Here is a 72,089-nt window from a genome sequence, read left to right as displayed (position 1 = left end):
GAGGAGAAACGCAGCGTCCAGCGAGATGCCACTTTTCTTCTCCACGGAGATAATTGAAGTCGTTACGGCGGAACAAGGAAGCAGGACGCAAACGATGTAAGCCGTGCAAACCGGCGATTTCGCGGTACGCGCATGTACACGCAGGAACCGTACTATTGCCACGCGACATGAGCCTCGCGTTTAATCCCGGTCTCATTTGATTTTAGATGAACCCTACCCGGACGAATTCCTCCGAGGGAAACTCCATTCTATCCGACCGCCTCTGTACTCGTCCGTACGATCCGGCCTGGAAAAAGTTTCGATCGGAGCTCGCGAACGCGAACCTTGTCTCTTCTCAAGGATACTCGAGCGAGATTCTTGCTTTTCGAGAACGAAGAATCGCTCTCGCAACACTCCTGGGTAGAAATAGCAGAATGGCGTTAAGCCCAACAATCGTGTTTTCTATTCGCCCATCGATCTCGCAGTTATAGTTTCGCGAAAGCATATCGTGAGCACCGGGTTGTCTGGGAAGTTCCGGAACTTTTTCTCCAGAGATACGTGCAAATACAATCAAGATGAGTGAATGTGATTTTCCTAACGCAATCACCGGCTCCTTCCATTCCTGATCGCGGAATCTTTCTGAACTACCACGTCCGAAAGTGACCTTGGATATATGCTCTCTCCATTCATTCAACTTCATTCTTTGAAAACGGTTCTTCGCGATAAAACTATGTATCTGCTTTGTGAAAACGGTCGGGACAAACTATTTATCTTTCTCGGGCGCAACACATTTGATATTGCACATTCGTAAATCGCAAGGTAGCATCCAGATTGCCACGCTGATCCTGGAGCTGCGCGTAATAAGATGCGAGAAAATACCGTTCGAGCAGTGTATCCCCGAGCGATCCGCCGACAATGCAAAAAAAAAAGAGAGGAAATTTTGTTAATCCTGCAAGAACAATTCACGTCTATTCGCGTAGTACGATTTCCATCGATCGTCTATGATTGCATCCATTCCTCTACATGTCTCTCGGTTTACTTAAAGTAGTTGAAATAATTATCAGCAAAACAGACAAGATAAAAATGTCCATACAATATAGCGAAACTATATCGTCACTCCGGAGGGGCCAATTACGTCACACCACGAGGGAGGGAGATCTGTTAGCTTATGTGACAGTTTGCGATGGTAGAGAGGGGAGAGTAAAGACCATGGAACGCCACATTAGATGGCATAACTTGCAAATATGTGCGTGGTCATCCACTGTGTTTTCAAATTTTCACATAGACATCGATAATCTCAAAATGTCAACTTTTAAATATTTGTTCTGTTGAAAACATAATGTTTACAAAGCAAAATTATAAAATAAAGCAACTAATTTACACGGCTGAAAATGATTAATATTTTAGAATAAGATAGTACAGTCCAATGATTATTACTCACAATATGGTCATAAGCTATTTTATTCTATGTATCGGTGCGGGATAACTCCGCGTGTAATACTTTGCGACGAAGTAAAAAATTTAGCGTGACGTAATTGTTGAAATTAATTTCTCTCTCGAGCAAAAGGGAGAATTAATGATGGCGCTCCCACGTAAAAGCCACGAAACGCTCCACTTTCGCCACGCACCGGGAATTCGAGCGATAAATTTCGCTAATCGGCCAATCAATGGTGGCAATGATCGGCAATGGTCGGTCGCGTTTGATCGTGCGGATGAGTCAGGGTGCATGCCGATGGCACTTTAAGAAGAACTAGACGGGATACTTTACGAGGGACGCTCCGTCGCGGGACGGTGATGTACGTTTATACCGGGCGAACGTGTACGTCGCCCGGCACATAGACGAAGGTATAATTACGCCGCGTAATTTATATACGCAGCATTCGTGATACACGTTGAAAGAAGAGCACGCACGCCGAAAGAAGAACGTATGACACACGGATACCTCCGACGACGTGCTCCGTCTTTTTTTCCATCTGTACTCTCGCTTCGCTGTCGTTTCGAGGGTCCATAAAGCTCGTAGTCTAAGACCTCCGGTTACCGTAGGAGCGGGCGTCTTTCAGATCTGTCACCCTAAACTCGCGGACGTACGACTCCGGTGACGCCTGATGGACGCGTTGCTTCCGCTGCTCCTCGCGATCGCGACGTTCCGCGCGCCGCCGAAAATAGCTTAGGCGAAAAATCCGAGGTAAATCAGGGGCAGAGGGCTAAAAAAAAAAGTGTACACCGCTCGACGCGATTAATTCCAGGCGGAAATGAACGACGACGAGATTGTTGCCGAGTACTTGACGAAGAGTCACATGATTTTCAACTTTGCATACACATGACGGTTTAAAATGTAACTCTAGTTATATAATAACGGTTGTAATGGTTCTAATTAAAGCAGCTTCGACCGTTACACGGAGAAAAATAATTTGCAAATTTTATGCCGCAAAACCTGTCAATTATAATATGGACAGCAAAATGATTTGTCACGAACAACCGACATTCTAATTGACATTCGTTGAATTATTTTGTTGTGAGAAAAGTTAGTAAATAAACACTATTTTCTAACAGAAAATTAATGTGTCCTAAGGATAAATTCACTCGGCAGAATATTTTTTATCTTGGCAACAAAAGTGCTCCTGTTCTAATTACGAATAATTCGCTAATCTGGTCATACCGAAAAAAATTTCGTTGCTATCATAATGAATATGCGACAATGGTTCCGCTATAACAGCAAAATTATTTTTCTCTACGTATATATGAAAGGTTAAAAAACATGCGGTATCGTACACGGAAAATTGAAGTAATCACGATCATGGGGCTACGAAGCAGATTTTAAATTTCCGCGCATTACTTAAACGTACGTTTTTCGCAAACTTCGAAATTGCGCAATATTTATTTATAATATTCGCACCACGTTGTTTTTACAAGATTTTTGCCGGACTAGATCGAGGGTACGAGATCGAAACGTCGGTTTCTCGGCGACGGAAGTCGCGAGTCAACGTCTATTACGAGCACGTGTCTCTCGATCTCGCGTCTCTCGCGGAATGATAGGAATTTGAGAAAAATATTTTCGGGTCGTACGTCCATCACGATTTCCCGTCACAATCTCGCCATCCGAGAGCTGTGCATCAGCTGCGAAGAATTTATATGCACCTGCCAATTCCCTTAGCGCTTCGTAAAATTTACGGAAAGCTCGGCGAGTACTTTGCATAACGTCGAATAATCGAAAGACCGATATAAGGAGAACGCTAAAATTTGCATGCAGATTTTCGAAAAATATAGTGATTTAAATAAAATTTCAAGGATGCCAATCACTAGTCATCATCTAATTAGGAAAAAAAAAAACAGGTGATTACGAAAAGACCTGCATGAATATATCGACGACAAATTCCAAATTGGAGAAACTGTGATATGATTGAGTTGATTTTGTACATAAGTTAAATTAGAAGAAGTTGCATGTAAGTTTAGGGACAGTAGGTACACAGAGAAAAAGATTTCTCTGGATTGAGTAAAATTTCTTTAATTGAAATAAATTTGTCTTGTAAAATAGAGCAAACAGACGAATGTTTGATTCAACAAACAGGATCGTTTGGTTTCTGAAACAATAAATACCTTTACATCAAATAAATTTTTTTTTTAATTTCATCCAAACAATTACAATGATTGTCACGAGCAATAAACTATTTGAACGAAATATATGTTTCCTCGAAATAATATTGTTTTTCTATCAAACAACATGATTTACTGTAATGAAAATATCCAGAACAAATATCCAGAGAAACTTTTTTCTCTCTCTGTAATGAGAATAGATAGGTCAAAAAAGAAAGAAAAAGTAGTACATGATGTAAAAAGATAGACAAATGTATGCACGAATCGGAAGCTATCCAAAGCCGCAAGGATGCATGGATGAAGAATAAATAAATAAAATTCCAAATTTGAGCAGCTGCAGGCGATTTCGGTCCGAATTCAGGCCCGCGTTAGCCTACGTTATCAATGGCGACGTATCTGCTTCTCCTAAAAAGCATCTAGAAGCACAGGTGCGCGACCATGGTCGTGAGATTTGCAAGGAAATGCAACGACGTCTGCGACGACGATGTGTGTTGGCCGATGGCGGCGCGCGGTGGAGAGACGACGGGGAAGGGGGGAGAGGAAATAGAGGGAAAGAGGCTGTCTCTCGTCGGAGCGGCATCAGTCGGCGATACCGCGCGAAACCCTACGCTCCACAAAACCACGCCGCTGCCGGCAGCCTGAATTCACCAGCAGTCACTTCAGTCCGTTGCCTTATCCCGATCGGGAGACTACGCGATCCGATTCCGCGCGTTCGGCTCCGGACGCTTCGTATTCTACACATTCTCTCTCTCTCTCTGTATAAATAATCGCCGTTGAATTCGACTAACCGCAAAACTCTCGCGCGCGACCCGGTGAATTTACGCGACCGCGCGAGATCGTAAATCGGTCACCCGAGACATACCCGTTAATTGACTTCGGTAATCACTTTACGGCATTGCTCGCTCAGAATTGAATGCTACCAATTAAGCGTTACCCGGCGCACGTGATATTTGTTAGTCATCGGTTAAGTTGTTATTCCGGCAAAAGCTATATCCTCGGTTATACCCTGCCGATCGCACGAAGTTTTAAGTCGCGGAAATGACAGTCGATCGGCGTAAGATCGTTTTTTTAACGGTACCGACGTGGTCGCGCGTTTATCACCTACGATCTATTGCATATTGATTAATTATTGGAATACTTTTATTATCGTTCACGGAAAGAGGACTCATTTCCTGGGCAGATGAAAACTCGGCGACAGGAAATGAAAACTCGGTGGAAATAAATGATATGTCGGTAACGCCGATTGAGAATATTCGTGTGAACATTCGGTTACATTGAGACTCTGTTGAGGCAACTGAGAACAGTTGACTGAGTAGAAACCTTTTATAGGAATCTTTCTGTTTTCCAGAAGCAAGTTTTCGTCCGGTCCTCAAACAATGGAAAATTCAGTTATATTAACGGAATTCTTTTTTCCGTGTGTGATGGCAAATTGACTGGAGGATCTAAGTTTCACGCGGAATCCTTTTTAGTATGCTCTCTTCAGGGATACATATTTATATAATTTGTGACAATGCATTAATTAAAACTGTCTCTAAAAGACAAATTATGATGTGACGTGAACAATGATCGAGTGGTTGCTAACAAGATATCAGTTTCTTTCATTCGATAAATTTCTCGCAACTATTTCTTTCGCGCAAATAAAAGACAAATCATATCAGCAATTGATGAGTAAAATTTGTGTTCCATCTATTTTTTAAAAGTTTCTTTGAAACTTGAATGAATGAATGAATTTCTCATTATCAATGACAGAATATTTTGAAAATTGAGTCACTTAGATCTCGCAATTTCGCTAGGAAACCCGCGACTTTTGCCAGGAATCCGACTCACACAGGTTACTTTCTATTCGCCATCTGCTTGTTTCACAGTATTTTACCGCGCGACGACGTCGTTATCTTCTTGTGCAACGCGTGAGATTAAATTTCACCGATGCATTCGATTAAATAATTATGTCGCGTTCGTTCGATTCGATAATCCCGTCCGTTAAATTATCGCGGCGTCTGAAATTAAGAAGGGAAGACGAAAGAGAAAATGCTCGCGCGCAACGGAGTGTATTCGATGACGTTGTTTTTGCCGAAAGTTCAGCTCAGTAATTCGTTCTCCGTTTTGGTAAACGACGAAAGCTTTTAGAGTAGGGCGAAACGGTGCGCGCGCCGAGGCTGTCGAACGATGCATTTATAGACGTGATAAATCACGAGCGCTGTACAATGAGAAAGCTCGCGCCCGAAATTTATTAAAATCGAGCGTTTAGAGAGCTCGGCCATGCGCATTAACGGAAACGAAGCCGCCGATGGAATCGATCTCACGATACACAAAGGCCTCGCGCGGTAATATATAACAGCTGATTCGCCGGGCCGGCCGAAATGAATTCATCGCAACAACCCATGGGGAAAGTATCTCGCTCATATTTTACATGGCACTCGGGCATATATCGCAAGCAAAATCACGCGTATTAATTTTGATTCCCCGAATTCGGCCGTGTCATTGCTGCCTGCGAGTTTCACACGCGTGTTGCTCTATCCGTAAAATCCGAGGCTGACATCAAACATCATGTTCGACGTTGATGTTTCGCATCGGAGCGATGAATTTACATTGCAACCTTGAGAACTTGTTCGTTACTGAAGAATTAAAATGATGCGATTATAATATACACAGAAGAATGTGTTAGATTTCATGATTTATGAAAAAAAAATTGGCATTAACCAGAAAGGGAACAATCAGGTGCGTTCTGGTTGAAGGAAATATCATCTGTTTCTTATAACCGGAAATTCTGTTTCCTCCGATCAAAATGCATCTGATTGTGCCCTTCCCTAGTTAATACAACCAAACATTTTCCGTGCTATAATATCCTTAGCAAATTTTAACCTGGGTCAAATAAATATTACTTGATCCAAATGGAGTAATTATTTACTTCAATCTGGCATTTTTTTCAGTGTAACGATAAAACATGAAACTTCTTAAACAACGATAATAACGGGGAAAAGAACGGAATTTAAACAACACTCGAGAGGTATCGATTTCCGTGCGCTTAGTAACATTTACAGCTCTTTTAAACGAACGAGTATCGTGCGTTAATAACCCAGCGGCGAGACCGCTCACGTTAATAGCTAATTTCCACGTAAAATGTATATCTGATTGCTCCCTAATAGTTATGTAGCAGGAATAATCGCTCTAAGATCCGCGGGCAGTGCAAAAAAGCAAAAGTGCTCCTTCCGCGGTATCGAGCGCAATCGACGGGTTCCGTGTACGCACGGCGAGCGTGCAGCTGTCGTGAGGAGGAAACCCGCGAGGAAGAAAACACGCTGCCATCGGGACGATCATGTCCCCTTGCGCGCGGTCGCACGCGGCGCCGACAGGAGTCACCGCGTATACGAGCGATTTAAGCGACACGGGTACGTAGCCGCGCGACGAAGGTAGTCCTGTGATATGTCGATATCCCGTGCGCGATCCTGGCCGCTGTTGGATACGGCAGGCAGAGGCAGCTGCGCCTCCGTCGACGACTCGTACCTCAAGGAGAAGAAGAATCGCCAGGTGGAAGAGAGCACCGACGGGAAGAACAACGCCGCGGCACAGCCCGACGGTAGCACCCAGGTGCAGGCGAGGCGGCTACTGTGCCGGCATTATTACCCCGAGGGAGGATGGGGCTGGGTAGTCACCGTCGTCAGCACCCTTGTGCACCTCCTCGGCTCGGGCCTGCAGCTATCGATACCGGCCACCGTCGCGTTGCCCGCTAAGGTCAAGTTCTATCACCACCCGTTGCACACCGCTGGTGAGTCGAGATATTCGTGATGGATTTTTCGTCCTGCTTTTACGCGAAGCGTTTATTGCCACTCCGTGGCCAAAACCGCGCACACTGAAAATCGAGGTGTAATGAGAGGTAGAGGTACACGGGAAAAAGAAAAAAAAATCCGATTAGCCAGAAAGGGAATAATGCGGGTCTTATGACCCAAATGTGATTCTTACAACTAGAAATTCTGTTCCCTTCACGGAAAAGAAAATTCGGTTGTATTAATCAGAAAGGAAACAGTCGGATGCATTTCGGTTGGAGGAAACAGGCTTTCTGGTTGTAAGAACCACATTTGAGTCATAAGAATCAGAAATTCTGTTTCCTTTCTGATTAATGCAACCAGCTTGCATGAAGTAATGCGGATCATTAAATATTTTTCAACTGTCAAAAAATTGAAAATAAACAAATTATATTGACAATAAAATCGAGACAATGATTCGACATTACACGTTCCGGGTGGATACTGCTACGAGAGAGTGCGATCTTTTTCGAGAAGTAATCCGGAAGATAAGGAAGAAGACTAATACTGGACTACTCTTCTCTCTCTCTCTCTTTCTCTTTCTCTCTCCATTTCGGTAACAACGTTAAATCAGTACATGAGCTTCCTATCCGAGTGCTTTAATGGATAAAGTCAAACCCCTATTTCAGCCACAAGCCCTTATTTAGCGGACGGTCTCAAAGTGAAGTGAACTCTCGTTACCGGTGTGCCGAAAGCCATAGCTACCATACCTACCATAGCTAAAGACAATAGCGACGCGAAATTAACCGTAAAGCAGATAATTGAGGATAAACGCAGCAGATAGGGACTATCGCCAAACTTGTTCGCGCAAACAAAATGCATAAATAATAAACTACTCACTTATGTAGAGAGAAAGATTTAATAATAATGCTATTTTTCCGTCAAATAACATGGTTTACTGTAGTAAGAAAACAACATTTTTTTACAAACAAAATGATATTAAATTATGTCGTTTGTATTAAACAAACCCAAGTCAAACAAACACGTATATGAAATCCAAAAAAAAACGTTTTTCTCTGTGCCCAATTTACAGTCGTTATTAATAGATCACTGGAAATATTTTAAGAAGGATGGATTATGCGTGCTTCTTTCGTATATATCTCATCGCATTATATATTATAATCTAGAATACGAAATTCTCTACGGCAATACCGAATTTATGCGCGAAACAAGTGACGCCTCTCGTGGGACATTATGACGTACGAAATAAAATAGGAAATATCTTTTTTTAATTTCATCAGGCCGAACGAAAACGAGAAATTGCTTGTATTGGAACACTACTTTCTTTTTGAATAATAATACAAATAAACTTCCAAAAAATGATTAAACATATAATTTTCCGGTGATTTTTAATCTTAAAAGAATGCATTTTTTTTCCTTCCTTTGTTAGATACGAATTTCATCCTTTGCAGAGTTTTAATCTAATCTTTCTTATCATATATTCTAATCTTCCTCGTCAGGATGAGCTCTGAAATGGATCAATTTTTCATTGTGGTAATATCCGACATTACTATAAAAAGATAGAGGAAAGTGAAATTTTATGGAGTCCGCAGATCGTGCCGCTCAGTTACTTTGACATTTGACCTATTCTCAGTGCGTTGAGCCGATATATGTGTCCTTCTACCCTCCCTTAATAATTTATCTTGCCCCCTCTTCGAGTATCGCTGGCTTATATATGTTATTCCGTAAGCACGCGGTGCGCCATGGCGGGAAACATATGAGAAACGAGTTTCTTATGTGATGAAAGTTATCGCAGAATTCTTAACACTTACAAAAGTATATATTAAATTTTGCTCAATTTGCTGCCTTATACTGAAATACGATATTCTCGATCAATTTATGCGTTTGATAGACGAACATAGGGTAACATTTTTAAGACTTTTTATATGACACGTAAATTATATATCAATTTATTAATTAATTCATAACATAACTGTAAAATAATTAAGACTAAAGATTTAAATTTTAAAGCTTATTTAAACAATAATTCGACTGGCTTAATAGATAAACTAATAAAAGCTATATAATTAAAAAGACAGAGAAATTAAATATTAGAATAATTAAGCCATATTAAAATATCGCGTTCATGCCGACGAATATATTAACGGAATAATGTATTAATAAAACATATCAAGTGTATTTATATTACGGGGAAAAAAAAGAAACACATTTTATATGAATTACTAACTTATCGACAGTGAGAGGGTAACATAGCGCTCTGTTCTGTGAAAAGAGATTACCAACGAACCGTAAGAAAGTGTCGTAAGAATGCCGAGAGTCAGTAAAAAATCTTACGTAGAGCTCGATATCGATTCCTTAACCAACTGCGGTCTTAAACACAATTACGTAAAAAAATAATGTTTGACAGCCAGGGATTCTAATAAAAATTATGTCATATAATTAAACTCACTCACAAATATGAACAATTTCTCTATCGCCACGTCGATATTCTATTTGCTGCTTGCCTGATAACTATCCGCAAATCAAATTAAAATTATTAACTTGAAAATGTTTGTCCTTTCATTAATTTCATACATAAAACCGTAGAAATGTCTGGTGGTTATTTCAAATAATCAAGTTATTCTCTTTTTCTGTTTATATGAACTTATACACAAATTTTTCGCGACGCTCTCAAACGTGTATTTTAATTTAGAATATAAAAAAAAGAAAACTAGAAAATATGATGTAATTAATTTCACAAATTAGTTATTCACAGCACAAACACTTTAAGAATTATACAATAATAAAAATTTTATTCGCGGGAATATAGAAAAACCTTTTAGTTTACAATATTAATTAATCGTAAATTGAAACAGACTCGATTAATAGACAATCTCTGATATTTCAAATGTATAATAATTTTGAAGAATACAATATCTCTTTTTAAATAACAACAATAATTAGCTTTAAAGGATATATTTTACAAATGAAAATGCGACAAATATTGATTAACGCTCCAGGTAATTTTTACCGTTTAAGTGGGCAGCCACGACTGCAAAAATAAAGGACGGAGATGTTCGATTCAATTATCTCGATGCTCCTCGCAATGGTCGTACGGGGAGTCGTTCGAACACAAAGAGCAACGGAATGACTTCAATGCAAGAATCCGCGACAAACTTATGTTCGTCGTTCTCTAACAATAATCTGAGAGGCTTTCCGAGAGCGGCTGTTGGGTTACCGAGAAGGAAAAAAGAGTTTCTCAGGTATTCTCGACAGACAGTTCTTCCCAGTTTCTCGAGACTCTCATTTCTCCGACGTCGTTCAATGTGATCATTTCGTTTTCATGCAGAAATATGATAAGATTATACAAACTGTTTCAAGAATAAAACAATGATATATATAACATTTTTCTACAATTATGGGAATATTTTTAAAGAATTAAAATATAGAGGCGAAAACACAATTGATCCATTTCAGTTCAGGTAAATAGCAGTTTATCGAATAAATTGCGCACGCGAGATAATGATATCTAATGATGTCTATAATTGCCTTTTAGAAATAAATAAAAATGTTCCACGATTATTCATAAATTTATTTTTCGGCTTTACAACCCTTTTCTAATTAATCCCAAAAATGTGAAGTGCACTAATTCCACGTGACATTGCCGCTTCTGAGACAACGAACATCGGGTAAGAAGAAACACTCGCATCGCGCAAAAACGGAGATCCTACTCGTAATTTGGCGAGTGTGATAAATCGCGATGAGTAGGTGTAAAGTAATTTGGGAAGGAACGTCTGATGAGGGCTTATCGAGGAACGTCATGATGAGGCAATTCGTAGACGCATCGACCTCACACGTAACTTCCCGCTTCAATAATGTAACTTTCTCGCGGTTTGCTCATCGTCCTCTTTTTGCAACACAAATTGCAGCAGACGTGACAATGTGTAAAATAGTACTGATGTAAAATGTTAAATTAAAAAAATGTAAGTTTATCACGTCGTTTTAATTTATGTCATATCCTAGACCGCGATGCCATTATATTTGATATTTATAATTATTTTCATTAAATCTCCAAGTATTTTTTAAAGCGATATTATCAAATTTAAACTTATAAATTTTAATAGGAAAAGGGCAGAAACCTCTTGTATACATAGAGAAACATTTCTTTAGATTTAATAAAATTTCTTTGGAACGAAACAGATTTGTCTCTCGGAATGAAACAAACAAACGAATATTTGATTCAACAAACAGGATTGTTTGGTATTTCAAACAATATCTTTACGTCAAATAACAGAAATTTTTCTATATTTCCATTCATACATTATAATGGTTATCGCAAACGTAAATTATTTGAATGAAGTAAGAATATATTAGAAAATTATTAAAGAACTTCTTCGTTTCAGTAAATATACAATATTTAATATACAATGAAATAAGTTTTTTTATTGAAAATCAAACATTATTTCCTGTAAATAATACTTTTTTAATCAAACAACATAGTTTACTTTAGTAAAACAACACTTTTATTCAAACAAGTGATATATCACATTATGTTGTTTGTATTAAGCAAATCCAAGTGAAATCAACACATATACTAAACCTAAGGAAATCTTTTTCACTGTGTAGTTCATCGAGTCAAACACAAAATAAAATACATTAGGAACGATCTCTTCGTTTTTCTTTTTTTTTTTTTTCACAAAAAGCATATTCGTGTTTCAATACCTGTATTTTAATTAAAGAATTAAATTATCGAGAAAAAAAATCGTCACGCGGCAATTTGCGAGCTCCGCTTCGCAAATATCGCCTCGTAAACCGTGCCTTATCGAACATGAGGTCCTGATCAATAATAATTGTTCGACAGGCCCTTTGTCCGTCCACCACACTGGCAGATAGTACTCCTTGTCAACTATATTGTACCGTCCTCCATAAGGAGCTGTATCAGAATCGATATGTAATAACCGCCTTGAAACATGACACGCGAAAAAAGTGTTGACGGGACCTAACGAAATGACATACGAACAATATAATGGCGTGACGCGAGCATTCGGTCGAGCAAGCGGATGAATGTCTTCGGCGATTTAACCCCTAACTCCTTTGCAAGCTACGAATCACTCTTCATTTCAAATCGAGCCACTACGTTCGCAGTTAAAATGCGCTAGCGTCAAATCAGAGAAGTTACTTAGTTAACTCAAGTGTCATTTCTTACATTACGTTGAGAACACAAATAACGCTCTGTGTGCGCTCCGTTATAAATAAAACTATAAGAACTACTCCCTCTCCAAATACAGCAGAACACTCCCGCGAAACTAGGGGGAAACGAATAAGCCGGCGAGAAATCTCGCTGAAACGTTTCTTCCGAAGTTAAATCGAGACTTCCATAATCTACCGCCGGGTGGATATTTATCGAACTAGTCTTAATAAAATACCCGCTTAATCCGCGGATATATAACTACAATGGCAGCCGCGCGCTCCTCAATTCATATATTCCGGGCAACGAGAGAATAATGTCCGCAAAAAAAAGGAGAGGAATAAAGCGAGCAGGGATTTACGAAGGCAGGACCGTCAAAGGAGCCGCGGCCAAGGACCCTACGCGCGGAAAAGTTAAGATTATCGCGGGAATTTAGGTTTTTATTCCTCGCGTAATAAAATGATCCGGCCTACCATAAAAAAGAAACCTTGATGCAGGCACAGGCCCGATTGTACGAAAACGGAGATGAACCGAAGCGTTAAAATCGAAATATTATTTCGAAAAGTCCACTCACAAAAGTTCCTCGCCCGCGCGAGTTTCGTTTTACGCGCGAGACCATCAGGAAAGAAACAGTGAATTATCTACGTGAAGCGCAATAATATACACGTATATATACATCCTTGCCTCTTGCACGCGCAGTTTACGCGCGACGGATGTAATTTGGCCGGCTAATTGTCTATTCGGGGGCAACGCCACCACGAGACGCTCTTTAACGTTCCGACCTTCGGAGTGGAAAGACAGAGTGGTCCGTTCGCACAATTCGTTCCGCGTGAGCTACAAAGTGGTAAAAGTAATCCTCCATCTGTCATTTTGGCGATCGAACGAAAAATTCCCGCGATTAAAGTTTCATCAGCCTGAAGTTTTATTTCTCGAGCTGCGCGTTCCCCCCACACGGGGGACTCGCGAGGAAACAGATAAGATATACGTTTAGGTCATCTGACGCTCAAACACTTGTTATTGAACGAAATCGGCAGGTAGGGGGCTATGATAGGACCAAGCAAGTATGCGCTCAGTATCTATCACATTTCTCCTAAAAAACAGGTCGCCGTAAAGTAATATGATGTGAATTTTATGTTACATAAACAGTGACAATAATCCCATCCAACTAGGGATACCACTGATATTATATTTTTCTTTCAGTAAGGTTATTTTTGAACCGTATCTTTAGTAGGATTATCAGTAGCTTGCAAATAAACACTTCCCTGATATTTCTTTCTCTCTCGTGGCGAAAATACAGTGTCATGAAGAATCTACCGTCTAAAGAATATCTCCTTGATAAACGCTCATTCATTGATCCGAGTTATCCTCAAATAAGCGGGCCGGGAGAGCGCATTCCGATTGGCTCCGCGATACCAGTCATTCTCCTAGAAACACATATAGACGCAGAAATAGCGTAATTTATTACGGTCCTACACAAATATCGGAGATCACTCCGGCGCTTAATGACCGCATTGATCAAAATAAAGGAGCAAACAAAGAGCGTGGAATCGCTCGAAGGGGGATGCGAGAGAGGAAAAATTCGAGTCGCGGAGAGACAAAACTAGAAACAACCATTGACAGGACATCCACGTTGATGGACGGCACACACGAGGCGTGCGGTGTCATTCAGTGGGGGGAAAGTGAAGTAGCGTAGAACAGACGCGGAGAAGGAAGGAACGCGACGACGACCGATCCTCGACGGGGCTCCGCTCCTGAAAGCGCGGAGAGACGCCGGCCGCAGCCGCAGAGACGGTGGAGATCCGGCGCCGAGTCTCTCGGCGTTCAGTTCGCGCGCCGAGCGTGTCGCGCCCGGTCGACGTCTCCTCGTGTTATGTATCCCGCCCGTTGGAGAAAGAGCTCCATCGGCTCGTCGTTCACCGGATCGTCTCCCTCATGAGATTAGCCGCGGGAAACAACTTTCCGAAAGTTCCGCGACGATTTTGGCGCGAGCGACGTCCTGAAAAGTTTACTCCGCGCGGCGGAACTGCTCTCAACGGAATTTTTTTTCAATCAAATGATCGTCATCGCGCGGCCTGAGAATTACGGTTTTCGCACGTCGGCAGCCGAGGACACACAGCGTTAATTAGCTTCGATTTGTGCTGCTGACGATGTAGAAATTTGATTTTTAATTTAAAACTCCATCGGATCGTCGATTCATTTGCACAAATTAATGACGGTAGGAAGTTTCGGCGAAATTTCATTTCATACAATTTCACTACGCAGCAAACAAATTTTATGCGGTCCGTGTTACGCCAACATAGCTTTAAAAGTATACAATTATATGTTAAATCGACATATTCAACCTGTTAAAGTAATTTTCAGTTATTTACACCAAGTTTTTTTACCGTGTAACGGATTCGCTCATCAAAATGGATCGGCACATTCACGCTGAGTATCGATGATACGAAAGTGACGAGACGGAGAGTTCGGGTTATTCGTTTATTCGGCGAGAATGATGCATCAAGAATTTCCCGGCGACTCGATCTTCCACTGCAAAATTCGATGTTCTACGAGTCTCGGATCCTCGATCGGGAGGGAGATGGAAGAGGCGGAAGAAGGGGAGCGACGACGGCGAAAACGATGATGATGAGGACGCGACACCGTGCGACACCTTAAAGTCAGAGAAAGGGAAACTCGGATAATGGCAGCCTCCCGCGTGGATTCCGAAGTTGCCGAGTACCGGGTGATGTCTGCGACAGCTGCGGAATTATCGAGATCCCCGAGCGAAGACGTTCGGACCGACCATAATCACCGCATCGATTATGCTGATGAGCCTCTCAGCCAGTCGAGGTTTCGCTCATCGAATAACGGCAACTATGATGCGCGAGACGACGAAGAGCGGTCGCGGCAGGAAGAAGAGGATAACAATAGCGAGATTACTCGCGAAGGAAACAACGAGGGTCCCGGTGAGAAAGGTAAGCTCGGAGCGTCTCCGCCGAATAGCGAGACCGAAGGTAAGCTTAATAACCGCGCGAGAAAAACCGAGAGGAATGAAGAGCACGTCGGGCGGGAGAAGCAGACTATTCGCGGGATCGCGGGAAAGCGCATAAACAACGCATTCGCTCGCTCCTCCTCCCGAGGTGCCGATAAAACGATCGGTTCGAGGGAACGGAATATCGAAGGTCATAAAGATGGCTGCGACGACGAGGCAGGCCTGCCGATGGAAATCAGTTCTCCGCGAAGTCGCGCGTATTCTCACGGGGACGATGTCATCGCCGTCACGAGCGCAGACTCGCCTCGAGCTGGTGATCTCCGGTGCGAGGCGGCGGCTCGTAAGGTCGTTCACTCCGCCGAGGAAGAGCGATCGCCCGGAAAAACGCGACGATTCGTGGGGGACGCTCGCGGGACTTCGACGGACGTCCTCGAGGCGGAAAGATGCGAGAACTGCGGGGAATCGCACAACCGGTACTCCCAACTGTATTCCGTGAATCGCGCCGTCTTCGATGAGGGGCAGCGCGCCGCCGATCGGAGGGTCGACTCGAGGCTGCCGGAGACGGCGCTTTATCGCAGCCGATCGCTGCCGCGATTGTCGGTCCACGACAGCGGAGTCGCTTGCAGCGATCACGCACCGGGAGGACCAGCGAACGCCGCGTCCCGCCAGCTGGTCGCGGAACTCAGGCAATTGCTCACGCTGAAGCAACACTACTATCCGGAGGGCGGCTGGGGCTGGGTGGTCCTCCTCGTCGGCTTGCTCGTGCAGATTCTGTCGCACGGTACGCACGGCGCCGTCGGAGTTTTTCTTCAGCAGGTGGCGGCCAAGTTCGGCCCCCACGTGCACCTGCAGGCAGGTTAGTCCGTTGCGAAGAGAATCGGAGCTATCGTTTCTCGCTACGATTTTTCATCGTACAGAAAGTTTCTCGATTTCCCGGAATTATTGGGATAATTATATATGGATACTAGTTGGGTAATCTGCTACACGGACAAAAATATTGATTCGAGTACAAATTTGTTATCGGAGTAATTATTAATTTATCTTGAATCTAGCACTTTTTTCTGTGCAAGAACGTTCTGGCTAGAAATGTGATGAGATACGATTGTAAGCATGAACGGATTCCGTTTAATCAATGTTTTCCCAAGGACTGTTTCCCATTTCCATTTTACACTACGATCGAACAAGATATACGAAACATATTCAATACACTTATTAATAATGTTGCATCGCTGATCCACGTTCCGCTCAAACCGCATACATTTTACGTTACTTTTCCTCTTTGTAATCATGATTTTTATCAATATTATACACTGAAAAAAAAATGCCACGTTCAAGTGAACATTTGCTGAGGAGTATTGAAGTAGTTCGTTTTATTTTATTACGTAAATATTACTTGAATGTATTACACTGAAAAAAAGTGCTAGTAATATTTACTTAATTCAAATAAAATAAATTATTCCAACATTCCTTAGCAAATATTTATTTGGACGTAACAGTTTTTTTTTTTCCAGATATATACTTATAGTATTCTTCCTTTTCATAATCATGATTTTTGTAGTTTTATAAATACTATAAGATATATCTTATAATGAAAATGCGGTAACGTGAGTCGTCGGTGACCTACGCGGCGTGAATGGAAATTGGCTAAACGTGTTAAGCATAGTAACATTAAAAGTATAATTCCGTTTATCAACTTCCTAATTTGATATTTGGTCAAAATGTCAACTTGACTTTGGCGATGATCGTCGACCGCAGTACATCATCATCGCAGAAAAAAAACTTCATCTCATATTTAGGATTCTTATTCCTAATCGTAGGATATTTTCGGACAACTTTGTGTATTCTAAACTGAATCTATGATGTATATAGAAAACTTTATATATATAGGCGAATAATCTCCTTCCCCCTGAAAATATTCGATGGACGCTAACACATTTTCACAATTCGTTCTCGTTCCTTGTTTAGGCGATCGAGATTTTCTTTTATTCTTCTCCGTTAATTTACCGCGTCCTCGTCCTAATTTAAATTCCGAGAAAAAAGTTGCATAATTATGCAGACCGGTCGCGCGAAGTGGAAAAGATGGTGTCGCGGTTGCCGGCGGTAAAATCCCGATGCGTTTTTAACATAGCCGCTTTAACTTGGGACATACTTTGACATTTCCCTGTGACATTTCCCTGCAGGAACCACACATATCGCTTCGTTGGCGAACAGCCAAAAGCGGAAAATCGCGACTCACTCTCGCAGCTGCGTCTAATAAGCGGCGTTTTTGTCGCGCTTAGTGCTACTTGTCTGAAAAGGGTGAAACTGGAAAGTCATCGTAGTTGGACGCTGCATCCGTGTGCGAGCTGTTTCGCGTGAAATGGGCTACTCATATGTCGCGAAGCGTTTGAATCAAATAAGGTACCGCCAGGGAACGAAATCGATATCGGAAAGTCTCCTACCTTCCGATTTTATTCACTTAAGTGTAGCTTATGACATATCGAAGCACTTTCTTCCACCTCAAACATTTAAAGTAACGCGCGTGATCAGATTAATAAGATAACACACATGACGCGTTATTTCATTTAATCTCTCACTGACCATTGAAAGCATCAACCGCTACCTTAATCGAGGCAGTTCGAGAGGCGCTTATATATTGGTGGTCTTAATGGACCAATGATGAATCTATCGAGATATCATCTCGGCTTTCGCGAGAGACGAAACGATAATCCGAATGGGGCAACGGCATTTGTATAAACGGATGCTCGTGATAATCCTTCCTTATAAGGCATTTCGCGCGACAGGATGATGGTCTCTCCTTCGCGTGGCCCAAATATCTCGCGAGAGACGGAAGCTGTCGGCATAAGGGGCGAAATTGCGGCATCGTAAATGACGATGGTTGCAAAAACTGGTACACTAACCTGCCACATTACGACGAAGGAACTCGCCCCGTTGGGGAATAACTCGAAGGAATTTGAGGAATGCGCAATTGTATTATACTTATGTGAAGATTTGTGTGCGATTAAGAGGACGTGTGTGGCGAATGCTTTGTGGCAGATTACCTGAAACAATCTCCGAATGAAACGTACAGGAACATCTCAGATTTTGATATGTCGCAGGCACGTAGTGGAGGAAGTCGGGCAAACAGGTTCCACGTTTTCTGCGTTTCGCAAATTTAAGATAGCCCCGAGTGGAGCGAATCCGACAAACAGACGAGAGCTGCAACGTAGCTCATCGAATTTAGATATAGAGAGAGAGAGAGAGAGAGGAGAAGGATTCTCTCCTCATAGCTGAAGCGAATTGAGTTACTAGGAAACTGACGTCACGGACTCGCATTAGAACGTTGATCCCGTTCTCGTTCAAGAACAAGCCTCGAGAAAGCGCTGTTTGCACGTTCACATGCAGAGCCTTGACGCGGCTCAATGGTTCTCTTTTTAAATTGGCCCTGTCATTCTCTCCCAGGCCTGCCTAATCGCTCTCTTAGCCTGTGGTCGCGAAACCGCCAAAGAGCGAGCACATGCTCGATGAAACACACAGATGCAAAATATTACTCAAAGAGAAAAATGTAACTGACAGGTAAACGCAGATTCTACTATGATATCAGTTGTGTAAGTGTAATTTTCCTCAAATGTATCAGTAAGCACTTTGAAAAATTCGACAAATGAACACTCCGAACTCGTTTCGCGTTCCGACCCTGAGCGAGAGTATAGGACAGGTGACGAACTGATATATATATATATATCCACACGAACGAAAGGTCCGAAAATACGACAGGAGAGCGACGGATCAATTTTTGCATTTAAATACCCGCTTCGGAAATTAATGAAGACAGTGGCCTGAGGCAATAAAGTCTCATCGTCATCTGAAATCGCATCTCGAATAACTGAAAAATTCACACGTCTTTTCTCGTTTAGGAGTATTGTTGTTGACATTCCTTTTGCATTATTAATTTTCATTAATTTTCCATGAATATTTCGCACTCACATATCGAGGAAAATGCCCCAAGCTGGATACTCGTTTCTATGACACTTCGTTATATCCGACTAACTTTTCACGAATACGATTGAATACGAAAGCATTGAGCCTAAGGCGCTGAAATTTCGTCATCGCCGAGGTGTACCGCTGCGGATCGAGTCGCTTACGATCTGATTCGATATTACGGCTCGTTGGACGGCATTCAATTTATACGTTTGTTACAGGCGCATCACGCGCGATTAATCTTTTTCGGACAGCTACGCGCACGTTGACATTTCGCGTTATGCACAAGACAGGTTCAGATTTATAGAGAATCGTCTGTCACGCCTTCGCCATCCTTCATCGCGTGTTATGCTTGAATTCTTGATAAGCATTGTGCGCTTTCGCTCCAATTTCTCATTACGTTCTTTTAAGCGCTCTCGAAATTCACATCATAACGAAAGACAAAAGTATTATCATACTTTACCAGATTCTCACACATCTTTCATCTTTATATTGCATATAAAAAGCAGGTTAAATATAATGGGCAAGGGGGGAAGGGACAAATTTTCTTCGCGGCACAGAGTCCACTTCTATCTCAAGAACTGAGAAGGAATATAAAATAATGTTATGTAAATAGATACAAAAGCGAGATGTGATACATATGCTCGATATAAAACCTCTTTAGAATCTTATGAGAGCTTCGTGACGCGCAAGTATATAAATTTGAACCTTTCTTTCTTTTCTCTTCTAGGCTCAAGACACAATAACACTCTTATTTATCTTGAAGAGGCGGCAAGCATATTTTGAACAGCTTCTATAAGTAATTTATTTTTTTACTTCAAGTTGTATTTTAAATTTTTCATTGAATATATATACCACAAGGACACGCATATGAAGCTCTCCTCAGAAATGGCGTTATGCGACGACAAACCTGGAATCCGTCGATCTAAATCCAAGCCAGTTACGTCCCTCTCGATTCGCTTCGAAAACGAGGGAAAAATTCAGAGATTAAAATTCCATCGGATTAAAATCCAAAGCCGCCCGCATTTTCTCGTGGCGTCTGATGTCTGGTACGCCGGGTAGCAAACGCGTCTGATAAGGAACGTGAAATATGCGTCGTGCCAGCGCGACGCGCGGAATTGTCGCGCGTACGCGCCGATGTTAAATGCGAGGAAAGCACGCGGCCTCCTCGTAAGATGGAACCGGCGTGTCCCGACACACAGTCGTGAGACAGAGCGGATGAGAGAGAGGTGCGCGATAAAAATTGCCAGGCTTAAAAAGTTTTTTTCGGCCCCCCGCGGCGGACGCTTTCAACGCGCGATGCCGACGCGTAAGTCTATCAAGATAAAGTCTGGAATGCCTATTGTCGCCCAGACGCCTCTCTCTCTCTCTCTCTCTCTCTCTTGCATGAAAGGAAGAGAAAGAAAGGGGAGAGAGTAAGAGAGAGATTCCAGCTATGGACTTACTTCCCCATTTAACGCTTAACGAAAAGCCCCGTCTGATTCAGAACGTTATTTGTATTTAGTAATTTATCGGAAGACTGAAATACGGGCACCCCTGCTTTTACAATACGGGCCCGAATTTTCCTTAATGTATCCTTTGATATAGTACAATGGCAATTTATAATTGTTTTCACCCAAAGTTTGTTTTTTCGATTCGATTATTTTTAGAGAAAAAAAAAACAAAACGCGTAGAGAAATAAATACTCCTTATGTATAAAAGAGAAGATGCAATTATTTCAGCACAGTATATGTGACAAAACGAATGTGCGAACAATGTGTACGCGAAATGAATAATCCGTGTCAGGGGCAGGTACTAAAATCTCACGTCGCAAGTAGCTTTTTACTCGCAAATTGTGGCCTCCTAAAATAATGAAAGATACGAGCTACGCAAAAATACCGCCGCACGTAAGCAATCGCGCGCAAAGGCACGCGTTCTTGTGCATGTACGAGAGTTGCACCAAAATAAATTTTATCTTAAAAAAATACGACGAAACGTGATAATCTGAAACGCCATTAATCGCAATTTCAAATAAACAGCTCGTTCAAACAAATAAGACAAATTTTCTTTAAATATGTTATTTATCTACTAATAAGAAATTAACGAAAATAAATGAAATTGATAAAGATTCAAAGAGATATAAGCAAATATCGACAAAATTAAACGAATCAATAAATATTCATAAGTCGGCTATTACTTTTTTACTTGTTATCAACATAATTAATTTGTCACAACAGTGAAGAAAGTTCCAAATCTTCAAATTAAAACGGCAATCTAAATTATCGCCAAGTTTCGTTCTCCCGAGCGGATTAACTTCGAAATATCATCGAGACAATCCTCTATTCGCAAGACCACCCCATCCAAGAGGATTCGGTTATCTCTGGAGATCGCTTTCTCGGTGGGCGTCGTTACTGCAATTGTAATCGAGAAACGCTTTACGCTTTCCGTAGGACGTTGCCCAAGAAATTGTCCACTGCGGCTCACGAGTCCCGTAAAAAAGACGTCGACCTTTCGAACTTCTCTTTCTTTCTCCTTCTCTCCTCTCGACGTGCGTCCGTCTATCAGTCTATCTATCGTGAGTATTCCGGTTACTGGAAACACGTACTAGAAAGAGAAAGAAAGGGACTCGTGCCGCGGAAACTGCATCCGTAAATCCTTCGGTTTGCAACGAGCATAACGGCTTGCACGTTGTTCGCTGAAAAATATTGTCCACGGACGAATTCGCCGCGAATATATCCAGCCGAGTTTACACGTGCCGCCCATAGTTTATTGGAAATTTTTATAAAAATTATTATTAATTATTTACTTCCACATTAATTTGATATTGAATTGTTATATATTTCGGCGTGTCACATATAAATGGAAACTATTGCTTAAATAAAAAAAAAATGTTTTTCCCACTTCTTTTTTTTTTCCTAAACATTACAACGATTCATGTAATTTTGTAGAACGTCTTGATTTAATTTGCGGTTTCATCACAAACATTGGAGAATATGGAAAGGAAGAAAGAGACATTTTTTACGACTCACTTTTGTAGCCAGCGACGCCTTAATTACACTTGCACCTAATTCAACTACCGCGGCCGACGCTGTAATTATCACGAAATTGATATCACGTAATTAGATTGCTTCCTAAATCATTTTGCAAAACTTAATTGAGTTTACAAAATAGAATTTAATTTTTTTCCACGCTCTTTAGCGTCACATCCCGTTATTGTTACATCTCCAGTGGATCTCCGACTGACATTTTTAAGCGACCTGATACTATACATCTCGATATTTCCTTCATATATATTTCTCTCGAATTACCGCGCGCATGAAGACACTTATAGCTTTAATAAAACTGCTCGCGAAAACGATTAAGTATCTCCTCGCGGGACTAATGAGAATTTATTCGCCGACTGGAAATATATCCGTCGATGTTACAGTTCGACACGTCATATATACGTTAATTTTCTTTCTTAAACCTCACTCAACTCTAAAGTACGTTTAAAATAAATTGTTCGCGGATACTAAGCGGAAGAAGAAAGAGGCAGAAAAATGTCATTAAGTATTTTAGAGACACTTCGAAGAACGTCGTTCGAAAAATTAATTGGATCTCTCGTTCGAGAATACGAAAGTATCAAATGACACAATACAATATTATATTATTAACTGAAAGATATCCTTTTAGTGATTAATGAGAGTGCCATATTTCGAACATAATAACTGTTTACCGCAAATCGCATCTACATTTTATACAAAACACGCCGTGTTTAGGTATTGTTCGTAGACTTAAGCGACGTGAGAAACTTTACGTAAAAGCTTTTCATAAAGTGAAGAAATATAAAAGTACGTGAGAACTACGGGAAGGTTTCCGCTGGAAAAGCTGCCTCATTATGTGTGATCACGAAATAAATGTCTCCTTTTTAGAAATTCGTGTCTTGATAAACGTTTTACTTGCGCTTTCCATAATATTGCTAACAAAAGGTAACAACGAAATTTTAGTTAATAAAATAGACGTTAAAATGGTTGATATCAGAAAAGTATCGAAAAGATCTACCAAGAACGACGGACAAAGCGCGTCTTATCTCAATCGGCACTATAATATTGCAGTCACGTACGAGGATCTAATTTTCTATCGACAGCCGAGAAGCGATTTTTCGTACGAAATTGAGCATCCATTTTACTATACTACCCAATAAAATTCAATTATCTGGACGTGCATAATCGATCTCGTCGCAAAAGCTCCTAGTTCCAGAAGAATGTCCTCAGTTCGAAAAGTACCACTTATCGAGTGACGTTTGAATAAATTATTTCCCAACATTAAATTTCAGTCACAGACCAGGAAAATCGTTCAGTACTCGGAAAGTACACGAAGCTGTAAAGATCACGTGTGTTTTTTGCTTGTAAGTTGGCAAAATCTCTTCGAGAAAATTATATTTTATAGGGTAAAAAATTTGAATTATTTAATGAAAAGAAAGTGCGACACAATAAGAAGAGATATTTAAGAGACGGAACGGATAGAGAACATGCGGGAGAATAAATCCGATCGGACGGTTGACAATGAAACATCGACTCGACGAACGTGAGCGCAACAAGTCGATTGCGTGATGCTTGTTGAACGGAATAGTAGAATATAGCTCAGTATGTATTTATAGACAACGTAATTGTGTGCGATAAATTTCTGATGAAGAATACTTCCATCTCGAATCGTGCATGAACTGTGGACGTAACGAAATAAGTCCTCCTACACACAAGCCTAAACGAGAAATCCGTCGCTGCGATAGTGTATTTAATTTGCACGGCAAATTACATAGACGATTCCTAAATACGCGCGCAATGAGGTTAATGAGTCGGAAATGCTCTTAGAACTGTCGCAAACAAGTCTCGAAGCGTATAACATAATTATTTCCTTTGTTGACACTCCTCTTCCTGTAGTTTGCGATATCTTGTTGTAGTTTTTATTGAAAACTGATATCGTGGAGCTATTGGAAGATAATAAAAGTTGCTATAAATTTCAATTTCGTTTCTAAAACAATTATAGTTTCTTTTGTAAGTCAGTAGTAAGTGCAGCAATAATTCGTAGGCGAAAATGAAAATTTCAACTTTTGGTGCTTTTCATAAAACTAACCATATTTTAATAAGAAAATATGAGTATAAATGGGTGGTTCGTTAAATTTATTGATGATAACAACGTTATCGCTGCTCGATTCTTATCAAGATATTCGCGAGCGTGAATTTATGGATTGTACATGACGCTTTTATCGGAGAGTCTATAAAGCCAGTGTTTCGATATTAATATCGAAGCGCTATCGACCAATGATTTTTTTGCGCCCTATCTGTCCCAACGGCCCCTTCGTCATCGCGCGAATAAATCAGAGTCCTCTGTCAAAGGCATCGCCTATCCTAGAAAGAAAGGGAGCGAAGAATCCGCGTGAGAAAAACCTTCCGCCGTTCACGGGTGTAAAGATATTCGCGCAAAAAGAGACGGAGATTCGCTATCGTCCTGTCACCGGCAGAAATCGAAAACTTATCACCGACGCTTCTCACGTTGCGAAAACGATTAGAACTCGGTGAAATTAGGACGCCATATTTCATATCGCGCGAAAAGACCGGGAGAGGGTCTCTGCTGAGAATTGATCGACTGAAAATCTCTCGTGCGTCGCGAATTGTTCTCATTCGTTCCATACGACGTTACGATTTCGTGACGGAATTATGTCGCGACATACATTAAGACGCGTTAGCCTAATTAGCCTAACATTTTTTGTAAATTTTTTAATGAAGATGTATAGTCTCTAGGACACAAGTGTTCGACTGATATGACATACGCTTATATCATGGTTATCTGGACCAGATAACCATGTCTGAAGAAGATTTTGAAGGAAACTTCCTTGCCGGTCACCCTGCTTCGCAACCATTCGTCGGAAGACCGTGGCTGTAAGATTGTTACCACCAGGCAGAAGTACCTACACGTGGCCAGTGCAATTTCAATATTTGTGATCCTTTTACAAAATTTACGCTTCAGCTATAAATATATCTGAAAATAATTGTTATCTAGTCAAATCATCCCTAAGGAAACATCAAATTGAATTCGCTCAAAGGCCTTGACAACAGATTGAATGTGATATCTTCTCAGTGAAAATTTGATTAGATTGATTGATCACTTTTGGTCGCTAAAATACCATCCGCTGAAAATATTTTCCCGATATCAGATTTCACGTTCGAAATAAATTATATTGAATCTCACGACGAAACGGTCCTCTGATCATTGAATTGCGAACTGATTAATTTTGACGAATCGTCGAATGCGATCCCTCTATCGTAGCGTGCCAATTGTTCACTCGCCCACAAACCCTCCGCGCGATAACAAACCGATTCTTCATAACGCAACGTTCCATCAACGCGGATGAAGACAGACCGTCAGCAGGCGGGAAGGACGACGACAGGCTGCTATATAGATATATGTAAACACGCGCGTCCTGCTACGATGGATATTCGTCGATGGGCTCCGGGTAAACGCTCCTCTCAATCGCTCGTGATATTAGTGCCAACGCTCCTTGTATCCCACGCAATAGAGACGGCGCTTAATCTTATCTGAGAGTTTATCCGTGATAACACATCCTCCCCACAAAGAACAATGAAGCTACTTAGCTATAAGATGATACTGTATAGTCCAAAAGCAGTAATGTTATACTGTGCTATGAAAAATTAGGATTCTTATTGTAATTTTACGCAGAAAAAGGTGTTAAATTTAAATAATTACTCCAATACTAATACTTAGTAGATTTTTACTTGGATCAAGTTTATTTGTTCAACTGACGGGAGTAATATCCTTTAGCGTACAAATCATGGAACGTAAAAAGTTATACAAAATAAAAAGAAATCTGAATATAAATACAAACAAATTAATCATTTATGATGAGTAGAACTCTATATAATTTACTCGACCCGAGTAAAATATTTTCTAAGTAAATTATCCAAATATTTATTTAATGCAAGTTAAGATTTGCTGAGGTGTATTGAAGTCATTATTTACTTGAATATAGCATGTTTTTCTACGCTTTTATACATGAAATCGATACGAGACTCAGGTCATATAGAAATCTTTCGTAAAATATTATTCAAGACTTCTTTTATATTTTACTGAAAGAATGAAAATCATAAACTAAATTTAGAATACGGAGTTTCGTTAAATTCGCTAGATTTGCTGATATTATTAATTTTGCTCGTCATTTTTGCATTTAAGAATGTTAAACACAAAATTTCGTTCGTTTAGAGATATAGAAAACCTTGCTAAATCGATAGTCTTCTTAAGAAATTAACACTTTTTTTTTTTACCGAAGAAATATTTAGGAGACGGTCCTCTAAAAAGTTCTCACAATCGCTGATCTTCGAAGGGACGACATTATAGTTCCGAAAGAACTCAGTCCTTCGCCAAATATATCGCGCGTCTCAAAGTCGTATCGACGTTCTAGCTCGTTACACGCGCTGATCGGAGAGTTTGGCGAAAGGACGAAAACTTGAAAGCTGCTGCTAGTTACTCCAACTATCTCCTCCTTATGTGGTGAAGAGAAGTGCTTAACGGCTTGGTAGCAATCTAACTGAGTGACTCATGTTCCTTCTCTCGAGAATTACGATCACCCTACGGTCCTCCGGTCTATTTTCTCTTCCTCTCTCTAACCGTTTCTGACTATTCGTCTCTCTTTCTGGCAACAAACATACATCCGTTTTGCCCGACTCTTACTAGACTATCCTTTGATTATTCTTTAAAATGATATACGATGAAAACACATCGATAAATATGCAAATTTCGCAATTATTCATTGCCGACAATAATATAAGGACTTTTTAGTTAAATATGTGCCGTATTGTGATTCTGCTAAAAATTAACGCAGAGTTTAACTGCAGATTTTTAAGAAGTAAAACCAATTTAACTTTTGAAGTAAATCATCCATTTTCTTTTTACAAAACTCCCTGTTTTCAATTTATATTTAACTGAACCGTATAGGAAAATTATATTATTAGGCTAAAAGCAGAATTTGTGATGAAACGAGTAGTTCGTTGAGTTTACATATATCCTAATGCTTAAATTGAATTCCCGCGAATAGAGTTTCTCTCGGTATGAGTGCATCTAATCCCGTTCACTTACAATCGGAAACGTCGATCGCAATTTACGAGAAGCTCAGAACTTTCGCCCAGGAGAGAAGTTAAAGGACGGATTAACGTGGTCTTACCATGGTCGCCATTGTGCGCGACTTATCCGAGTTCATCTCGAGGACCTTGATATTGAGTCTTTCCGTTCATGAAAGTGAGTTTATCGGTCGCGAAGGGTCATTAATGTTATCACTTTAACGTATTCGATGAAATTGGTTAGCGAACCGAAAGAGAACTAAAAAGCAGGTGCACAATCGCACTACTTTCGACAATGCGATCGTCGGTGTTTTCGCCTTTTCGTTCGCCGCCATAATCCAGTCTTAAGATAACAATAATATTCCGGATACGTGCAGGAAGAAGAGTTTAATGGATTATCGATGGACCTATCGTCGACCAGTTTACCACACTGTCGCGATACGGTACTTCAATGCACGGTCATACGACATTGTGTACCGTTTTATTATTTTTCCCCGTCAAAGTCATCTCTCTATTCTCTTTAATTTTCGATATTTTTACAAGATATTATATCGGCCGGTTTACTTTTAATCGTAAATGTCCTGTCATTTGCAGTAATGATGTTTTTATTGATGTATTCGAGACTTTTAAAAGAGACTTCAAAAAGTACGGAACTTTCAAAAATTTTTAATTATAAGAATAATAATCACAATAACACCGATAAAATGGCAAGTTTTACATGTACTCATTGGAGTACATGCAAGTTTTACATTCGAAATAATTCGGCATGTCTTAAACCCAGCGCTAGATCCTGCTTACAGCGGGATTTATAATGGACTGCAATTCGACAGCTGCAACGTAGTTCGGCGATAAAAATAAGCGTCGCCGACGTCGTCGACGTTGCTTTAACCATACGACGTCGAACGGCAATTCGCAAGAATTGCTATGGCACTTCGGCCGACAATCCTCGTCTCTTATTTAGCACTTTGAGCCTAGCTTGTTGCAACGACATATTCAAATATTGCCGTGCTTCGTGTTCATTTCAACGGCAACGCTGAAATGGGCTTATAGTACTTTTTTTCATTAATTCCGTAGCTCAGCATATTCAGATAATAATAAGACAATCGTCATGTTATGAACATTTTCAATAGTAATTTTTAACAATCAAATGAAAATGTAATATATTCTAATTTTATATATTCTCCTTTTTTCATAATCATCTCTAGAATATATTTTTTTAATTCAGTGAAAGCGTGCCTCGACACAAAAGTTCTATTCATCAAAAGATTCTTGTTAATTTTCTAACTATTTTTAAAGAAGACGTCCGACTTTGATCTTTTAACTCAATTTAGCAAAATTCGTAAGACATCGTGTGAGATCGTGCAACAGATAAAGCTGAGGTATTAAATCGTTATTATCGCGAGATTATCGTCACATAAAAAGATCGTTAAGCTCAACTTCATGTTACACCGCTATAAAAACCTACCACAGGATGTACGCCGTCGAGACCAAAGGAATCGTTGCGATCTTTCGCATGATCGACGTCTACCCAAGCGAACTGGCAAAACGTGCATGTGAAACCGTCGAAACTTTGCACGTCGCGCTCAAACTTTGTGTACATTGCACTTATTTTACGGTCTCGGCTGTAGCAGTGATATTCCTTCTCTCTCCCTTCGAAATTGATTTATCACCACTCTCGAATTATCTCGATCGAAACGTGTTCTCACGGTTTTCCCGTCTCGTCGTCCCAACATTTCGCGAGCGAGAATAAGACGGAAGCTCGTGACGCGCTACTCCATCATAATTCGTGTAATTAGCTTGCATCTTACGCAGAATGATTTTTCCCGACGTCAGATATTAATATCGCACTCTCCCTTGAATGCGAATGCCGTGCGTTGAACATCGTTATTTGCGGGAAATATAATTTATTATTCCATAAAATAAAACAAATGGCTCATTTTCATGCAAATTACGCAACGGGGATAAAGTTGTAAGAGTGGCCCTTCATAAAGCGAGCGATAAATAATCTCGGGATGACCAAACTGATAATGTGAATCGATTAAGCGATCGCGTCCTGCTATATAATCAATAAGCGACTTATGCTGCCCATTCTTGCTTTGCATAATTCACAAAAAGCGCCGACTCATATTTTAAATCGTTCGATTACGTAGAGATCGTATCGCTGTGTAACGCGATCGTATCGTGTCGCGGCCCGGGCAACATTATACTTTAATAAATATCCGATTAACGTGAGGGCAGACACTTCGCGAAGGCCCGCAAGATCGGCTCTCTTCAATGACGATGCAATTTTTTATTCTACAGCACACTGGTTCATCGAAAAGTCATATTCAATGATGTTCGCAGATCGACCTCAATCGACAAATCAAATCTGGAATTTGGAGACGGAAGTGAGTCAACTTTCGCAAGAATGACAATTCCCATGCGAAACTTTCGAGCAATTTTTGCACATTATCCGAATATTCACAAAAAGATCATTCCGGAGAATAATAATTGCAGTTTAAAAGGATAATTTGAAATATATGAGTCGACGCACGGTTCTTTTAATGCGAATAAGGAAACTTGTCCCTTAAATATTGATCAAGCTGTGAACAATGTAAAAATTAAAATATTTTGTTGCTCCAAAATTTAAAAAAATGATGACGAAAGAACGTATTCTTCCGCCCGCGTTAAGGTCACAACAACGAATGACAGATGAATAAGTTTAAAAGGATAATTTAAAATAAGAACTGACACAAGATTCTTTTAGTTAGATAATAAGAAAACTTGTCCTTTAAATATCGATCGTAAATGATCTAAAAATTGACATACTTTATTACGCCAATAATTGCAAGTTGCATGACAATGCCGACCGAAGAAGCCGAGTTACTTTCCGCGGGCTCTAAATTTAATCCGCAATTGTTCCCACATGCACGGAGAGGTGTAGGGTCCGCGATGATTCAACTCTCCGTTGAAAACGTATCGTGTTCGCAGACATAACAACGATAAATCCGCAAACGATCGCCAACAAACGATGTTGTCATCGTTAGGGATACATCGGAGATTTCTCGTGGCTGGTCCCGTCGCGAACCATCGCCCGTGAAAAGCACGTGGCGAGTCCGAGGGCGAGGAAGGGATTGGTCCATCCGCTTCCCCTACGCAAACTCGGCTCGCGGAGCGCGCGTCTCATCCACCTCGGCGAATCCAGTCGACGTTTGGCAACGCGTCCCTCATCCGGTATCCCGACGACCCTTCCGATCGGGACGCGCGATACGCGAATGTGCAAATAACTTTCCGCCACTTCCGCAAAACCCGGGCCGTTCACTGTGCACCAATCATCGCAACGATCGATATCAAAAAAGAAAAAGATCGTACTCGCGTATAAAATTTGAGAAATCTCTTTTCGCGTCTTACAATTAAATATAATTCGATTAATCGAATAAAATTTCACGTAAAAAAAAAACGGTGAGGCAAAAAACGAAGTTAATGTTTCGGGAGGATTTCCCGTAACGCGACTGCACCGAGTGTCATGCGCGCTTTAGGAATCGTTGTTTCGACCGGATACGTAGCAGCATCGTTGACCCCCTTTGCTTTGAAACTGACCGTACGGCTATATTTTTATCGCGGCCGGCACGCAAATTGCAGTCGGATTTTTCTGGGTTCGATGTTCGCGAGAAGTTGCTTCGACTGTAGTTACAAGTGACCGAAGTAGGAATTAATACAGAAACTACATCTTTCGATGAAGATTTACTCCCTTCGGGTGTGTCAGAGTAATATATATTGAAAATAATGTTTAAATGAAAAATAATTTTATATATATTTTTTCGTATATTATAATTCCTCTTAAAATTAGTGTTTCTCATTTTTTCACTGCGTCAGATTGCGTGCCACATTTTTTCGCATTAATATTTTCCAATATTGTCAGCGTCTGAACCTTATCTTCCTTTATACATTTATGTATAACATGGATCGCGTTTCGTTCTAAAATTCAGTCATCTCTCGTTTTATGACGCACTTAAATAAAGGAAACATCGGCATAATTTTGAGATGTAGCTCCTGTCGCGACAAATTTTCTTAAAAGCGAGACCGATTTAAATGCGAAATATACGAAGTCAACCAAGATGTTGCTCAGTCACGGGTCGTTTGCCTGTCTAACTAAATTACACAATCGCTGAATTAACGGGAGCGGCCGTATGTCGTAGCTGCACGCTCCGACGTCTCGTTTCCTCCCTCCCTCACTTCCTCCTTGGTTACACCTCCCGCTCTGCAGCCTCTGTTTGCTGAGCTTTTAGCATAATGCACTTACACGCATATATAACCGCTGAACACGTCACGAAACTCACGACTGGAGACATGCATTACTTCACACATGCCCTGTGATCCTGATTTTATTGCCTTTTAATACCTTTTATTATCAGCTTGAGCCAAAAGGGCGCATTTTTTTTTTTTATACAAGAGGACAATTCTGAGTCTGTTATTCATGTATCCTAAGCGAAAAAATGTATTAAACGAATGCTAATGAATCATAAAATTTGTCCAAACAGATCTGGTAGACTTGTACAAAGTTTTCTGAACTTAAAAAACAAAAAAATTACCTAACCTCTTGTCTCTTTAAGCAAAAAAATCCCTTTTTCTATTTATATTGTAAAATTCATTGTCAATTGAAGAATTGTAATATATATATATATATATATATATATATATATATATATATATATGTGTGTGTGTGTGTGTGTGTAACGATTACTGAATCGAGAAACGACGAGTACGAGGAGAAATACCACGACGATCGGTAAACTCGCAACATGGCAAACGAACATCGTCTAAAGAGAAGGAATATCATAACGTTGGCGAAAAGAGTAGTCGAAGTCGCGTATCGTCAGTGTCTAAGAGAATAGTCATTCGATCGCGAGATGAAGAGCCGAGAACGCAACGGGAGGACTGTCGTTCCGAATCCCGGTTACGAGGACAGTGGAGTCGCGACTTCCGGCGAACTTGGCGAGCATTCCTTTTCCGGGGAATGCGAAGGGATAGTATCCTTTCAAGCGGCCCGGGAACCGAAAGGGACCGAGGAAGACGTGAATCCGGATCCCAGGTTTGAATGTAACCGCATTGACTGTGAGCGATCAGGATCGTCTTTCTACGCCAAGACAAATGTCAACGATATCTCAAATACGTTCTACCGCGAATTCAAATGAGCCTATCCTTTGTATCGTTTCGTGAATCCATTTCCTATAGAAGCCAAAATTACTTTGAATTAATCGAAGCAATTAGTGTCACCAATTACTACTCTCGCAACTTGATCGAAAGTTGACGGTTCCGGAGCATTGTATGTTCTGTAACAGTTTCTTAAAATTTCTCCCAAATCAAAGGCCGCTGTAAAAGCATTTATATCTCGAGGGAACAATCTACAACGCGTAATTGGACGGGCGTGAAACACCGAACGTAACTCTCGAATGCCATGTATGCCAGGTATGCAGCGCGCTTCACCATAAGACAACATTATTATCCCGAAAACGGTTGGGGTTGGGTCATCGTCGTAACGGGCGTTATGGTGCAAATTCTCGCCACGGGAATTCACGGGGCCGCCGGGGCCTGGTTGCTGCTCGACGGGGCAAGACGATATCGTCAGAATCTTCTCAACGTAGGTACGTGACGCGAACATTATTATCAATATTTCTTACCCAAGGCGACCTCGTGAAAGATAACCATTTCAAACTGATTGATCGATAATAGACCAAATGGAGGAACATTATATTTACAAGATAATTTATAAAAATATTGGAGAAGGCTATATGCATTTTATCTCCTGGCAGGCATCTAGCGTTATGTACTTGATTATAATGCGCAATAACACGAGGCAAACCTCGTTATTACTTGCGGCGTGCTGTGCTACGAGCGCTTTATCATCGTCCTCATAATTCGATCGCGATTTATTTTTAATGCCTTTCGCTAACTTGGAGCTTGTTAACGAGTTTCGTTGATCCTCGATCCTTCCTCTACGACGCACGATCGTATCTCAAAAAAGCCATCGTGAGATTTTGGCAACGAAAAGGTGTCCCGAGCAGCGAGGGGACGAACGAATGAATTGTGTATTTTGGCGAGAGCCTCGAGAGTGTCTGATGGGCGGATAATGTTCTAATTGACTCCTTTCGATCTGTAGTAAGTAAAGGATGCATCTGCTAAGAAGCTTATTTTTTCAAGTTTGACATAAATACGTTCGACACGGTTCTTTTTATTCTTGCACACTTAACTAATTAGCATCGTATATTTTTTAATAGTTCTTCCAAATTTCCCTCAAATCGAATATTGTTGCAAAACTATTTGTGACGATATCTTGAATTATAGTATAATTAGTAGAACTATAATCAGTATTTGAAGAGATCGAAACGTTTGGCAACATTAAGGTTACAAATCTAATGTATCAACTAAACTTTCGCATCTAATTTAATTTTTGTATACATAGCACTAAGAGATCCATACCTTGCTTATTACGGCTTGATTTAATTTAATTAATTTAATTAATTAAACCCGTTCGTACGACTTTATTTTCTCTATCATGCATAGATTTAGATAGATTGTATAAATTATATGAAATCGTCCCATTCATGTGTTAACAAGAGACACTGTCGTCCAAATCATGCAGTCCTTGGAAACATTTCGAACAGAACGCACGATTATATGGAGGATCGGGAGACAAATAGAAGCGAAGTCGCGTTACTTCAAACTGTCGCTCTCGCTCCTTAAGGAGCTTACGGCGAAAGAACTCCCGCGAATCGAGCTTCCTCGTCTTTCGCGAAGACACGGTCGCCAAGTAAAAGCCCGCAGCAGCTTACAAGTCATTGACCCTGATGGCAGACGCTCTCGCTCTCGCCAATTCACTCTCACTGTCGTTTCACCCTATTCGACGGAGACCATCGAGGGTAGAAAGTAAAGGGTGGAGAGTACGCGCTGTTCTTACGGTTCTCGATTCCGTTCCTGACCGAGAAGAAAAACGCGAGAAGTAGCGAAGCATTATATGACAAACCTTCCTCTTAAACTTTATAAACCAGGAGCTATTGCATCCCGTGCGCATCTTTTCCGCGAGTTCCCCATATTTACGGAGCGCTTGTCGCAAAGCCACGATTACAAACAGCATTACGTATCAAATAATCCTTTTGCTGTGGCGCGCTTTAACCAAAAGTCTGTATATCGGCACAGCATTCAATTGTATGACACTGAGGTGGAATAATATGGTAAAGAAAATTCCAACTGAAAGGTGCAAACGAAGTACAGTACATGAGAAAATATTGTAGTAAAAATTACCAGAAAATATTGGACCATACCGGAATTATGACCGAAATTATTATGTGTGTTGTAGTCTTTAGTAATGTGTACAATGAAGTGTATCATTAAAGATTACATCATAATTTCAGTTATTATTCCGATGTGGTCCGATATTACAAAATTTGGGATAATTTTTACTACAATATTTTTTCCGTGTACAACATCCGCAAATGGCGAGCGATTTTTCACTTATATATATATATATATATATGGTGTGTGCAGTTGAGAAGTAGCTTCTCAGAGACGAGTATATTCGTCGTATGAAAGGGTTGAATTAATAGACTTCAAAATTCATCGCAATGTGAGATATTTAATAAAGCAACTTACATTGCCGCAGATCCCTGCATTTCATAGTTATTCAGCCATCGTCGCTGTGTAATCCGTAACACAAATATAGAAATAACATTGTTATATATATACGTGTATCAAGAGCGGATGCCGCGATGAGCCCGTTATCGAGCACAAGCATTTCAATTTGATGAATTCCGAAGGAATTGTCCGCATACAAATCTCTCCTAAACTTTCTCTCTCTCCCTCGTCAACGTCGTAAACGATAATAACGGAAGCATCCTGTGTATATCCCAGGGCGAATCCGGACGTATATATATATATATTTATAGATATATCTGCCTTCTCATAGGAGGGAAAGACGGTTGCGGCTCCTCCGGAATTCCGTCAACATCCAGAAGGAGAAAGAACCGGGAGAGATCATGTGAAAGAAGGAGCGACCTTAAACGACGTTCCCTACGAATAAGTAACCGGTCGTCGCCGAGCAACATTTAACGCACCGTCGTAACACGCACAGTGAAATTAATAGGGGTTTTTCTTCGTCCAACGCGATTTGTGACGCCGGCTGGGTACTTCTCGTAATATAAACCGCACTCATCGCGATCGATGAATTCTCGTATTCGATGCGAGTTGGTAAAAATTAATTAAAGGACGCGGCTCTTTTTCTCTCCTTCGCTGGAAGACGGAGAGTGACCTGATCGCATCCGCTTAATAGTGCAATTAAAATGGTCTTAACTGCGATCGAACGCTTGTTCGCCTGCGTCTATCGTATTAATTAGCGTTTTAGCGAGAGCGATTGCGCGCGCAGAGCTACGACTGAAAATGTACGAGGGCAATCGCGATTCTCTCTCAAGAGACTACGAAATTACATCTAGTAGAATTTTCTCTTTATCGTTGAAGCAAAATCCATGTTAAATACACTATCAACTGTATGTAAATCTGTAAAAAAACGGGCAAGTTGTTTCCAAGTCCACTATTTAAAGTTTAAATACCGAAAGGATCTCGCATTTTTATTCTAATTCACCTGATAAAAAAGAAAAGAAAATTTAAATCTAACTTAAATCAAATTTAATCCTTCTTAAATTAATTAGGTAATCGATTGAGGATATTGATATGCTTATATCGACGATACTTCGAAGAAAACGTTCTCGATTTAAAAGAGATGATTTACACGGTCTACATATAGATATAGACGTAAACTATGGAGACGTTTTCCCCCAGCATTACTCCAAAGTAGATGCAAGAGGCTTTATCCCGGAGCCAGACGTGATTTATTGATGAAATTTCACGGCCGCGATAGACGCGCTAAACATGCGTTGCGTGGCAAGATTGAGACGAAAGAGGGAAGAATGAGAGGCAAGGCGTCGTATTCGTTAGCGCGTCGATGGGCACTTCGAATATTCTTTGAAAACGGTGACTGATCATAAATCATTTAAGAAGCGACGGATAACAACGCGTTAACTTTATTAGCTCCGACTGGTCGAGTATCTGGGCTACGGCAGTAGGTAAGTTGGTTGCTTAAAAGATACGGCAGCAGAGTCGCAAGTTGTGCGAAAAGATATATATATATATATATATGTATATATATACACATATATATATGTGTGTGTATGACCCGAAGTATCAAACCGAACAAATTTCCGAGCTATTCCCAACTACTAATGACGGACGACGTCGGAAGTCGATCGATGTGGAAAACAAACATTTCCCGCCATGGTCGCGCAGCACCAATCGCGGTTTATCCTGCGATCCTAAAGTATCGGAGGAGATTCGTCGGGTCTCATTGCCGTACACGATACACAGCTCGCGAGACGAACTTGCTTCACCGTCGACATGCAGTCGCCCGGAAATCCGCAAAATGAAGGAACTGCACGTTCGACTCTATCTGATTTCTTCGTCAAGCAGACTCGAGCGCATTTTCCACCAATTTCAAATAGACAGAGGAGCAAGAACCAGAGTGGAGAAGATAATCGGATGCGCGAAGAAGCACGTTGCAGCGGTATGACGTCGGGAGACAATACTCCGGGGAAAATGAGGAGCGGACGAAGCGTCCTGTTATCAACGACGCGTAACGAAACCACTTTGAAATTGCCTTGCATGATTTGACGTTTATAATGCGGGACAGATTGCGAGCGATACACTGTGCGAGTCGTATCTCCTACGGGGCCGTCGATCAACGACACCGGCGACGTTCCGGCAAAAAGTTAATAACAACTCCGTGAGGAGACCTCCAGCTGCATTTTTTCGCCGCGAAATTAATTCTGTCGCATACCGGCGTATAAATGCGTCAACGTGTCTGCATCACGCAGCGATAAGAATATGCAGTTATTACTAGGTAGTGGTGCGTATGTCGGAAATTCGTTTACATCGGTATAATGACAGTTGCTATTTTCTCGTTAGTTCGTGCCGCGGTTTTATCAAGGAGCCTCATCTGCCCCTGTGTGATTGATCAAAATTTGAAAGATGTTCTTTCGTTGCAGGATGGCTGGGGGCAATGTCGACGGGTGTCGCCTTGCTGGTGTCGCCGGTGACCATAGCGTTCTGTCGAAGAAAAAGCACCAGAGTCACAGCGGTTTTGGGCGGCCTCGTCACCGCGCTCGGCTGCCTCTTCACTTCCTTCGCCTCGCAATTTCATCAATTGTTCTTTAGCTACGGCACCGTGGTCGGTGAGTAAAGATCGTGACGGAACTCGTCGGTTGACTACTTGCTACGAATTATTTCTGTACATAGAGAACAAGATTTCTTCGGATTTAGTGTTTGATTCGGGCTTGTTTAATATAAATTATTGTTAAAAACCGATTGTTTCCCGAGCCTTCAAAACTATAAACAATTTAATGCCAAACATCATTTTGCTGGAATTAAAATGTTTACAAATCTCTGATCGATTTGATATTGAAACTTCTACGACGAATTAAAATTTTTGAACAAACAATGAGGAAATTAATAAATTCGTTATTTCCCGATGTTTTATGCATATAATTTTGCGATATATTAATTTTATCGTTACAAAATTTATCGTGTCGCTATTATCAGTAAATTATTTCGCAACCCCCAATTTAATACATTTACATCGATTTCGACCGATAGAAGGGAGTTTTCGATAATTAATTCGCAACATAATAAAGCCGATAACAAACTATATGAGCATTATATAGCATTGTACTAATATATAGACCATAATCGGAGGGAAGGAATCTACGTCTTTGCGACTCCATGTTGCCAAATGGTTATTTAGAGTTGTGAGTCATCTTTCTTTGTTTCCGGCACCCATTAGTCGCGTTCATTCTTATCCTCCCTTTCGAGTCAACTCCCGAGGGCAATTTCGGCAGCACAGAGAATAGTAGACGAAAGTGACGAAATATGTCTGAGCGATAACGAACGAACTACTACGGACGATCTCGAAGATTTGACCCGTCGCTATTTTTTATATCATACAGGGATAGGGGTTGGAATGACGAGAGACTGCAGCACGCTGATGGTAGCCCAATATTTCAAGAGGAAAAGAGAGCTCGTTGAAATCTTCATCGTGTCGGGCAGCGGCTTGGGCATAGCGGTTATGTCCGCTTTTATAAATGGCATGATAAGGTACGTTAAATGTACACACGTTGAAATTTTATTTCGACGAATTCAAGGTAGGGCACTAAGAATTCGCTCGGTTACAGCAAAATCGGATGGCGACTCGGTCTTCAGGCCGTCACGGGGGTGGTTTTTCTCACCTTCATTCTCGGCACTTTTTACCGCAGCGCCTCGTTATATCATCCCCAACGGCGGGCAATTTTGCATTTAAAGAATCAGAAGCGCAAGATAAAGGACAAGAACAAAGACGATAGGCCGCCGTTTTTCGACTTCAGCACTCTGAGGAGCAAAACAGTGAGGATCTTGCTGGTGTCTACCGGGATCTCGGCCTTCGGGATCAACACGCCGATATTTTATCTGGTAATGGCGCGAAGTGAAACCGAAAGACTATTTTAAGTTTAGGGGAGACCGGAATAGAGGATTTGTTTTTTGTATAGGCGCATCAAGCCGAGGAGGAGGGTCTCGGTGACACGGTCGTCCTGCTGCAAGCTTATCTCGGACTAGCTTGGACCCTCGGCTGTGTGGCTTTCGGGCTTTTGGTCGTTCATCGCAACGTCGAATGCAGGATAGCCCGGCAATATCTCACGCAAGCGGCTGTCTTCGTGTGTGGACTCTGCATTCTCGCTCTCACCGCAGTCCAAGGAAATTATCACGGATATGTGATGTTCGCGTGGGTTTACGGTAATGTGATGTTTACTCGAAATAGAATGATGGAAGACGCCTTGTGGTAGAAGTCCCAGACCGTCGTTCGATATTCTTAAATAGCGATGAGACTGCTCTTGCGTGAGAATGTTCTTTTTTCTTCGACAAGGAAACAACGTAGTAAATGAGATTATGTGATCGGAGTGACTTTCAATTTGCGCGTATCACCTCGCCGCCGTTACTTCGAGGAAGATCAATGATGCAAAGAGCGGGAGTCGACGAACTCTCATAATTTACGAAACGCGAGTAATGGGAATTTAGTAGCACGATTCGTCCCACCTTTTATCCCTTGCCTCATGTAATAAAGGCTTTCCAGATCGAATTACGAGCGATAAAAAAAAACACATTGTCCTTTCTATAGGCATCTTCTGCGGCGGCTATCATTATAGCCTGAAAATGTACACGTATGAGAGAGTGAGGGCCCGGAACTTCGCCAGAACGTGGGGCTTCGTCCAGTGTTCCCAAGCGATACCAATAGCAATCGGAGTGCCGATATCAGGTAATTAAAAGGAGAAATTATTTAAAAAAAATAATAATAATAACGTTACATCTGTAATTGATGGAATAATTTCGCTAAGTAGAAAAATACGAAATAAAGAAAAAAACAAGAAAAAAACAAGTGATAGTACCATATATTAAAATTAGAAATTATATTTGGAGAGCCGTTTGTTTTTTTGATTTTTCGTAAAATTTCTTTGATTTTAGTAAAGTATTTTTATCCGAACACGATTTTCCTTAAATATCTGAAAAGCGTTGAACGCATCTGCAAATCTTGTCAGCAGTCTGTAAATCTTCCGTGCTTTACAGGGTACATAAACATAGGTTGCGGCGGCAAGGCCGGATACTACTTCAGCTCGACGTGTGTCTTGGTCGGCAGTTTCACTCTCTTCTTCATTGATTTGCATAGAAGAAATTTGTTCAAGCATAAGCACACCAGAGCGAATGGTACTAAGCACTTGTGCGCCTCGGACAACTGCCCTCAACGACGACGCGCGTCGTTCAGTCAGGAGCCCGAGAACGAAGGGCCCCACGTAGCCGCCGCTGGAGCGGCTGGAGCGACGGCAGCGGCGCTTGTCCTGGGCGCTGACATCGCTCCGGCGCAAGGTATGTCCTTCCAGTTCCTTGTGTCTTTGTAATCCTCGATATTCCTGCGAGACAATTAATCAAAGCGAGATCTCGTTAAATAATCGCGCTGTCGCTCTAGGTGACGTGATAGACGTCCTCGGGGCCGACAAACCGGAGCTCACATGCATCTCGGAAGAGGGTATCGCCGACATGGATCTACCCGATAATCTGTTCGAGGATCTCGAGTACGTGGGCGACTGTATAACCTCGTGCAACAAGGTCGAAAACTACCTCATGCTCTCGGAATTCGAGAACAATCTGATCGCCGAGATGCCGATGATTATGGACCGCCGTGGACGCAGATGGTCCTTGGCGCGATCCAAAACCGGTCAACCGCCCGCCAATTCCGGCCAGACGAGCGGCGCGCAGTCGACGAACGACGAGGAAGAGGTCAAGTCGAAGTGGCGTCTTACAAACGCCGCGCCGTCAAACAGCAGAACGATCACCGTCATCGATGAAGCTAGCGCATAATCTCGAGCACGGACGAGGCGGTGCTATTAACCCTAAACTTGACAGGAAGCGAATCTCAAATAATATGATGATAGGTGTGAGAGAAATTGAGTTTTCTTAAAAACGAGAGAAAGAACGAAAAGTATTTAACACTTGACATATTTTTAACAAAATTTTTCTCAAATATCGTTTATATGAGGCAAAAAATAATATAATAATGAAATGGAAAGAAATATATATATATATATACGTGTAATTTACACGCAGATCTTAAAAATTTATAAACATATTTTAATATGTAAAGGAAAATTAAACGTCTAAATGATCAAGAGAAAAATTGTATCTTGAACCGTGAGTGCAAATTGCCAAGTGTAGGGTTAAAGAAAACCCGTGATGCTCTCTTATTTATTACAGAGAACAATGTGCTAAATTTATTCGTCTGCATTAAAAATCGATGAAACACCGATAATCTACGTAAGATATTTTCGAACCAAAATTTTTTAATCGCGCAATTCTAGTTTTTGGAAGAGAGGAATTACGCATAAGAAAAAACCAAGCTACGAAATGCGAGACACTGACTGAATTACTCCGATTACAGCATAATTGATCAATATTTAATTGTAAATTATTAGTTGTCCTGTTTATCACCTTCTGTGTCGACCTCGAGTATTCATAGAAGTTACATTGGTCGGTGGATACAGTGACACAATATCCTGGACGTGGCGTATAGCAGTTCCTTGAGAACGTATTCACTCGAATGAGATGCGATCACTCGATTCGCGATGCAATTAAGGACAATAATGTCGGCTTTCGACGAGAGGAACCACGGAAACGCTCCGTCCACACGAAATGAACCTCGACTCGCGTCGGCGTGTTGCTTTGTGTAAGCTTCCTGCTAATTCACTGTCCGAATTATAACTCATCGTTACCGTATATTTAACTCGCAGACGGCATTGCGATTTATGTCTTGAGATACTTGAGAAAATAAACTTGAGAGAAGGAACTCCGCTGGTTATGTAAACGGAACGCAATGGTAAGCTCAGGCTCTTGGTACAAATGTTGCGATTTACGCGAAGATTATTGTGCGACTGATAAAATAGTCAAGGATACACGTGATCGTAGCAAAAATAACATTAACTGGCAAATTATACTTTTAGAACGATAGAAAGAAAGGAAAGCAACATGCAAAATTAAAGTCGTTTTGTCAAGAACTTTTCGTTCTTGCCGAGTTTTATGAATGTTTGAGACGTCGGTGCATGTTTTGCTACGATGAAAATAAGAACTGGCAGTGGAAAAGTGAGAGAAGTAATGCTTGTATGTAGACACGCTAGCTTAAGATTCGAAAACTAGTCCGATCGCGATTTAGAGACGGCGGTAAAGCCGTGAAAATACGAGCATATACACATATATATTGTCTATAACAGTTTTTTCGGTCTACATCGAGGCGCAGCGATCGACTCCACATTAATAATGCATAATAATCGATTTATTTGTCCCTTTTTTATCGTACTACTTATATCAGAGTGTCAATACTCGATATTACTGCCGTATATATACTGCCGTATATATATTAAAAGTATGCAGACGTAGATTGTTCCAACGTTAATAACATCAATCGCGTCTTTCAGGATTTAACGTGTGTGAGAGGATCTACTCGGATAAATTATATCTTTTTTGAAACAATACTGCGCCATAAAAATCATCGAAATACGTTATTGTGTGGTATATATGTAAAGCGTGCTTTTTCTCTTTTTTATAATTACTTATACGATTAATATAAAAATAAAAAAGAAAAAGATATTAAACAACTGCCATTTAAAGTACAGTACGAATCTCGTGAAAAAATAAAACCGTATATTCTCAATTTGGATTATGAACATTTTTTTTTTACAGAATAATTTTCCCTCTAAAACAAAATTATATTAAAAGAAAAAGAGTTCCAACAAAGGAGTTCCAACAGGAAATCGATCCACCATCTATCAATTTTTTCATAGTGTGTGTGTGTGTGTGTATGTGTGTGTGTGTCGAATCGCTAAATATACCCCATAAAAACAAAACTGCCGAATATATTATATAATCGTAATGTTATTAATATAAAAATGTGATTCAAATACATGAAACTTGTATCATCATCATTTCTCGCAAAATGTCCCGATTACAGACTCTCTATCAACCCGAATGGAAAATCTTTCAATTTCAAACGAGCATTTAATCAATGTGAAACTCTCTACGCCATAACAAGCTCGATTTGAAATTGGATCAAACGACACGGCCAAACGACCCAATTACGCATTCCAATGAATGCGATATCAATATCGCCACGTTAATTACGCATTTCTGGTTGACCTATTAGTTTCAAATGAAACACGCATATGTTATGCGCGTTCGATTCAGCGACCATCAAATAAAAAATATCTCTGAATCACCATGCATCTGATGTGACTTAATTTGAAATTAAAGCTCCGGAATGTTAATTTGAGAACGGAAATAGACGCTACCTCATGAATTTCGCTCCAATTACTCGATTTGGCTTCCAGGTTCGAATTATCATCGTTTCATTTCAACTTGCACGAACCGGGCGAATGTCCTAGTTTCTATCTCGGAATTCTCCGAGAGAAATGTTCGAGAGGTGTATTGAGGTAAGTGTATAAGTGTATCGAGTCGCGCGTTTATCATATTGTCTTGCGTCGCGTGTTCATTACCACGCAATTGTGTGCGTGGCGATTGGCACGATGTGTACGATAAGAGGTAACGCACGGCGGCGGACAATCGCTCCAAGGCGTCTCGCAATCAAATGCCCCTGTGGCATGAGTCGTGACAGTTATATTCTTGCGAAAAAAGTCGCACGAGACTCGACCGAGTCCTCGAGGTAAGTCCTGACGACCATAATTTTTACAACAGCAGATTCTCAATTATCAAGCTAGCACTTTTCCTATGATCTCTTCCTCCGTTAATGTTAAAGAACAAATCCTATTTCGTATTCTAACAAAAACCAATGTAACAAGATTTTACCCAAGATATCGACAATATACAATCTGTCTATGTAATAAAAGCATAACTTTTACATTATTTATTATTAAAAAATAAAAAGATACATACTATGCGATCACTGTAACGCTTTTATATTGGTGAGTCGTTGTCAATTATTGTCTGACAAACCATACTTCCTTGCACTAATTTTATAGCAAACTCTCGAGATAAAGATCACCATATTGAACGAATCTATTACATCGTGAACACTTTTCCCCATGCAGCTTTTCATTAATGCCCAGACATTTTCAATTGAATTTGCGTTTGGTGACTGTGATGGCCAGTCTAGTGTTATTTTCTTCCTTCCATTAGAAATAAAAGACGACTCTAATGTCGTTGTTCTCTTGAAAGATCCAATCTCTTCGAAATCACTTTTCGGCAAGTGGTATTAATGCTCGCTGATAAATTTCGACCAGCTTCTTAGCACTTAAATTCTCCGATAGACCGAGGTGAATTGGATCACAGGAAGAATCGGATCAATATAAACTTTGAGAAAGTTGTAGTAGTTTTTTTGCCTCAAACGAGTTGTTTTATCGTGCCGGTTGTACGCTTCCTCTACATTCGTTTGAAACAAAAAACTAACAATTATCTCAAAGCTTATATCGATCCGATTTGACTCGGTCTACTCCCTGTACTTCGGCATTCATCGTTAAATATATCGTTCTCTAACAAAAATCAAACAATAATTGAAATTTTCTGTATAATGCGTCGTAGGGAAAGAGTTCTATTCGTTCAAAACTTTTCGATATAATGGTTTCTAAACAAAAGTTTACCCGGTCATGTTCTTATTAGACAGACTGTAAATTAATAATACAAGAAGACATTTTCAATTAAATGCCTGCCCGAACGTTTTATCGCTATAAGCGAATAAATAAAAATATAGCAATTGACACATTTAAAATAGGAGAATAACCAAATTTCATGTTAGGGCTAACGTAATATAATAATCCTATGTAACACTGATTGCGCTAATAAGACGAAATCATCTGTTTGTTTCGCATTTGGCGCAGAAGGTTGATTAAAACTCCGGTATAATTCGGAAATATCATTTTTCCATCCCTGACGAGACCACGAACTATATCGTGGGACGAACATCATAAATCAAATGTAGGGTCCCGCTCTCTTGGGTCATATTCTGCGCTCCTGGAACTTTTATGAACTGAGCTATGTGTCACTTCACAACCCCTTCTTCAATCAGTCTGATCGCTCGCATCTCTCTGTTATCTCTCATCAGTTAATCCATCGATCACCCCTTGCGGCCATTCGTTTTGCCACCAATCTTGTGACCGTCTCGATATGTACAGAGGCGCGAGTACAGGACGCGATGAACCGCACAATTTAACGATTTGAGATAAGAGACAACGTGTCTTGCAGCACGTAGGACGAAGATGGCGTACGGGAAGTTGCACGTGCTACCATTGAGCCTGTTCATCTTAATTCCCGTGACATTTGTGATTACGTAAGTCTCGCGAGAACGACGAGAGTACGATAGGCGAAATCGTTAAAGATCAGGTAGCGATAAGTCATGATGAATATATTTTCTGCGCAAATTAAGGTCCCAAGTGATTATTTTGAACGTAATGCTTTAAAACCTTTGTCTCTGTTCAATAGTTTAGTAGTCGCAAAATAGAATTTGTTAATTTCCTAATATTATTATCCGTATTTCTCATCATTCTTGAAAAATCTTAATCTATATTTTGCTTGCATGCGATCAAATTCTTATGATCGATTACTAAACGCAAAACTCTCAATACGGATAATACTCGATAATTTATTAATCTGAATGCATGTAAAATAAAAATTAATTTTTTTTTCCTTTTATATCTCTCGCTTCTTGACTATGAAGTATTATATTTTCCGTCGTGGAGCAGCGAATACATGCCGCGGAATTATTGACTTATTAATGACGATAAGCCCACCGTAAAGAAGCTTTGCGCATGGCCGAGAGAGTCGTGGAAACACGATGCGAACGTTTTATATACTCGCTCGCTCCACACAAGTTCATAGTTTATGAACGGGCTCATGTTTCAGATACACCATATCGGTGCAGTGGGACCACGTGGTGCCTGGATTCCCTTATATATCAGAGACCGGCACGTTGTCGCCGGAATCGTGCATATTTGCTCAGTGTCTGAACATCGCGGCCCTTTTGCGTACGTACAAGCCATTCAAAAGCAACTCTTCAGACAAATTAAACCCGGATAAATCGTATTCTATTTTATACTTTCAAAATCTACATTCCCCTTTGAATAATTACTCGAACAAAAATTCAGAAGGATGAATCTAAACAAAATTAATCGCGAAATATTAAAATATCACAAAAACCCTTGATAAATTGCGATAAGACGAATAAATTGCACCTGTGGGCGCAATGGAAAATGCAATTTGTATTTTTCACAGTCGGATGCTGCGTTTATATCAGACACCGACAGGTCCTGCAGTGGCAAAAAGAAAGAGGTCATGATCTGGTGGACAAAAGGCTCGTAGTAGTGACCGCCTACTGTGGCATCTTCGCCTGCTTCGGTCTTGACATACTCGCTAATTTTCAAGAAGCCCGCGTAGTCGCCGCTCACATGGTGGGAGCGATGACTTGCTTCTCCGCCGGCACTCTCTATTTCTGTCTTCAGGTACATCGCAACGCGAATCTTTACGTTCTATCGTAGACCTCGCTTAGGAGTCATTCATTTGCCAACAACTCATTGGCCAGACGAACGTTTTTGTTCTCAATTTCTATATTTTATTATTCTTGTCGTTCCTTACATCTTTTTCTTTTACTAGGTATGTTTTAGTTAATTTAACTCTAATTTTTGCAAGCGCATTTTCTTTTTCTATTTCTAAAAAGATTTTTCGCTGACCTCTTTTGTATCCATTTCCTTGACACGCGTTGATTTGCCGACTTGACCAAAATTATGATTTAATGCCAAGCAATAACAGTTTTTATGTAAAAAAAAAAATAATAATAATAATAATAATTTTATCATCGTAAAATGATTATAGCAAATCCTTTTAGACATATCTGAGCTATAAGATGGTACCAGCCGTGAACGGCACGACTGTCGTTTATGTACGCGCAATTCTCTCGGCCCTCACGTTAAAATTGACAATTGCCACGATTGTTCTTGGTTATATTTCGATGTCTGAATTTCAGGGTAAGCACATAAGTCACGACTTGTACATAATGTAAAATATATAGTTTATAATTACACAATCCGTAACGTATATTTGTTGGCGAGATTCCTTAATTATTTGCACGCAAAGTGGATAAGTACTGTAAGTGCAAAAATTTACTCGCACCATGATTTCAATTTTGTCGTTGAATAAAAATTAAGATTAAAATAAAGCTTAAGTATTCAGAGACTCAATCAAGTAGTTAATATGAAGATAATTGTTACACACGCAGGTAACGATTACAAGAAGTGGCTACCGGCGGACGGTGGTTGGGGCTGGCATGTCGCTAGTACGATATGCGAATGGATCCTCGCGATCGTGTACTGCGCGTTCCTCCTCACTTTCGTTCCGGAATTTCGATTAATTAACTTCGAAGATCCCGTAGTTACGGTACATCGATTAAGTTGCATTATTTATAAAAGAGTGATCGCTAACGTTTTAAATAATTTTGTTTTAGTTAGCGTATTTGGACAAAATCGCGGAGAAGTCCTGCAAAACGGAAGTGACCGTGCCACAGGATACGTAAATTATTTCCTACATCGATTTGTCAAGCGTTCTCTATGTCCATTTATAGTTAAATTAACAGCTTACCTAATCTATCTTCTATATTTGACTATTATTACATATGATCGCAACGAAAGAACGGCAGGAGATTGAAAAGCGAAACGCAACGCGGACATGTTGCAAACGCAACAAACGAAAAGAAAAGAAAACGATTCAGTCACGACGGATGGCTAAGAGTCGACATATATATTATTCGTTCGTCGTGCGATCGTGAAGAAAACGAATAAAAATGTTATTTAAAGATGCAGCCATGTATAATACAGCCGGAAATAAGAAGAAAATAACACGAATACCGACTTTCTCTTTCTTAAGACCTCATTAGTTGTAAGGTGCCATTAATTTAGATACAGCTGCGAGATACGTTCTAATTTTATAGATTGTGATAGATACGCCGTTATCAAATCAAGGATCGAAATTCGGACGGCGTAAGATCGCACGCGAGCGCAGGTGGAAGAACACTCGTATGATCGATCATGTGACTTGGCTTTTCGCGGTGATAAACTTCTGTTCCAACCACGGTTATATAAGAAAAAAGCGTGATTAAATTCATCGTATCACTGTGTCAACGTGTCATATTTTTTACTCAGTGTTCGCCAATCTTCTACTTCAATTTTTGTTTGAGACTGAATTTATATTGTTAGGATGTTTTGTTAAGTACATTATATCTTTATTAAATATATTATGCTGTATTTTTTTTCAAGATTTTAACTAAATTTGGAATAGTATAAATATTGATGAAATGTTATATTTCTAGGACAATGGACATGCTTTTGTGACATACGATACATCGAGTATCATTTACGTCGTTATGCTATCCAACACCAGATGTCGGCATATCGTGCGGTCGGTAAGACCGCGTCGGAGTTCTTTGATGTAATATATGCTTTGTGTTCAAACCGCATCAAACACATGTTCTAGTAGCTGATGGTCCTCCAAAGTTCTCTAATGATCCCAAATTATGAGAGTAATAAACCCGGTAAAAATAATGGATTAAATGCGCATGATAACAATTTATTCTTGATAAATACGATTTCTTTCTTAAAGCATCGCCATCTATCGAAAGATAGCATGTGATGGGATATAATAACAGTGCCAAATAATATTTTACAATATTTAACAATTATTTGTCTAGCCATTTCTCACTTTTACGCGCTTTATATAAACTATATTGATACTCACATTTCAATCTATTAAATTTCTTGATTTCCTCACCTTTTTGTAATAATATATTGTTTTATTCAATTTGCTATAGTGTTAATTGAAAATTTGATATAGATTCTTTTGCAAAGCTCTTGTTCGCGCCACAAATCATTGTTCCATTTTGAAAATTAGTTATCTCACGATTTAGAGTAGAATTTCATTAAATATATTATAATTGTAGCAATTATGTGCTTGAACTCTAATTAATAAAGAATACCAAAGCCAAACTTCAAGCCACACATAAGATAGCCCAAAGCGAACGTAAGATTTCTTTTCTTGTGGAAACAGATTTTATCATAAAGATTTTAACGAATTCCGAATCCATTTCAATATTCTACAACAAACATTTGGCATGTAATTTTCCATATCTGCTTTTAAAGTGGTCGCCGTTACTAATCTTGACTAAATGAACACGTCAGTGACGGGAAGCAGTAGTTAGACCGCGCACACTAGACCAGATAAACAGTCTTTGGCGAACGTGTCGGGCGACAGCAACGATAGCGACCCAGCGGCGCAGCTGCCGAGAGCGTCGTATTCGTTGACGCAACATCGATCGCGCACCTACCACCACAGGCCATAACCTCTGCATTTCCCGACGAGTTTCACCGCGACCCTGCGGAGTTTCGCCCTTCCGAAAACTTACGCGAGACTTACGCCGGCCTAAACGCTGACGACTTCAAAATTCTCGATTGCGTGCGGAAAGTCGTCTTACGATTTTCAACGTGTGCCGCACAAAGTGAAGACCTTGAAGAACTCCAATAGTCCGAGCGACCTTACGAACGACAGGGTAGTGAATACACCACCGTTCCCAGGGTGGAAATTCAGCGAGTCACCGCCTGATGTATGCCGTCAAGTGCGTTTTACCAGTGATTCTAGCAATTAGTGCGATTCTGGTAGTGCTTCACTTCTCAAATGACGTTAAGAGATCTGCTCCAGATATGCTTTTTACAACAATACGCGTGGTAAAAATAAACACGAGCGTATAACTTTGTTTGTTGCACGCTACGTTACTAACACGTAATCGAAACATTCTTCATCGATTTTTAACCTTTAATGCATGACAAGCAGAAAATTATATGTGCGAGAAAATCATACTGAGTCATTATGGGAAGGTTTTATTTGATCGGGGGTTACCAGCTCATGGGGAATTGTCCACTTCCGCCTCGTGGCTTCACACTATACCGCTTGCGTTATTCTTCTTTAGGCAGACAACGCCCGCGTTCGTACGCTCATTAATTTGACGTGTCGTTCGCATTTTTATCAGCGCATTTACATGAGTGCATATTCAATGCAAATTCATCCACATACCTCGATGGATTTTAATGCGAATGCGTCCAACGAGCTAAACGTTGTCGAATATACAAAATGTTAATAGATTCATTCTGTTGCACGTATGAACGAAATGACTGGAATAATTTTTTTTCATTTGTTACCGTATTTTTCTTTGCAATTTTTCACGGTCCAACATTAACCCTTTTAGTGCCGGGCGAAAAAGAGGTGCTTATGCGAAGATAACCGGCTGATTTTACTAGGATTTGGTAAAAGGCTCATAAAAACCAAACGAAAAGCAATATTTAAAAATTATTTATTTTAATTCTCTCGTAATGAAATTAGACTATTTATAACGTATTTTAAATTTATTTTGATAGAGATCTCTCGCAATGCGAATAGTAAAGCGCTACAAGGTGCGGGCCGATATATCGGCTCTGGCACTTCTCGCCGGTGTAGCAGGAGCCGATATATCGGCTCCCGGCACTAAAAGGGTTAAATATCCTACCGATCAAGTCCGAAGTTAAAATTCTATAATAGTATAATTGAGGCCGATCTCTCAAAGAATAAAACTTTTTCTAATCTACTTGTACGGTTAAAAACATATTTATCAAAATTGCATTAATTTTTTTAATTCTTATTTTTTTTTTATTCGAAATATAACGTTTGAAACATTTCTTAATTTTTTTTTTTCTAAATCGTGTATGATAATTTCTTCCAAAATGCGTGTTAAAAAAATTTCTTTAGTACAATCGTTGTCAACGTGAGCGTGATTTAGCACACAGATAATATTAATCACAGCGTTATATAAGACAAAGTAGTAGTGTTGCGAGAAGCCAAGGGCAATTATTTCTCTTGCAGAACTACACCAAGAGACATTAATGGCAGTTGAGTTACGGCACTGCCGTAGGACCAGACATTGTGGAGGCTGATACTCAACAAGTAGAGGATTGAGAGATCTATGAATAGCCATCAAGGAGCATGAATGACCGTGACTCGTCGGCGGCTGCATCGACGCGAAATTCTTCCCGATAGCGGCGTCGATCGCAGACGTCGGCGACTGACGTCATTATCATTCGCTCTATCACTGACAACAAGCACACAATCGAAATCATGGAGAAACAGGAGTTTTTGGCGAATCTGCATTACCTACCGATCGCTGTCTTCGTCTCTCTGCCTACAGTCTTCATTTTAACGTAATTTCAATCCCATATTTCCAAGTCGTATACATGTGTACGATTACTAGTGTAACTTTTTTTAACACAATTTTTTGCGAGCTATCGTCAAAATATATTATATCGCAATATTGGCTTTTGATTCGTTCACCATACCAGTCAGTGAAAATCAATAATGGTATAACCGATCCTTAAGAGATTATTTTGCAATTCGCAGGTACGTAATCGCAGTCTTAATGGGACACGTGGAAGCTGGTTTTCCATACATCTCCGAAGCAGCGGCTACCGCACCAGAGAGCTGCATTTTTTCCCAAGCCGTCAACATAATTGCTTTGCTCAGTACGTATATAGATATTGCGACATTTTCCATAAATGGGTGAGCACCATCGGCGATGCGTGTTTTACGTCGATGGCCTTTCCCAATATTACCAAGACACGTGCGGACATTCGTCCAATATTGATTGCACCACTGTCTAGAGCGGTTGACCTTCCTATTATCGCATCGGAATTTAAGAGGTTGACATTTCGTATTGCAGTGGGCTTTATGATCTACATAAGATATGCCCAAGTTCGAGAGTGCACCAGCGTCTTTCGCTCGTCGGCCTCATTGCCGAAGTGGAACCATTGGGCCTTAATCTTCGGCCTACTATCGACCGCCGGTTTATCGATCGTCGCGAACTTTCAAGAAACCTCGATGATCATAGTTCATATTATCGGTGCATTTCTCTGCTTCGGAGGTGGTACCGCGTATTTTTGGACACAGGTACGTACGAAGATATCGCGCTCTGCAATACGGAGAAAAATGATTTTACTATTATAGCGAAATCACATGATCGCTAATGCATTATTCGTTCCGGCAGTGATAAAATTTAATTAACGAAATTAGTGAATTATTCGTAACTACATTGAGAAAAGGATTTGGTATTAAAATTTCGTGAATATTTGCCGACCAAATATTTAATTACTGCAATTAAATAATTTAGTTCCGTCTACTAAATATACGGAACTACAGTACTGTATATACAGTACATGGAGCTAAATTATTTATTTGCACCAATCAAATATTTGATCGGCAAATATTCACCAAATTACTTATCACCAAATCCTTTTTTCAGTGTAGAGCAGTTTTGTTGCCGACATAGAAAAATTTGTCTTTCGAACACGTTCATCTGCTGTAAGAACAAAATAGTATTTTCCTAGATGTATTAATTTGTTCTTACAGTAAAATATAATTTGTAGGTTCAGCAAAATAATTCAATGAATGGCAATTAGTGCTCTTAACAAATTGTTTTACTGTCTAAATAGTGACTGATAGATTTTGCTATGCCAGCAAATTCTTTTTTCTCCCATGAAATAGACGCAACTCTTATTACTATCTTTTGAATATCTGTAATTTAAGAAAGATGAAACAATAACAATAACAATAATAATCTTTTTTCTGTTGCAGGCCGTATGTTCGTTTTACTTACACCCATTAGGATGCTCATTACGACTCGCGCACCTTCGTACGGCATTATCGACCTTTAGTACAGTCTGCTTCTTTGTAATTATCATCACAGGCGTGCTGGCTCGTTTGGCCTATAAGGGTTGGTTCGTTGACTTTTAATCACTGCCTGCATCACGGGTATCAGCGTATTGACATTTTGAAATATACTTCAGGAACGAATCCCCGGAAATGGTACAAGGAGGACGGTGGGTGGGAACTGCACATAGCTAGCACGATAACCGAATGGCTTTGCGCAATGGCGTTTTGCATTTATATCCTGACGTTCACGGAGGAGTTCAGGGACATCCGGATAAGTCATCCAAAGGTAATTCTGCTGAAATACACACGGAGGATTTTTCTCAAAGATATGAACAAACCGAAAAAGTACCATAGTAGTTTTTCCCGGCTAGGATATCGAAACAATCAGTTTGAGAAATTTTGCAACGAAACGATTCTAAATACACATCGCTGCCCAGAAATCATGGTCTATGCCATAAACAACACACCCGAATATCCTGCCTTTCTTACAGCGTACAAAGTAGCAATACACAATAGTTACTACCCGAGATTTTTTTTTTCATACTGTCATTAGAGATAACGCGCAACCCAAGGTACAGCGTCTGAAGTGAGACGTTCTTTACTTTTCTGATATTTCCTTTCTATGACAAAAATTTATACACAATCAGATTAAAAATATATCTAATCAAATTATTCGTTTATTTCTGTCATATATAAATTTTGGTTTCAGTATGAGTGTATCCTAGTCGCGCAAATTAAAAACCTAAATTATGCTATCAATATGCTATATTATTCGGCAAAAATGTTCTAATAATCGATGATTTTACGCGACGCGAAAGACAAGATAGCTTCCAGCTTTGCCTTATTAAAGACCAATTAGTGAACTATTCTCAATTTCTTTCTTCTGTATCTGCCGACAGGTAATATGCAATGTGCACGGATTAAGGTCGAGTAACGACGCACTGAACGAGAGCCAAGACACCAGCGTGGTTCACGAGCGAACGAATCCGTCTACCAGTACCTGATCGCTCATCGGCAGAGGCGCCGGTGGCTACGTCAACCTCCTCTCGCATTCGCCGGTCGACACACCCTGCCCCGGCTATCGATACCGCGAGTCCAGGGACAACCTGCTGGACGAGACGGCGCCGTTGATGGCGACGACGCCGGCGGCGCTGCGCGAGAGGAGTCCCGATGTCCTCTGCCCGGTGCAAGTACATGTGCATGACCCCACGGTGTGCGAACGACGATGTCCCAGAGGTCACCGCGCCGAGAAGAGGCGTCGACGGGCCGTCGAGAATCGCGCCTCGAAGTGGATAGACCTTGACGAGAACGTCTCCCACGGTTACATTCTGATAGACGACAGGGACCTCGGCCCCGAGGTCCCTGAGATCGATTGCGAGGAAGCGCCGTTTTCCGAGGACGCCGTCGAGTACAACGATGGGGATGACGACGAGAACGATGACCATAACGACGATGATAGCCGTGACGAGAACAGTCACGGTAAGCGCGAATGGTCGATATACAAGCGGTTGAAGAGAAGCGCCGCGAAACGATACCGCGAGCTGGACCTTGGCGCGACCTATCCGCTCGCGAATAGCCACGGCAACGCCTATCAGGAATCGAGCAGCCACAGCAAGTACACGGAGCTACACTCGGGATTTCGCGCGAAAAATCCCGAAACGAGCCGCCGCGACTTCGACGCGACCTTCTCGTACTCGGTGGCGAACAGCCACAGCGAGCACGGCGGTCCGGCGACGGACGTCAGGGATCGGACTTACAGGGAGGCCTCGGAAAGCGACAATCTGGCCTGGGACACTAGACCAGGCGCGAATTATGAGATGGCCAACAGTCACAGCAACTACCGCGTGTTCTACGACAGTCAACATTACGGCATGATGCCTCCTTGGTCGTCGGAACTGTGGCCGGAGAATCGCCGTGAGGAGGCTCGCGTTACGTCGGACGACTCCAAGGACGATAATGCGAGGAAGCAAGGTGACAACGGGGACAAAACTAGCGCGGACCAGACCGAGAAAGATGTCGAACAAGACTCGGGTACGTCCTGCGACATCGAGCAATGCTTGGTGCAGATCGAGGAGAGCCTTCTGAACATCGAGCAGAACCTCCTGCATGTTCAAGACTTGGATATACCGGAACTGAGGAACCTGCTCTACAAAAGCCCGAGTATCGAGCGGAGCCTCTTCGAGGTGCAAGATCTTCTCTACGCCGACGGCATCGTGCCGGTTATTTCCAAGAAGTCCACGTCTCTCGACTCCGACGAGGAGGAGGAGGATGAAGAGGAGGAGGAGGAGGAGGAGGAAGAAGAAGTATGGGTAGGGCAGAACTTAACGATTAAGGACGACGAGGATGGAGACGCGAGCGCGCCTCTCCTAACCGGCTCCAACGAGGAGTCCTCCGACACGGCGAACGTTGATGAACAGAATCCTTCAAGATCGACCGATGACCATTGCGTCGACGGGTCCAATATCCAACGAGAAGAGGAGGAAGATTCGAGTCTACAGATGTGCGCGGACAAGACGATGAATTTCGTGCCCAACAGTCTCAACAAGACTCTGCCGAGAAGGATTGTCCTGGACGAAGTCAAGGAGAACATCAGGCTCTGCTCGTCCGAGGAGCCCACGATTACGATCGATTACAACCTGAACAGCGCGTGCGCCGAGAAAAAGCCCTTCTGCCGCGACAAGTGGCACAGCAGGACGAACTCGTTGGACGAGAACTCGATCTTTCAGAGCTCAGAGCTCGGCGACAAGCAGGAGAACGGTAAGTCCTCTTTACAGGACATCTTCCTGGAGTCCACGAGCGGCCGTCTGGTGGTAAACGCGAAGGCACGATCAGAGGGCACGTTGCAGACCAGGAATCGGGATAAGCCACTGCGACGCGACCGAGGAGGATCCCACGAGGAACTTCTGCAGGCCGTCGAAGCGACGGCGGAGGACTTCCGGAAGAGGCTGGAGAGTTTCGCGTCGCAGCGACGATCCATGCTAGATCGGCAGAAGAGGGTGACGCCGAAGTCTGTCAAGGAAGCAGCCTCGGATAACACGGCGTCGCGATCGCGAGAGAAGTCGCCCGTGAGGCAAGCGAAGCGCGCGACGACGGCTGGAAAGACTCAAGACAACGGCGCCGGTAAGAGCACCGACAAGCGGAAGAAGAAGAAAACGTCGGGCAAAAATCAGAGCACGTCGGACAACGCTCTGGTGCCCAGCAAACTGATCTCACTCTCGTTGTCGTTGCTCCTCGCAGCTCTCCTGCAGGCGGTCAGGTGCTTAACGGATCTCGTGGAGGACGCCTTCAGGTCGGTCAGTTACGACAGAGGCGGCCTGCTGCAGTAAAACCGCAGCGAGCTCCTCGAAAGTATCCCCCTCCCCTCCCCCAGATAGTGGCGACAGGTATTTGCGAACGTCATCGGCGGATACATAATAAATATGTAAGGACGATCGACCGCGTCAGGTAACCAGATCTTGGCCGTAATCGTCCGAAAATCGCACCCGATATCTGTGATAAACGTTATGCTTAGGGTTTCTCGGCGGTATCGTGTTGCTCGCTGCTTCCAAATATCAAGATCGAACAAGTTAATATTGTCAACGAGTCAACCGAGACCGGAGTCTGTACGCAGTTCGTCAAGATGACGCGCTGTGAAACGTGATTACGGTCGACCCGACGAGCGAAGTAACTCCATTGCCCTCCGAGACGATCTTCCGAGAGATCTGTATGTACGAGCACTCTCTGTGCGAGCATACGCGTTAAAAGACGGACACAACGAAACGAGATGCGATAGTGCAAGATAAATCCTCTTATCGATGGTGCTGAATACGGGCTAAGCGTGAACGATATTTAGTATTACGTTCAAAAGTGCCTAAACCCATCGCGTATCACATACGAGGTGTAGTACACTATTGATAACGCTATTTATGTCTACCTACATAAACCTCTTTTTCTAAGGTGTAAGATCATTGAGAGGAAATAAAGCGAAGTGAGACAAGAAAACACGACGCTCGAAATACGAAAACGTTCCACAGTATAAGTCGCTTCTTTCTATTATTTTATCCATCCCCTTCTCGCGATTCAAAGAACAGATAAATAAATCCGAGATGTGTTATATTTCTCGAATGTCGAGAGGAATCTCTCGCTGACACCAGGGTCAGCGCAAAGCTCCATTGTAAATTTATCGGTTATCCGATATCGAGACACAGTATTGAAGATATTCCTCGAAATATATTTCTATATCCATCTGGGAGCCAAAATCTTCTTAAGATAAAAAGATTTAGGGAGATGAATTATCATCTCAAGATTTACCGTCATTAAAAAAAGGATATTTTCCCGTGAATGCCCCTCGAAATTGGAGAACAGTTATTTTCGTTTCGCAACTTCAAATTATACTGAACAGTAATTGATGCCAAATTTAACGTTTCCGATAATTTGCAAATTACTGTCGTCTGTAATTATATTGACAAATGTTCCTCGCTCTATCTCTAATTGATACTCAACGACCAATTTACTATTCCATTCTGTCCCCTGGCTATCCGATTCGCACAAAATGATCTGTACGTACGTTTCAGGGGGTAAGATAGTATGCGAAGGGAGGAATTCGGATCGATGGTCCGTGCTTATCGCGCGTCAATCGAAGGGGCTGACATGGTAACGCGACACGAACTGCTCCGAAATGTCCATTCCCTCAAATTCGAGTGTCTCATACAATCAGTTGGACATTCTCGAGTTTCCAAGGTGAGGTCTATCGCTTGTGAAACTTGCTCCGAAGATGCTTACGTTTGCCGGTCGGCGGTATGCTGACAAGCATTTCACCGTTAATGCAACGGCGATATACGCGAGTAATAACACCCATGTTCAGACTAAATAACTGAATAGGATTTGGAAAGTTGTTATCGATCGTATAAACTTGCGTCGTTTAGATAGACACGAAACATGATAGAGTTATAAAACTTCTGATTTTTACATCCAACTTGTGTCTAGACGTAATACGTGGTTATTTTCTATTATACAAATATACTTATTCCTATGTAAATATAAATTTTCACAATTCTCGTTTTCGGCGGATTCCGTGAGAGAGTGAACATTGCTCCGAAACGCGGGAAAAAGATATCAGCGGAAACGCGTGAGACGATGTTACCATTATCACGATATTTAACGTACCGCTGTATAATAAAAGCGAATAGATAACGCGGTCAGGTAAGTTCACTTTCGAGTATATCAATCGTTTAGAAACGACATTGTCCGCGTACTGCTCCACGCTAGAGCCAGCTCGCCCGACTGGCCGACATAAAAACGCCATTACGAAAATGGAGAGCCAGACATCGAGCGGGTCTTCCGAGACTTAATACTAAAATATACTCTACCGCGAAAACGAAATCGAACGCCGGACTAAATCGCACCCGTTTTCCGCTGGAGAAAAAGCCACCTCTCTTCCCTCTCTCGAGGGACTCGAATTTCGCGAACTTTCTTCCGCACTTTCAACATTTTTGCGGAATGTGTCTACCATGGAGATATCCTGCATATATATATATATATCGACCGTTTTATGCGAATGCACTGCATAAAGGGACACGCAAAAGGGTATGCGTTACTGACTGCTACTACGCTGTCAGACTTTACTCCAACCTCTTTGCAGTTTGTCGCGACGTCATTATTTATATACCTTGTCGACTGACGCGCCTAGACATAAATCTTACGTCGCGAGCCGACAAAGTTGGTGGAAACAGATAATAGTTAGTAAAATGGCTGTAATTCAGGTTAAATTCAAATCGGCTTTCATTCTATTAACCATTATCTATTTTCTACTCGCTTCACTGACACCCGCGTGACGCGAGATTTGTGTTTACAAGCGGTAGTTGAGAAGTTCCATAATTGTGCTACTTAGTCAAGTTGGAACTAACGTCGTCGCGAATGAACTACGCCAGAAACTTGGAGCTACCAGCAGGAAGTATTTCCTAGCTATTTCTCCAACTCTCATCCAAAAATGAGACGACCATTGCTCAGCGTAGAGCACTGCGAGCGACAGGAGTGCGTAGATTAATGTAGGTTTTCCTTTAAGAGTCATAAAATTTAGAGGTGAGAAACCTTTGTGCGCGCCCTTGTGCAAAATTCACACTTTGTAGCTCAGGTCCAGCAGCGGCAGCTTCCCCGGCTTCAATCCAAAAGCACCTTTCAACTATCTCGACGACCCCTTTGATGAACAGGCGCGAAACTGATGATCTTGTTCGTCTCCGCTTTGTTACTCGCAACGTACGCATACGGCACATGCACGCGTTTGCACGAAGGCAATGAATAAAATATAGCAACGCTACCTTGGAGCGTTCTATAGAACGACGCGCATTCGCTTATGCATCACGCGTTGCGCAACGTCACGAGAGCAGGAATGGGGAGGCTTTGTGTCTGAGCCGATGTATATCGCACACCTGGCTCGCGCGAAAACCACTCAAATTTCCGTCGGGGAATTGTCTAATTGTAAGTATCAATCTCTCAGTATTGTAAGATCAATCTGGAGCTGCGTGAACAAGGCGATAAGGCTGAATAAACCTCACGGACGAAATGTCCAGCGCTGCCTTTGAGCAAAAAAAAAACGTCGAGGGTAATGATGAACTAGGCGCAGTATTAATCTTACAGAAATGCACACAAAAATGCTTCCTTTTTAATTGTATAATCGGGAAACGTGCCAAGGTGTAAAATTAGCGTAGCCGCTATTTAATTCCGACGCGTTCGTCTTGCATTTAATGCAGTGGTTGATAAAACGCGATACACTGCTGCGACAATTGTCCCGGACGCAGCACATGAAAATTCAAGATGGATACTATCACAGGTAATTCGTCTTAACGAAATAATAAACTCAAGTCATAAATCATATTCGCAAATTTTCGTAAGGAAAACCGAGGTGCACACAAAATTGCATGTAACTGTTTAAAATAGCGAACGCACAAATTTACATAATATCTACAAAGTTTGAATCAGCAATCATGCGGTTTAGCAAGTCATACGATGAGAGCTTCGAAGACCCGAGGGAGGGAAAACATTTCGTATAGACGTGAGAATTATTGTCCATTTTGCGATATTACATTTTCCATATGTCCCAGTTAAAAATAACAACGTTAAGCCATTCACGGGGGATTAAATTGCAGCAGTTTCACGTCGAAATCCGTTTAAAAGTTAATAGAGAGAAAAATTGTCGGGGAGAGAGAGAGAGAGAGAGAGAGAGAGAGAGAGAGAGGGAAAGGGCAAGAAAAAAGAGAACGTAAAGTTTAACCATTCGGCAATGCCCGCGATAATCCTCGCTGGATCATGGTAGATCATGATAAACGATCATGACTCACACACAGTGATTTTATTTTCCTCCTTGCCGCCGCCGAGAGAGCGTCGTCTAATTTTTATCGCGCTCCTAACTTCTCCGTTCTATCGTTTTTCCGCGCCGTGCTCTCGCTCGGTCGTCGTGTGATAATGACAAAAATCTTCCGACAAATTTTCATCAACCACCGTGAAATTGAATTTTCTTTTCGGGCGCTGCGCGGCTAGATTGAAAGCGTGTTCATGGACCGAATCGGAACGAACATGTCGACCGACGCGCGTCGAGTTGGCGGCTGCGATTTAATTTCGGTAAGTCCACAAATTCGCGGGCGCCGTTCGATACTTAGGAGCCATCGTAACTAATTTTCCCTCTCCGTCCGAGAGGACAATTTTTATTTAAAGATACGCCTCTCAAGATTGTTGACGTAAGAACCATTTCAGTGGGAACGTGCTATCGTTTATTGATTTTGTCATACGACTAGATGAAAAGTTAATCATTTCTTCTAGGAAGGAGAATGAGAGAAAACAGTCGGATCCGAGAATGTGCGCCGAGGGGGAAGGAAATTCCGTCGAGGAAACGGCCCACGTTTAATCTTACGACGAACACGGCTATATTTCTCGGGCGAGCTGCGAGAGCTGAAAATCATATGGAAGCATCGATCGTTGCGGGCCGGGAATTGAAATTTTTTACGTAAATCACGCGGTTTACCGCGGTCAAAGTCGAGAATTTTAATTATACATTTTGGCGCGCGCCAAGGGGCTGAGAGGAGGGGGAACATGCGGCGCGATTAAATACACGGTAGGCGTGTAATCCGGCGCGACCGATTTTCAATCGTCCCCTAATGAATCTTCGAAACTTTTTTTCCGTTCCAATTACAACGGGCGTCACGAATAGGATCGTCGCTTCGCGTCAACAGCGTGATATGTGCATTACTCCTGGGACGCTTCCGGCATGCTCATATACATTCATGCACATTGCGCCACGACCCGCGGGATAATGAATACACTTCGTATGTATGTAGGTGCGCACGGTGTTCTTGCAAAGGACGAACCTCATTTATAATAATACCCGCAGCTGCGCTTTGTTCAACAAAACATTCCAGCATGCCGTTTAATTAAAGCTATAGAGCAATTTAAATAGCGCGCCTGGTAAATAATTTGCCTGTAATTGCGACTTGATTTTTTTTCAAGCGCGAATGGAAGGGGTTCAATTAAATTTTAAACCCGTTAGCCTCGCGAGATTTAATTCACAATTTCATTTTCGACTGCGATATTACTTTACACGCTTCTCGTAATGTAATTGCTTGATTTTGCGAACTCAAATATATGCATGATGGTAATGTATTTGCTTGAAAAAGCTGGATGATATTGATTTCAATCAAACATTGATTAATTTATCCCTTCCTTCTTTTCACATGAAATTATTAAAACGTAACGATATCTTACGTTAATAAGCCGGCAGTATTCGAATGCAATCTTCATTTCGCGGGTCCGGTGAGGAATCTAAAGTGTTTACGTGCCGTGTACTTCGGAAACCACCTACTCCTTATGCCAGAACAAAGTTGTAGCCGGTCGACCGCCCGTCGCTCACGTTGCCACTCGCGGTTAAACGTTTACGGAATACTTAAAATATTAACGTCATCTCTGGAAAACTTCCAGAAATAAGACGGATGCGCAGCTTGGAGAACGGGACTAGACGGGAAATCGATGAATTCTTAATAACGTGCCAAATCGGTAGGCAGTTATGGCCTAGTTGCACCAACAGTTTGGGTTAAATAAACGTCCGAGAGACGCCGGTTGCTCTCGCGTTTCGCTCGATGTTAAAACTAAAGTATAACTTTCGTCTGCCAAATGAACGGAGAGAAAATATTTGTTTAATCGAAGTTAGCTCTCTCGAGATCGTTTGTACAATCGGTCCTGATATTTGTACAGTTCGGAAAATCGTAATGCATTACCCAAATATCGTCCGGTATCGAAGAATTTATCACCACTTCAAATCCAATATTATAACTTACAGATTATACAGCCGCGAACAAAAGTAAGACCGAAGATATACTCGTAAATCATTTTTGACAATGTGCCTTGGATGAAATATCGCCATGAGGCGGACCATAAATCCTGCATTTGCGCCACATTGCGAAAATTCGAAGCATGTGTACCTCGTATATACACGTCTATAGATAGAAACAGGTCGAGGAAATGCATTCGAAAGAAATTTAATAATAGATACGAAACGATGTATCGGAAATCGCACACGTCGTTGCGGTGTCCTTCTTTGTCTCTCTATTTCTCTCTCTCTCTCTCTCTCTCTCTCTCGCTCGATCGTGAAAAATATATTTGTAGTTCAAACGACCATTAAAGTAGTGAGAAATTTGGAAAATTTGTCAAATTCTTCCTGGATATTGAGTGAATTTTGAATTCGCCCTCGACACAAATGGCAACGCGTACGACGGAAATTAGGACTAACTCGTGCAAGGAGAAATAATGCGACAGGACGGAATCAGCTTTAAACAACGCGAACCATTAAAACTCGACTGTGCGAAAACGAGAAATGTACGAGATACCGCACGGTTCGAAATTGGAATTTCGACAAATTTTCCGTCGCGTCAACGATGCAGAAACTTTACTCGTTTGTTAATAACGTCCAATTACGTAACACACCGTGCTAAAACTCCATTATTAATCACAAAAAGGTGGCGGCGATAATCGCAAATTAGATGAAAAATCGAAACGCTCGGGACTGAGTATAAATTATTCGGGACCTCGCTGCTGTATGCGCGAAGTCGCAAGTTTCTTGGACAACTTTTCGCTGAAACTTCTCACTTTCCACTACAAGTGCGAACTTTCGCTTGATAAATGTCCAAAATATCTCACCAAGAGGCAAAGTTCGATAACGAATCTAAAAGAAGTAGAGATTCTCTGTCTGAACATTGAGAACACGACGAATAAAAGTGAGTTGGCGCGAAATATGCTGAAAGAGCAGGCTTGCTAATAGAGATGCGCATGTTCGGAAGAGACTTGCGACCATTCTTTAAAGAATACGTAAAATCGAGACAACGTTTCGTCGGAGGAACCTTCGGGTTTCTCTTACGCCGACTCCTACGGGCGTACCTTAAAATATCTTACTGCTTCGCATTGGCAATTAGCACCGAGCACGCAAATGCTTCCCCTTGAACGTACATTCGAGTCTACCTTGAACTTACATAATTATATTGCTCCGCGTAACAGCGGAAATAATGTGATCAATCAACTTCACGAACGACTGATTAATGAAACAAAGTTCGATGTTGCTAATTTCGATATTGCAATAATGTACTTATCTTTGGCTCGACGATGTCATAAATATCCTTACGATAGCAACTTGTCCGTTTACCTCGAAGTGCGTCTTGCGTTTACATTGTTTCGGCAATTAGTATCGGACTCTGTTCGAGTCTATTTACTTCTTTAACTATAGCGATTATATCTCACGATGACTTGAAATTCTTGATTATTAATTGACGAGATAATATCATCAAAAGGAGATCCAAGAAAGTACGGAGCGAGTGAAATTTAAAATATAATAATACAGATATCGCACTTCTCAGACGGATGGGAAAATCATATTACAGATCCCCAAAGTATATATACATTTCACATAGATATGTCAATTTGAGAAGTAATATCTTGCAATCTTCGTTCAACAAGTGGTACTTCGAGATACGTCTGGTGCAACATAATTGACATGTGACAGATAGATAAATTCGATTTTACGCGATCGTGTGTACTTTAACTGAAATTGTGCTATCGGTATCGCCGGTACGTACCGTCACAACAATTTATGTGAGATGCACAAGTCCTGTGAGACTCTCGTAAAATATCAAGTAACATCCACCGCTCTTTGGAGATTATCGAGCCTCAAACCCCAATTTCTGCGGCTTTACGTCACGCACAAAACTCTCGAGGCGTAATGATATTATCCCGCTATATCGATTCGTACGCAAGCTGACTGTACAAGGCAACAAAATCCACGTTTCTTCCGTAACTCGGCTCGCACGTATCGCGAGCGGTGTGTTTGCTTTCTATTTCGCGCTGCGCTGTATTTAAATCGTATATATATATATATATATATATTTCCTTTTTCAAAGGATTTAACCGCCTTCGCAAAATTGTAGTTTACATTCAACTACATTATCGCATTATACCTTCATCAAATAGCGATATTCGCATCAAGCTGCAAATTGCGATATCATAGCTAGTAATTATCCTTCTAATACCGACTACAGTCCTACCGAGATCAATCATGTACCTTGAATCGCAAATCATACAGCAAACGCCAATTAGGATTCTGTTTGTTCTCTTCTATGCCGTTATATCGCTACTTCCATTCCTTCTCTTTTCATGTCCAGCCCTTCCAATGCCCCCAATGAGAGAGTGTGTATGTGCAAGAAAGAAAGAGACTCTATATACCGAAATAAAACACATCCACAGTGTTTCGCGACCACCGTTACAGCGTTGTTTATCCGCAACTTCCTCCATGCTACTGTCAGGAAAGTGGAAACTCGCTTCGCAGGTGGTCACGTCCAGCCATGTAAAATGTAAAGAATGCCGCTCCGTGCATTATTTCGCGAATACATTCGCCACAGTATGTCTTACACGAAAACGCATTCGTTCCCTTTCTCTCTCCTTCGCTCCATTTCTCTGACCGCGACTCCGATCTCTGAAATACTTATTAGACCGCACGAAACGTCGTTCTTGCGGAAGTTAAAAACCGCGTTCTCCGAAATTCCGACAATCTATAGCGAGAGCGTCCTCATACCGCGGCCGGATGCAAAGCCGATCGCCGTTCTCGCTCGGGACGACAAATAAGAGCGCATAGAACAAGGCACAAAGAGAGTAATGCATGGGCGGTAATGGAACAACGTCGTCGCTGTGTCGTAGGTCCGTTAAAACTGTCCGCGGCAGAACAGCCGCTGCAAACTCCTTCGACAATAGGCCAATAGGACCGGTTTCAGATAAGCGTGTGCACACGCGACGTAAAATTTGCCAGCCTCGCTATGTACCAGCTTTGACAATTAACTACTTTATCTTGGCGATAAGATTTCCACGTCAGAGCATAATAAAACGGTCTTCTATTCAGGGCACGTATTACGGACTCGTTCGGAATCACTCAATTATTTCCTATAAGAGAAAATCTAGGGAATAAGATTCCGATCGAAATTGGTTCCGAGCAAGTCCATAATACCCTATGCCCTGTTTTCTGATGATTCAGACGGTGGTAAACAGACAGCTAAGCAACTTCAACCGCTCAAGTTACCGCGAATCAAATTTCTCCATTGATTTATTTACATATACTCACGCTGCGAATTATACTCGAACGCATTTTATTTTCCCCTAAAAAGATTTTAGAAACCTGTTTCTTACTTTGGACGTAAAGTCGCTTGCTTGTGTTCGATGCACGAGTAAGACTTTTTAACTAATGTTCAATTCAGTTATAAGAATTTATAGGCATGTGAATCCTCCTTCGTGAAACGGCTTAATCAACTCAAAGAAGACTACTACTGAAATATGAGTAATACTAGAAATTTAACAATGTCTCGCAACTCCTTTATCAACGATAGATCGTTAATATACCTATATTCAACGGTGCACTGATATCTCTCTCGAAGCTGTCAGTAATAGTTAGTACTTTAACGTATAATTTGAGGAAACTGTTCCAGCGCGCGTAATTAGATCGGATGGAAAATTTATACGCAAATGGAACCGTTAACGAATCGCCAGGAACCGGTAGATGGTAAATGATGTATGAGCTAACGACCGAACTTCGTTAAAATGAAGATGAACATTTCTCCGCGTCTGTATCACGACTTCACGTAGGCTCTTTGAGATGGAGAATCATTTATACGGCTCTTCGGGATCTCCGAGATATTCTTATTATTCAGACCGAAACTCTGCAACTTCGACGTTATCTATCAAATTAAATATTAACAATGACGAACGAATGAAAGAAATGCCACGATCGACCAAAAAAGAAAACCAGAATGTGCAATTTTGCTAGTTTCGTTATTTTCGCAGCGGGTTTCCAGGACGCTAATAACGAAATGAGAAATGTGACAAAAGTGCGACAAAAAAAAAAACAGCGAAATGCTCGAGAACGCAAAGTTCCGCAGCTAGTCGAGACACCTTCCCTCTCTCTCCCTCAGTTTACACCCCGGTATTATTTTTTCAGTCGTCTTGCCGCGTCGAAAAAATTCCATGTTGTTGTTTTACGTTCGTAAGTCCAGCGAAGCCAGTCTGAGAGCTCCTTCCACGTCAGAAAGAAGGATCAATGCGCACTTTACGGACGCCGTGGTCGGAAAAACGGCTACTAAAAGGGGGCTCCTAAAAGAGATGAGAGGGCGAAGCGAGTGGAGAGATTCGATAATAGGCACGATAGAAGAGACTGAATTTGGCAGACGGCTCGAGCAGGCGAACTTCCATAATTATATATCCACCCTCTTACCGATTCACTATCCGATAACAATTGATTCATGGACATAAAATACATAGAAATAACATAGAGGGTGAAAAATGGCAACGAACCTCCGTATACTCGAATTTTTAGTAATTGGAGTAAATACGTTTCACGTTTTCATCAGCATTTCCTGTCGTTTGTTGTTCTCGCTTCTCGCACCCTTGCTTTCTTGGTAAATACAAAAACACTCTCTATCCTTTTCTCTCCTCTTTTTCCTCTCTCTCTTTATCCCCATTTCAGAGGCTTATCGATTAACGTAGGTCATAACTAAGAAGCACGCGCATTTCCGAATATACCAAAGGTAATTGGAAAATGCATCTCGCGTTCGCAACCGCTTCATAAACTAAAGTAGGTCATCATAAATGCTCGCTTTTAAAAGTTCTCACTATTTTTTCCGTTATACACGTGGAAAAGTGACACACATACGATGTTACTTTCGTATCTGCCAAGGATACGCGGCGTACGCACGATTTACCACAAAAGATCGCACATCGTCATATATAATCGTGAATGCAGTTTGCTACGTCGTTTGTTCCGCCGTTTCCTCCTGTAAAATAATTGTAAAAACCGATTCGCATGTTCACGGTTATAACGGTCCAAGCGGTTCAAGCGAGCACTTATTTCGATTTGAGCTATCGACGGATGAGTTCTTCTATGATGGTAGAACACGTAATCGTGAGTGTCGTGTCAAACGACATCAACAAACGAAATCAAGTCTAAATGCATTTTTAAGTTCTTGGAAGATGCGTAAATTATACATTTATAAGCGTCTTGTTATTATCCTAAATAATTATTGTTTTTCTGAACACATGATCCGTTGTAGAAAAGTGGACAATTTGGAAGGAAATTTTAATTACTCTCTGTATATTACATCACTTCGTGTCCGAATATTTCCTCTGCAGCCTTTATTATAATATACTAACATCAGTTTTTTATTTCATGAACGTCGCTTGACTTATTGAATAATGCAATGTTAAAACCTACTTCATGAGCATAGATTACGATCGACGGGATAAATTAAAATGCAATAATCTTTGGCTTTTTTTAGAACGCCTGAGAAAATATTCATTAATTCTATCGACCGAAAAATACGTTGAGAAAAACCGTGACACCTATAAAGTATTGACGCGGCGGACGTGCTTTATCCATTTATTTATCAAGTTGCGCGCTCGAACTTAACTAACTAAAGTAGATAAATAAACGGATAAGACACGTCCGCCACGTTAACATTTTATACATCAATCCCATGTTAACAGTTACGGCCGTTACTTACTCGTGATATCGCGCTGCACCATTTTCTGCTTACCGCGCGTAATTAGAAAAAGAGATCTGATTTAATGTGTGACGTAAAAAGCGGACAACCATACGGCGCGCACACAGAACTTCATTTTATAATTTAACGAAATGTCTGTCGGATTACATCAAGGCAGAAAGAGAGAGAAGGGGGAGGAGATGAGCTTGTTATTTCCCGACGCACGAAATTAATATGCGGTTAGTATGTTAAAAATAGCACGAACATGTTTATTTTAGACGTGCGTGATAATGTCATGATTATTTCGTGACCAATATTCGAGGCCGTTATTGCGGAAACTGAACGAAGATTAACGACACGTTTTATCGCGCACGAACTTGAACAAGTTTACCCAGCAGATTCATTAACAGCCATTGTCCCGATTTTTCTACTATATTTAGCCGTGCGATACAGCGACTCTTCAGGATTCCTCTTAGGCTCAGCACTTTATTTCCGTTCGTTACTGTACGCTTAAAGCAATTCTAATCTGTCGATATTTATTTGCAACATATAATGCGAATCGATAAAATAAGAGAAGGGAGAGGGGAAATATTATGTACTGTGACGGTTGTAATACGAAATGTCGCAGGTGTTCCCGTAAATACATTGACGCAAATTCTCTCTCGTTTCATGATGTATAAATACATATAAAACGCACACGTTATATTGAAAATCGCTGATCGGGTTTTGCTTCGTTGAAGCGTAACACCGGCTTAAAGGTCGAGGGCGCTCATAATTCAAGGCTCTAATGTCTCTTTATATATATATATTTCAAGGATTACTAGGTACAGCCGCGTAAATGAATGCGAAGGAGTAAGAATTTACACAGTGGCACTATTATATGATTGCAATGGCAAAAAGCGAGAATCGATCAAACGTTTTTCTCATTACGGGAATTTACAGGCACTATGAACAGTGCAACTGCAAAGAAAGAGAGAGAGAGAGAGAGAGAGAGAATGTATGTATGTGTTCATCACGTAATGCGATTAACGGTAACTTTAATGATAAACTGGACACCATATAGGCTAATCTGATTAAAGAAAGTATAGGAATAGAGCTGCAAAACCACCCTGTTAAAGCACTCGCTTGGGTGCCGTTTCCAGCGAATTATTAAATTACGAAGCATTACATATATACATAATATACGAAACGGTAAAATGTACCAAGTATTTTTCTTTCTTTTTCTCCCTTTTTATCATAATTCACGTTCACGCTTCACATATCACGGTAATATCCTTCAACTAATTTAGGATCGACCTTTCGACGAAAATTTTATGAAACGTCGTTATTTTCCGCTCTCGTAAATTTCTAAATATCAAACAACCATGATTGAACTTTTAAACAACGTTTTATTTAATTACAATCAAATTGATGTTATACAAAATATAAAATTTGACTATTCACTCACTGTTCTAAAATTTAACTCGCGGAAGTTTCTCGACTTTTAATTGATCTCAAAAACTATTAGTGTTCCCGATATTTCTGGCAAAAAAAATATGAATTCCGAAACGATCAGCGGCACATTATAGACCTTATAAATAAATGCAGTACGCGAGTATAAGCATTTCGTTGATACGCGTCTTTACGGATACGTGATAACAATCAACGCATTTTTTTTTTTTAATTGTAAGTATAAATCGGAATTTTAATATCGAAAAGCAATCGAGATACCGGATGGGTTCGACAGGTCCGACAGACGAAAATCCAGAAATTTCCGTTACTTCGAGATCGATCTTTTCAATCTCGCTTCAGCAGAGCGCAGGATTATCTAAAAGGTCAACAGCGCGGAGAACGAATAACGCGAGATTGAACCCCGTGCGCTTGATCGCGCGCGTAGAGTCGAAATACGTTTGTTTGAGATAACAACGCGAGGAATGATCGTTCGATAATGATTCGTATCTCATCTATTGGGATATATGAGAGAAGATCAGAAATAACGCAGAAAGAAACTATTTCCTCTTATATGTAAAGTTTGACCCATCTGGACCAGTCAATGTACGTTTGTGCTCTTCTATGTACCTTCTTTTGTTAGATGTTAAGCAGCAACTCTAGCTGTCGAATAAATCTAAATGATGACTGAAATTACACAGTAAAAATGTTGAACTTTTATTATCTCGTGAAAAGAGGGAAGATTAAAAAGATAATATTTGAAAATTTCGTTGAAACGAGTATGATCGAAAATTTATGAAAATTTGCGCCGCTGGCAAATTTCGTTCGCATCATTTCCCGTAGGGCCGAAATGGTGCGTGAATTCAATACATGTATATATATGACGTTGATGCGAGCAGAAGAATCGCGCGACGGCTGTAATCGCGTAGGATGAACGATGACAAAACAAAACATTATCTTGAACCGATAATTTGATATCCCGAGGACCGTCGGATCGTAAACGCGGAACCTCAATGATGAGGAAGTTTATCGTCCCGGAATGATCGAAGGTTTCCTCGCTGACGCCAATACGATTGACCTGGATGATAAGTGCATCCTGATTGATAAATACGTCGTTTTCTCGTTTCTCAGATGTATATGTAGTAGTGACATCTCCACTCTTTACCTCTGAGTAGCCTGTCGATATGCATTCCCAAAGATGTGACGATAAAGATTTAAAAAAGGAAAATGTAGTTTGTCTTTTAATCTTGCAACAAAGGCCAACATATAAATAAATGTGACGATATTTATTTCATAAAAATAGAAGATAAAATAGATTTACTCCCCTATACGAGCGGATAGATAAATATTTCAAAGGGATACATCGCGTAAAAGGACAATGTACAGTAAAGGTTCAAATATCGTGATTCAACGTTGATCCGGAATAATTTCATTGCCTCCTTCGATGATGAGAAGATTGTTTAAGGGGAGACTCGCCACGAATTCGCGAATGAAGAAGAAAATGCGTGCCCTTAATTGACAGGTTATTTTTCCTCTAAAAGTTTTAGTGATATACCGCGGTCAATTTAAATGCACCACGATGAGGAGGGTCATTACTTTTCCCGTCATATATATACATATATACACATCTTTCTGTATCCTCTTCCTAGTCAACCTTTCTTTCTATCTACCTGTTTCCGATCAGACAGAGAAGCGAGCGAGGCTCGTGTTTCTATTCGCCGAGGACGCCTGCGCGCTGCTTGTATTGATCAAACTGAGAGAACATTCACAGTCCGGTTCGACCCATCGAGTCGGACAGATCTGCGAATCCGAAATACGATTACGATACTGCTCGTATCGATGTTGAATCGCGACCGAACATTCCCTACCGGATCAGTCTGTCGATCCTACGAGCTTGTCCCGCGTGTACCCTTTCTCTCCACCCGTCTCTCCACGAGTTTCCGCAATATCGAGAAAACAGTAGAGAGAGAACCAAAATTTCAAGACGCGTACTTTTACCTCCAGTTCCATTTCGTGAGCGAAATGTAGCGGTTAAGAGTTTACGGACGTTAATGGGTATTATTGCACACTGTTTGCCGACAGGTATGCCAATTGTAAAAAGGCCATACGCGTGCTCGAAACTTAACTCTTCGCGACGTCCAGTTGCCGACGTCAAACTATATCCAGAGAGAACTGTTTGTTAACTCGACGGCAATACATTAGAAATGCACTGCAATTTCGTCGCGTCAACAAGCTACGAGCAGCAGAATTGACTTCCGCTCGAATATCGTGCTTTTCAAATATTATACTAGAAAACATCTACTTTGCGGACGACAATCTAATAAACTGCGATAAGTAATTCTATACGTACCACAAAGTAAAATTAACGTATCCGGCAAATATTTTACACTCAAGCCGACGACAGTCGTGTACAAATTTAGCAATCGGTTCGAGCAGAATTATTTTTATTTTGGCAGTTTGCGAGAGAAATACGATAACGTCTTTCATATTGACCCGTTCGTCGCGTATTTAAGCCGAAACATGAATGCCTAACTGTAAGTTTTATCAAAATAGTTGATTAGTTGATTTCCTATTGAAATATTATTATATGACGTACATCGGACGCTCGGAATAAATCTATGTTCAGCTTTAAGTACAAATATGGACTATTATTCGCTATTCATACACCATTTGGTTTCGTTCATACATATAGAAAAATCCCTACGCGTTTCTGCGTACCGCTGCAAAGTCAGCGTT

General features: G+C 41.1%; 3 protein-coding genes across 3 annotated transcripts; all 3 read left to right on the top strand.

Annotated features, from left to right (window-relative positions):
- The first annotated feature begins 32,411 nt into the window (after nt 1-32,411).
- On the top strand, nt 32,412-41,043 carry LOC106747055 (monocarboxylate transporter 12-like). The gene is made up of 9 exons (XM_014624302.1): nt 32,412-32,593; nt 32,971-33,146; nt 37,593-37,778; nt 38,550-38,697; nt 38,775-39,048; nt 39,126-39,369; nt 39,752-39,889; nt 40,198-40,494; nt 40,595-41,043. The coding sequence occupies exons 1-9, from the start codon at nt 32,412-32,414 to the stop codon at nt 40,984-40,986; spliced, it is 2,037 nt and encodes a 678-aa protein (XP_014479788.1). The 3' UTR covers nt 40,987-41,043.
- A 2,741-nt stretch (nt 41,044-43,784) lies between these two features.
- Nucleotides 43,785-47,984, top strand: LOC106747075 (DNA damage-regulated autophagy modulator protein 1-like). Its single transcript, XM_014624351.1, has 7 exons — nt 43,785-43,834; nt 45,370-45,454; nt 46,027-46,148; nt 46,396-46,622; nt 47,006-47,144; nt 47,396-47,553; nt 47,621-47,984. Exons 2-7 carry the CDS (start codon nt 45,384-45,386, stop codon nt 47,687-47,689), a joined length of 786 nt encoding a protein of 261 aa, XP_014479837.1. The 5' UTR covers nt 43,785-43,834; nt 45,370-45,383; the 3' UTR covers nt 47,690-47,984.
- Nucleotides 47,985-49,405: 1,421 nt separating this feature from the next.
- Nucleotides 49,406-56,908, top strand: LOC106747076. The gene is made up of 7 exons (XM_014624352.1): nt 49,406-49,780; nt 51,058-51,392; nt 51,589-51,710; nt 51,908-52,134; nt 52,819-52,957; nt 53,031-53,241; nt 53,915-56,908. Exons 2-7 carry the CDS (start codon nt 51,310-51,312, stop codon nt 56,220-56,222), a joined length of 3,090 nt encoding a protein of 1,029 aa, XP_014479838.1. The 5' UTR covers nt 49,406-49,780; nt 51,058-51,309; the 3' UTR covers nt 56,223-56,908.
- Nucleotides 56,909-72,089: the final 15,181 nt, after the last annotated feature.

The sequence above is a fragment of the Dinoponera quadriceps genome, unplaced genomic scaffold (assembly GCF_001313825.1).
Source record: "Dinoponera quadriceps isolate SergipeBrazil2010 unplaced genomic scaffold, ASM131382v1 scaffold2110, whole genome shotgun sequence".
Lineage (NCBI taxonomy): Eukaryota > Metazoa > Arthropoda > Insecta > Hymenoptera > Formicidae > Dinoponera > Dinoponera quadriceps.
Note: the sequence above shows the minus strand (reverse complement) of the source record. Positions and strands in the feature narration are given on the sequence as shown.

Coding starts and splice junctions, on each gene's coding strand:
- LOC106747075 (XM_014624351.1), top strand. CDS start 45,384: ATGGCGTACGGGAAGTTGCACGTGCTACCATTGAGCCTGTTCATCTTA. Junction 47,145..47,395: donor TTCGATGTCTGAATTTCAGG/GTAAGCACATAA, acceptor TTACACACGCAG/GTAACGATTACAAGAAGTGG. Junction 47,554..47,620: donor TCGAAGATCCCGTAGTTACG/GTACATCGATTA, acceptor ATTTTGTTTTAG/TTAGCGTATTTGGACAAAAT.
- LOC106747076 (XM_014624352.1), top strand. CDS start 51,310: ATGGAGAAACAGGAGTTTTTGGCGAATCTGCATTACCTACCGATCGCT. Junction 51,711..51,907: donor CAACATAATTGCTTTGCTCA/GTACGTATATAG, acceptor TTCGTATTGCAG/TGGGCTTTATGATCTACATA. Junction 52,135..52,818: donor CCGCGTATTTTTGGACACAG/GTACGTACGAAG, acceptor TTTCTGTTGCAG/GCCGTATGTTCGTTTTACTT.
- LOC106747055 (XM_014624302.1), top strand. CDS start 32,412: ATGAAGAGCCGAGAACGCAACGGGAGGACTGTCGTTCCGAATCCCGGT. Junction 37,779..38,549: donor TAGCTACGGCACCGTGGTCG/GTGAGTAAAGAT, acceptor TATATCATACAG/GGATAGGGGTTGGAATGACG. Junction 39,370..39,751: donor GATGTTCGCGTGGGTTTACG/GTAATGTGATGT, acceptor TCCTTTCTATAG/GCATCTTCTGCGGCGGCTAT.